Source organism: Prionailurus viverrinus, chromosome D1 (assembly GCF_022837055.1).
Source record: "Prionailurus viverrinus isolate Anna chromosome D1, UM_Priviv_1.0, whole genome shotgun sequence".
Classification (NCBI taxonomy): domain Eukaryota; kingdom Metazoa; phylum Chordata; class Mammalia; order Carnivora; family Felidae; genus Prionailurus; species Prionailurus viverrinus.
In genome coordinates this window covers 102839138-102895000 of record NC_062570.1, presented here as the reverse complement: position 1 = coordinate 102895000, position 55863 = coordinate 102839138, and the positions used below count along the sequence as shown (strand labels likewise).

The window sequence follows — 55863 nt, the reverse complement described above, 5'->3', positions numbered from 1 at the left end:
CAGAGAGGGGGAAGGGCCACGCGCCACTGAGTCACAAAGACTTGGATTTAAGTCCTGCTGCTCTAGTCACTAACTATCCAAGGGAACTTAATAGTTCCAAACCTTACATGGGAGTGGTACTGTCTCTTCCACAGGGTCTTTTTTTTTTTTTAATGTTTATTCATTTTTGAGAGAGAGACCGTGGGAGAGAGGCAGAGAGAGAGGGGGACAGAGGATCTGAGGCAGGTTCGTCACTGACAGCAGAGAGCCTCATGCCGGGCCTGAACTCATGAACTTCGGAGCTGAAGTCGGATGCTTAACTGACTGAGCCACCCAGGTGCCCCCAGAGGGTCATTTGGGGATGAAGTAAGACAGGTTTGAAAAGCATCTCAAAGGTGTTTGAAAATGATAGCCGTTGTGATTAGATCCTTACTAACAGCTTTTGAGTGGGGATGATTGATTTTCCATAATTCTCCAGAAAAAGCACTGTTTTTCTTTCCCATTAGAACGGTCATAAACTGGTTGGTCATGGATGGAATTTTACATGAAGGGTGGGTTTGTTTCTTGAACAGACGATGCCTGTGGATATCAAATTGTGAATTTATAAGTTTTGTTATTTGGTAGACCACATCCCTCGACTTTTCTCTTTTTCAAAAATGTCTTTGTTCTTGATTCATGCCTTTCTTTAAAGAGTGTGTAAGTGGAGGAGAGAGGCAGGGAAAGAGAGAGTCCCAAGCAGGCTCCAGGCTCAGTGTGGAGCTCAACTCAGGGCTTGATTTCATGACCCTGGGATCATGACCTGAGCCAAAATCAAGAGTTGGATGCTCAAACGTCAAGTTGTATTACACAGCTGTAATCATCAAGACAGTATGGTACTGGCACAAGAACAGACACTCAGATCAATGGAACAGAATAGAGAATCCAGAAATGGACCTACAAACATATGGCCAACTAATCTTTGATAAAGCAGGAAGCCCATGATACTTAACTGAGTAAGAAATCATGGAGAAGTAATCATCATGTGTGTGGGATATATACTATATAATATATAAAATAATACATATATTATTATCCCTCTGGTTTTGTATATACATATATATGATACATATATATGTATATATATATATAATATAATATGCATAAAATGTGTGTGTATATATATATATATATATATATATCCTTGAGGAGAAAGCAGGCAAAAACCTCTTTGATCTTGGCCACAGCAACTTCTTACTAAACACGTCTCTGGAGGCAAGGGAAACAAAAGCAAAAATGAACTACTGGGACATTAAAATAAAAACTTTCTGCACAGCGAAGGAAACAATCAGCAAAACTAAAAGGCAACCGAAAGAATGGGAGAAGATATTTGCAAATGACATATCAGATAAAGGGTTAGTATCCAAAATCTATAAAGAACGTATCAAACTCAATACCCAAAAAACAAAGAATCCAGTGAAGAAATGGCCAAAAGACATGAATAGACACTTCTCCAAAGAAGACATCCAGATGGCCAACTGACACATGAAAAAATGCTCCACATCACTCATCATCAGGGAAATACAAATCAAAACCACCATGAGATACCACCTTACACCTGTCAGAATGGCTAACATGAACAACTCAGGCAATGACAGATGTTGGCGAGGATTCGGAGAAAGAGGATCTCTTTTGCATTGTTGGAGGGAATGCAAGCTGGTGCAGCTACTCTGGAAAACAGGGTGGAGGTTCCTCAAAATACTAAAAATAGAACTACCCTACAACCCAGCAATTGCACTACTAGGTATTTATTCACAGGATACAGGGGTGCTGTTTCGAAGGGGCACATGCACCCCCATGTTTATAGCAGCACTATCAACAATAGCCAAAGTATGGAAAGAGCCCAAATAGAAATTGATGGAAAGAGTCCATTGATGGATGAATGGATAAAGAAGATGTGGTATACACACACACACACACACACACACACACACACACACACACACAATGGAGTATTACTTGGCAATCAAAAAGAATGAAATCTTGCCATTTGCAACTACATGGATGCAACTAGAGGGTGTTATGCTAAGCGAAATCAGTCAGAGAAAGACAAATATATGACTTCACTCATATGAGGACCTTAAGACACAGAACAGATGAACACAAGGGAGGGGAAGAAAAATAATATAAAAACAGGGAGGGGGACAAAACATAAGAGACTCCTAAATATGGAGAACAAACAGAGGGTTACTGGAGGGGTTGTCGGAGGGGGGATGGGCTAAATGGGTAAAGGGGCATTAAGGAATCTACTCCTGAAATCACTGTTGCACTATATGCTAACTTGGATGTAAAGTAAAAAAATAAAATTAAAAAAAAAAAAAGAGTCAGACAGTCAACTGACTGAGCCACCCAGGTGCCCCTGATTCCTGCATTTCAATATATATTTTGGAATCAACTTGTCCGTTTCTACAAAATAAAACAAACCAAAAAACCTGTAGGGATTTTGACCAGTCATTACTTCTGTAGATTATTTGTGGGGCAGAATTGACAACTTTTCCAATTACTCAATATATTTCCAGTCATTTGTGTCTTTGTTTACATCTCTCAGTACAGTTTATAGTTTTCTCTGTAGATGTATCCCACCTGTCTTTGCTCGTTTTCTTCCTAAATACAGGATAAATTTTTTAAAATGTTTTTATTTATTTCTGAGACAGAGAGAGACAGAGCATGAGCAGGGGAGGGGCCGAGAGGGGGGAGACACAGAATCCGAAGCGGGCTCCAGGCTCTGAGCTGTCAGCACAGAGCCCGCCGCAGGGCTCGAACTCATGGACGCGAGATCATGACCTGAGCTTAACCGACTGAGCCACCCAGGTGCCCCAACTACTGGATACATTTTATGCTGTTAAAACAGTTTATATTTTAGTTCAATCTGTTCCATTAAAAATAATTTTTGTGCCAGGGTGCCTGGTAGCTCAGTTGGTTAAGCACCTGACTTTGGCTCGGGTCATGAGCTCACAAGTTGAGTTTGAGCCCCACGTGAGGTGTAGAGTTTAATTAAAAATAAAATTTAAAAAAAAAGGCTTTCTTTCCACACTTTCAATAAAATCTAAACTCTTTAGTCTGCCTGACTTATGAGACTGGTCCAAGCAGACCCTGCCTTCTTTAACATTTTTTTAATGTTTATTTATTTTTGAGAGAGAGAGAGAGAGAGAGAGAGAGAGAGAGAGAGAGAGAGAGAGAGAGGCAGAGAGAGAGGGAGACACAGAATCATAAGCAGGCCCCAGGCTCTGAGCTGTCAGCACAGAGCCCGATGCGGGGCTCGAACCCACAGACCGCGAGTTCATGACCTGAGCCCAAGTCGGACGCTCAACCAACTGAGCCACCCAGGCGCCCCGAGAGAGGCCTTTCTGACCACACTATGGTCCCTCTGGTTTCTATCTCTACCGCCGTGCCCCTCTCTCTGGTTTTCGTCATCACATTTACCACGACAGGGACAATCATTCTGTTTGCTCATTGCTCACTTGATGATTGGTCTTCCCCACCAGATTGTGAACCACATGAGGGCAGGAACCCTGCACATCTTGTTCACCGTGTGTTCCCGGCCCATCATTCTGTGCTCACCATGGGGAGATACGTAATAAGTGGTTGTTGAATAAATGGATCCATCTTGCCTAAGCTAAAGGTCAGTAGTTCCGAAGGCAGAGACTCCCCACAGGGGCTGGATGAACCACTGAGAGTCTCAAGTGATTGCGTGTGACATCTAGTGACAAAATTGTGTGTGCCTGGGAGAGAGGATGGGTGAATTACTTGGAAATGAACTCAACGCAAGCTCTTCACCCGGTCAGAGGTAGTATGGGATTCCCATCTGTTGGTCCCTAACAGTTGCTTCTGACCCGTCTCCATCCTTCGTCTGGGTAAGTGAAAAGAAAAGACGACCCACAGACAGGAAGAGTGGGTGTGGAGAGAAGCATACCAATTACACACCAGTGGCTCCTGCGGAGGCCGGGGGCTCATGCGGGGGCGCTCACGGGGGTGTCCTTGTGGTTTGAAATCCTCGCCTGCCTTGTGAAAGGCTCAGATTCCATTTCTGGCCCACGCAGCTTCCTCTCCGCCCACCAGTTGCCACACAGCAGACACTCGATAGATAACCGCGGAATGATTGAATGACCAAGGTCCTTTGATATTGGCCATCAAGGACACAGATTAAATTGTCCCCCCATGCCTTCTAGCAGCTATTTTCTCCTGCACACCCATCCCAACCGTCACTTCTGGCAGCTGCAACCAGGAGACTGGTGGTGCCTGTTACCTCCTCTAAAGAACTGATAAGACTAAGAGAGGAGAGACACAGAGATAGCACATGGGGGTGGGGAGGAGGGGAGAGCAAACCCTCCCCCAAATTCTAGAGAAACAGCTGCAGCCAGGAGTCCATTAACAATTCAAGGTCCAGGCATTTTCTTTATCTCCCCCCCCCACCCCAATATATTCCAGTCCTGTTTTCCTTATGAATGCTAGCCCTGGGTTACTCTAATTTCCGTACTAAAAACACCACTTGATTAAATAGATGGACATTTAAACATTGAAGTTAGTCGCCGACATTTACCTGTGGGATACATAAAAATGGTCTTTTGGTTAAAATTGCAAAATATCACGAATAGAGGGGGCACCTGGCTGGCTCAGTCAATAGCCAGCCAGACCAAGAGACATGTGACTCTTGGTCTCGGGGTTAAAAGTTCGAGCCCTATGTTAGGTGTAGAGATTACTTAAAAATAAAATCTTGGGGCGCCTGGGTGGCTCAGTCGGTTGAACGTCCGACTTTGGCTCGGGTCATGATCTCAAGGTTTAAGAGTTCGAGCCCCGCATTGGGCTGTGTGCTGACAGGTCAGAGCCCTTCTGATTCTGAGTCTCCCTCTCTCTCTCCCCCTCCCCGACTCACGCTCTCTCTCTCTCTCTCTCTCTCTCTCTTTCAAAAATAACTAAAAATGTAAAACAAATTTTTTAAATAAAAATAAAAATAAAATCTTAAGGGGCGCCTGGGTGCCCCAGTCAGTTGGGCATCCAACTTCAGTTCGGGTCATGGTCTCACGGTTCATGGGTTCAAGCCCCTGTCAGGCTCTGTGCTGACAGTGCAGAGTCTGCTTGGGATTCTCTCTCTCTCTCTCTCTCTCTCTCTCTCTCTCTGCCCCTCCCCTTCTTTCTTTCTCTCTCAAAATAAATAAATAACTTAAAAATAAAAATAAAATAAAATCTTAAAAAAGAAAATTTCTTTAAAAATATAAAATGTTACAAATAGGGCCGTACCGTCGCTTTCTATCCAAACCAACCATATTCTACCATTGCTTAATTTCATCCCTGGGTCTACCTGCTCGATTTAGGGTTCATTTGGTATTCAAACCCAGCCCAGGCTTTTCATTTACTCAGAAGCTCCCGAGGGGCCTTTCCGGGCCGAGCTTCCCGCTCACACAAGTAGCAAAAGCTCCCAGCTCCCAGATCTCTATCCCTGTCCGCATTTTCAAAAACTACACTTTCATCTCCCGCGACCGTCCAGAGAGCTGACCCAGAAAGCAGACCCATTGGTAGAGTCGGCTCTCCTGCTAGGCCTCTGGCCTTTCCCCTCAGCCTCTAGTCCAGGAGGCTAAAATGGACGGAAGAGGACAAGACCCTGGGGGAGGGGCGGCCAGGGTCCCTCCTCTCTGTCTCCGAGGCGTCCTCTGATGGGGATGTGGTTACCTGGGTGACGGGAGTCCGGTCCTCAGGCCTTGGCAGGAGCCTCCTAGTCAGAATGCTAATTTACTCTTCTTCAAAGCTCCTGCAATTCTTTATTATTATTATTTTTAACAAGGCGCTGCTGCCTGGATTTCAAGGGACTCTGTCTTTTGTTGGCCTTTCTGAATGGTTTTTAAACAGTGTTCTGATGGAGACGGAACCCTGATCTGAAGATCTGGAGTAGTTTCCTCACAGTCCTCTGGGAAGCCGACTCCCTAGGCCGTGGGCTTGGCCAGAGCAGGCTGTGGGGTTAGTCCTGCTGGAGAAGGCCTGCGGCCCGAAGGGTCGTCCCAATCTCGGGAGTGATCTGGAGGAACCCAGCTGCCTCATCATGAAGTGTCCTGAAGGATCCAGAAGGCTTAGGAATTCCAGTCCTGGCTCTGTGAGGCTTTGTTTTTCTAGACCCCCGTCTTCTTATTTCTAAAATGAAGACCTTTCGGGGTGCCTTGGTGGCTCAGTCACTTAAGCGTCAGACTTCGGCTCAGATCATTATCTCACGGTTTGTGAGTTCGAGCCCCGCGTCGGGCTCTGTGCTGACAGCTCAGAGCCTGGAGCCTGCTTCCAGATTCTGTGTCTCCCTCTCTCTCTGCCCCTCACCTGCTTGTGCTGTCTCTCTTTCTCTCTCTCTCCCTCAAAAAATAAACATTAAAAATTTTTTGAAAATTAAAATGAAGAGCTTTTATTTTTGCCACATTCTTACACATCTGTGTACCTTCACATCAGCTCTGAACTGAACTGTGTCCCCCTGCCCCCCAGAAGGTTCCTGTGTTGAAGTCCTTACCTCTAATGTGACCATATCCATAGATGGAGTCTTTAGACTGGTAAAGTTAACGAGGTCACAAGGGTGGGACGTGAATCTAACATGACGGGAGCCTTCTAAGAAGGGGAAGAAAGACACACGTGCACCCCCTCGTCGTGTGGACAAGAAGTCTGCCCGCAGGCCAGGGGGAGGGCTCTCTCCAGAGGTTACTCTGCCAGCGTGAACTCAGACCTGCAGCCTCTAGAACTGACAGAAAATACATCCCAATTGTTTAAGCCACCCGGTCTGCGGTATTTTGTTACAGCCTCCAGAACTGACTAACATGATATTGTTTAAGACTCATTTGTTTACTTGAATACACTTAAATAAAAAGGAAACTTGACATCTCCTTTGTAATTAGAAAATTGGTAGCACTCACCATAAATAAAATCAATCAAGGCCAACCAGGCACAGAGCCTTGAGCCCAGGATACTTTTAGGGGTCTAGAAAATGCTTTAATGTAAATTTCTTTTAACATCAGAAGGAAAAGGGGCTCCTGGGTGGCTCAGTCATTTGAGGTCAGGTCATGATCTCACAGTTGGTGGGATTGAACCCTGAGTCATTCTCCAGGCAGATAGCACTGAGCCTGCTTGGGATTCTCTCTCTCCCTCTCTCTCTGCCCCTCTCCCCACTCTCTCCAAAGAAAGAAAGAAAGAAAGAAACAAACAAACAAACTTTAAAATCAGAAGAGAAAAGACAATAATGAATCCAGCCTGGATTATATTCTTGTTTATACCAATGCAGTCATAAAATATAATTTTTAAACTCTACCTTCCCTCACTCCCTCCTTTCTTTTCTCTTCCTTCCTCCCTCCCTCCCTCCCCCTTCTTTCTTTCTTTCTCTCTCTCTCTCTCTCTCTCTCTCTCTCTCTCTCTTTTTCATTTAACATTAGAAGGTCCCACCAGGGCAAAAGTGCCTAGGGTCCATGAAAGTCAGAGTACAACCCTGGAATGAATGTACCTATAAAAGAAACACAATGAAAATAGAATCAAGTTACTAACTTCTAGCTGATTCTGCCTGCTGAAATTTTCTATACCTCCTTTATGTGCTTCCTTAGACCTTGTTTTGCTTTGTTTTTAAGTTTATTTATTTTTGAGAGAGAGAGAGAGAGAGAGAGAGAGAGAGAGAGAGCACGCATAAGCAGGGGAGGGCCAGAGAGAAAGAGAGGGAGACACAGAATCTGAAGCAGGCTCCTGGCTCTGAGCTGTCAGCACACAGACTGACACAGGGCTTGAATCCATGAACCGTGAGATCATGACCTGAGCTGAAATTGGATGCTTAGCCAACTGAGCCATTTAGGTGCCCTGCTTTTCCACTTTTTAAAAAAAATTTCTTTATTTATTTTGTGTGTGTGTGTGTGTGTGTGTGTGTGTGAGAGAGAGAGAGAGAGAGAGAGAGAGAGAGAGAGAACGAGTGGGGGAGGGGCAGAGAGAGAGGGAAAGACAGAGAATCCCAAGCAGCAGGAAGCACAGAGCCTGAAGTGGGGCTCAAACTCAGGACCCGCGAGATCATGACCTGAGCCCAAACCAAGAATCAGACCCTTGACCGACTCAGCCACCCAAGTGCCCCCCATCCAAGTCCTTCTTTAAAAAGGAGATTAACATGTGTTATGTCTTTAAAGACCTACTGGCACCAAATTGATACTTTGTCCTGGAGAAATCAGGAAGGATCAGAAGAAATTGAAAAGGAAAAGCTTCCTTGGTCTGTGATTTTTTGTTAGCTTGTACGCCTAAAATTGCTTGACACCCCTCCCGTGGGTTCATCCTGTACTGGGGAGACACTGGATTTGATGATGACAATGATGAAGATGGTGATATTGGTTGTTAGATTCCTGTGGTCCAGGTTTGGTTTGAGTGCTTACTGTATTTCTGGCCCTGGGCTAGAAATTTTCATATTCAAATCTCACATAATCCTCACCAGGACATTGGGAACACGGTATTAATATTTCCATCTTATAGATAACTAAAGCTTAGGGAGGGTGAGTGACTTGCCCAGAATCACTTAGGAAATATCAGAGCTTTAAATCCAGGTCTGATTGGTTCTGAATTCCATGCTCTTAATCCCCAGGTTACACTTCCTATTTTTGTCTCCCCCTTTTCCATTAATTTTCTTTACAAACCACATTGTATGGGGTACCTGGGTGGCTCAGTAGGTTAAGCCTTTGACTCTTGATTTCAGCTCAGGTCGTGATCTCACGGTTTGAGTTCGAGCCCCGAGTCTGTCTCCATCTGTCAATGCCTGCTTGAGATTCTCTCTCCTCTCTGCTTCTCCCCCACTTGTGCTCTCCCCAAAATAAATAAATAAAAATAATAAATTAATTAAAAATAAAATAAAAACCATATTATATTTATGGATTTTTGAATGGATAGTTATTCACATATGAAAAATTTTATTTAAAAAAAAATTTTTTTTAACGTTTATTTATTTTTGAGATAGAGAGAGACAGAGCATGAATGGGGGAGGGTCAGAGAGAGGGAGACACAGAATCCGAAACAGGCTCCAGGCTCTGAGCTGTCAGCACAGAGCCCGACGCGGGGCTCGAACTCACGGACCGCGAGATCATGACCTGAGCCAAAGTCGGCCGCCCAACCAATGGAGCCACCCAGGTGCCCCCACATATGAAAAATTTTAAATACCGAACAGTGAAAAATAAGTCTCCTTCCCACTCCAAGATACCCAATTTCCCTCGTGAAACTGATAACCCACTCATCAGTTTCTTTCTTTTCTATTTTTTTTTTTTATTTGAGAGAAAGCATGAGCAGGGGAGGGGCAGAAGGAGAGAGAGAATCCCAAGTAGGTTCTGTGCTGTCAGTGTGGAGCCCAACATGGGGCTCAATCCCATGACCCTGGGATCGTGACCTGAGCAAAATCAAGAGTTGATGCGCAACCCATTAAGCCACCCATGCTCCCATCATCAGTTTCTTAAGCATCCTTCCAGCTTAATCTATAACTATTTATATATTTTTTAATTTTTTAAATGTTTTTATTTATTTTTGAGAGAGAGAGAGAGAGAGAGAGAGAGAGAGACAGAGCATGAGTGGGGGAGGGGCAGGGAGTGAGAGGGAGACACAGAATCCAAAGCAGGCTCCAGGCCCTGAGCTGTCAGCACAGAACTCAACACAGGGTTTGAACTCATGAGCTGTGAGATCATGACCTGAGCTGAAGTCAGATGCTTAACCGACTGAGCCACCTAGGCGCCCCTGTTTACATTTTTTTTAATGTTTATTTATTTTTGAGAGAGAGAGAGAGAGAGCAGGGGAGGGGCAGAGAGAGAGGGAGACACTGAATCCAAAGCAGACTCCAGGCTCTGAGCTGTCAGCACAGAGCCCAACGTCGGGCTCGAACTCAGGAACTGTGAGATCATGACCTGAGCTGAAGTCGGATGCTTAACCAACTGAGCCACCCAGGCGCTCCTATCTATAACTGTTTAAAGGTAGTTTCTAGAAAAAGGCAAAATCATGACTCATAGAGATATAAAATGGACACATGTTAAAGATTTCATTCTTCTCATTAATCAACGAGGGAACCAGGCAGATATTAGAATCACAGAATCTGAAAACAGACATGTTTGTAGATCAAGAGTATTAAATGAATATGTAAATAAAGACAAAACTGGTTTTTCCATGGGGTGGGGGAAAGGAAGTCAATTAAACCTCTATTGGACAGAAAGAATTTGCAGGTCTCTAAAAATATTTTGCATGCTATCAGCTACTACAACTTATAGAGTTGTATAATAACTCAAAGACTATGAAAGGCGGATAGCTTGGAAAGGGTTTGCTGACTGTAGACACGTTTTTTTCCCCCTCCCAAACTGGCAACTACTCTATTAGGTTCTTAAGTATCCTTTCTGGTTACTCTCTAACAAGCAACCATAAATGTATACTCTGTAGTCTTTAAACACAGGTTCGACCCCACACTGCCCACGGTGTCTGAAAAGTAATTTTTCCCAACTCCTTTTCAGGTGATCTCCTACACCCCCGTCAATGACGGAGCTGTCACAAAGGAAGATTCTGCTTATCGAAGGGTGGAAGGCGACAGTTCTCCACCCTGAAGACCCTGGAAGCATCCTGAGCCGGGCTGGGCACCATGCCATCTATGTACACATCTGGCTTTGCAAAGACCACAGCTATCAGGAAGCAAGAAAAACCCTGATGCTGGGGGAGAAAGAAGAGTTTGCAGATAGGAATATAGTACTGGGGAGGAGAAAATTTTATTTCACCTTTCAGGATTCTTCTAGTTGGTCATGAGACGGGGCGCCCGGGTGGCTTAGTCTGCTAAGCATCTGACTCTTGATTTCGGCTCAGGTCATGATCTCTCAGTGTGTGGGATCGAGTCTCGTGTCAGTCAATGCACTGATAGCACGGAGCCTGCTTGGGATTCTCTGTCTCTGCCCCTCCCCTGCTCACTCTCTTTCTCTCTCAAAACAAATAAATATATTTAAAAAAAAATCAATATGCCAAAGAACATACCTTGGGTAGCAAATGTGCTCCCGGCAGTAATAAGTACAAAGGGACTCCACAGTAGGGGTTCCAAGAAAGAATATTTTAAAGATTTTATTTTTAACTAATCTCTACACCCAACGAGAGGCTCAAACTCGCAACCCCTGAGATCAAGAGTCACACGCTCCACTGACTGAGCCAGCCAGGTGCCCCTAAGGACAGAATATTTTAAAATCTAAATGTTATTCATTTTTGAAGAGGTTGGTGGGAGAAAAACTCTCTAAAGGCCTGATATACAAGGGAAACCATTTTAGATTTCTTTCTAAGTCCACGTGACTGTATTTAAACTTTGTTCAAGCCAAAAGCCTTATGGCCTGTCACACATGCATTATACATCTGCTTTGTGAATAAGCACCCTAAAGGAAAACCACCTTGTCCTTGAGATATCGCTCAGTGCTCCTGTCTCCTGTCTTCCTTTAGGACAAAACTCGCGATTCCTGCCTCTACGCTAATTCTATCATCTTTTGAGCCTTTACAAGATGTAAAACGTTTGTAACCCTGTAAAATCTATTCGTTCTCCAGAACGCTTTCTTCCCTGTGAAGAGCGTGTTTCCCCAGGCAGCTGTCCTAACTTTGGCTCCACTAAAACTTTCTTTTCTGCTTTTAGAGATTCTAAAAGGTTGGTTCATTTGCATCGACAAGTAGTTCATTCGCGTTGTTCAAACATTTTAAAGGAAATGAGGTTTATAGCGAAAAGGTTTCCGCCTCCTCCACACCCAGTTACTTCGTGACCTTCGCTGGAGATAAGCACAGTATTTTGCATCCTTCCGGAGACGTTGTGCACGTATGGAGGCAAATATTATTTTTCCTTTACCTACACAGATTATAACATACTTTTCACGTTGTACCATATTCTGCTTTCTTCCCTTAAAATTTATCTTTAAGAGCCTTCTCTATCAATACAGAAACAACTGCCTCATTCTTTTTCTTTTAATTATTTTTCTTTTCTTTGGGGGGGGGTGCAAGTGGGGGAGAGGGGCAGAAGGAGGGAGAGAGTGGAAATCAAGAGTCAACAGACTGAGCCACCCAGGCGCCCTGCGATTTTATTTTTTAAAGTGATCTCCACATCCAATGTGGGGCTCAAACCCACATCCCTGAGATCCAGAGTTGCATGCTCACTGATTCAGCCAGCCAGTGCCCCTCACATGTTTCAGAACAATGTCTACATCCTTTTCACTGAATTATCTTTTCCCATCTCTTTCCATTTTCTACTAGAATCGTTGAATTTTTATTCATTCATAGGTACTCTTTATACAGGAGGGGAACTAACTCTTTGTCTGGAATAAATTGCAAATGAGTTTCCTAGTGTGGCACTTAGATCTTTCATTTCAAAAATGTTGCCTCATTAGAGGCGCCTGGATGGCTCAGTTGGTTAAACGTCCGACTTTGGCTCAGGTCATGATCTGACACTCCGTGAGGTTGAGCCCCGCATCAGGCTCTGTGCTGACAGCTCAGACCCTGGAGTCTGCTTCAGATTCTGTGCCTCCCTCTGTCTCTGCCCCTGCCCCACACCACCCCCCCCCCCGCCATCTCTCTCTCTCAAAAATAAACTAAAAAAATTTCTTAAATAATAAAATAAAAAAAATAAAAATGTCGTATCATATTGAAAAAACAAGTACAAGCCACACAGAACACATCTGCCAAATTGATTGTTTCTGAGCCACCAGTCTGCCACTTCTATTTTTAGTCATAAAAAAATAGATGAGCAAACAAAGGGAGGGTGGCTGTAAATGGCACTGACCACAGTCCAGCAGAGATGAGCATGGAACCCGCCATACCCCAGTTCCGGACCAGGGGATGATTCCTGAATACCAGTTACCCCTGATGGCAAAACATCAGTGAAGGGTGATCCATTTGTTGCTATCAAATGGCCCAATTCAGAAAAAATCATGCATGAGGCTGAGGCAATCAGAGGAAGCCTGAAAGCCTAGACCAGGCATAGGAATATCTAGGTTCTAATCCATGACCTGAACAAGCCATTTCCCTTGTCTGGGCCTGTTTTCTTTTTTTTTTTTTTTTAATTTTTTTTTTTCAACGTTTATTTATTTTTGGGACAGAGAGAGACAGAGCATGAACGGGGGAGGGGCAGAGAGAGAGGGAGACACAGAATCGGAAACAGGCTCCAGGCTCTGAGCCATCAGCCCAGAGCCTGACGCGGGGCTCGAACTCACGGACCGCGAGATCGTGACCTGGCTGAAGTCGGACGCTTAACCGACTGCGCCACCCAGGCGCCCCATGGGCCTGTTTTCTTATCCACACGGCGGGATGTGGCACAGAGTGAGGTGGTTAGACAACCCTAGATGACCGCAAGGCTCCCTTCCAGCTCTGGTATCTGGGGGACCTGGGGCTAATTTGAATACCCTGGGACAGCTAAATTCTGGCGGCTGTTCCTTGTTAAGAATAAGAACTTATACATGCACATCACTTTGTAAGAATCAAGGCCCTTTAAGTTAAACCACATGAAGCAGACAGGGCAAAATTTCTCTTCATCATCCTTAACAGGAGGAAATGGGGCCTAAATAGATAAGCAGATAAGAAGCAGGAAATCAGCAGTCTGGGGTTAAGTTCCAGCTTGGGAACCACCTGGCTAGCTCAACTGGTGGAGCAGGTGACTTTTAGTCTCAGGGTCATGAGTTCAAGCCCCATGTTGGGTGTAGAGATTACTTAAAAAAAAAAAAAAAGAAAGAAAAGTTGCAACATAGAGACTGAATAGATGTGTGGCCTTTGGACAGTGACCTAGCTTCAGTTTCCTTACCTATAAAATGGAACAGATCAGGGGCACCTGGCTGGCTCAGTGTGTAGAGTATTGACTCTTGATCTTAAGGTCATGTGTTCAAGTCCCACACTGGGCATAGAGTCTACTTAAAAATAAATAGGGGAGCCTGGGTGGCTCAGTTGGTTAAGCATCAGATTCTTGATTTTGGTTCAGGTCATGGTCTCATGGTTCTTGAGTTCGAGGCCCAGGTTGGGCACTGTGCTGACAGCACAGATTCTCTGTCTCCCCCCCACCCCCCACCCTCAAATAAACATTTAAAAATAAATAAAGGGAACAGATCAATTATGATAGTGCATGTCAAGCACTTAGCACAATGGTCGGGTTATAAAATGAATGATTATGTCTCCTTTGAATTCCTATGTTGAAGCCTTAACCCTTCTACGTGGCTGTATTTGGAATGGGGCCTTCAAGGAAGTATTAAGATTTAATGAGATCATAAATGTGGGGCCCTGGATGGATTAGTGTCCTTATAAAAAGAGACACCAGAGACCTAGCGCCCTCTGCTCTCCCTGAGCACACACACCAAGAAAAGGCCATATGAGGACTGAGAAGGCAGTTGTCTTGCAAGCCAGGAAGAGAGCTCTCACCAGAAATCAAATCCACTGGAACCTTGACCTTGGCCTTCTAGTCTCCAGAATTGTGAGAAAATAGATTTCTTTTCTTTTTTTTTTTAATGTTTATTTATTTTTGAGAGAGAGAGAGAGAGAGAGAGAGAGAGAGAGAGAGGGGGGGGAGGGGCAGAGAGAGAGGGAGACACAGAATCGGAAGCAGGCTCCAGGCTCTGAGCTGTCAGCACAGAGCCTGATGCGGGGCTTGAACCCATGAACTGTGAGACCATGACCTGAGCTGAAGTCAGATGCTTAACCGACTGAATCACCCAGGCACCCCAGAAAATAAGTTTCTGTTGTTTAAACCACCCAGCCTGTGGTATTTGTTGTGGCAGCCCGAGCTGGCCAAGACAGCCTGGTACATTCAATATACTTCAGTTATTATCATTGTCATTGTCATCACCAGTACCTCTCTTGCTCAGAGTCCCCCTACCAGTGAGTGAGTGGGTGGCTGAGCCAGGCTGAAGAAGCAGGTTCCTTGGCTTGCAGACTGTCTCCTTGCTCTTGGGCAGGACCCGTCCAGCTCCTCTCCTGGGGCTCTTGCCTTCATGGCTGCCTCTACCCCATGCCCTCCACCTCACCCACAAAGGCAGGACTCACTGGGGTGCAGCCTGGGAGAGAGGGGTGTGTGTGTGTGTGTGTGTGTGTGTGTGCACGTGTGCATGATTCACCCAGGAGAAGGAGGTGTGTGAGGTGATGGGAAGTGGGAATCTCCTCCTCCATCAAAATCGGGGCACCTGGGTGGCTCATTCGATTGAGTGTCCGACTCTGGATTTCAGCTCACATGCTTCCAGGGTTGTGGGATCGAGTCCCCCGAGTTGGGCTCTGTGCTGACAGCATGGAGCCTGCTTATGATTCTCTCTCTCTCTCTCTCTCTCTCTCTCTCTCTCTCTCTCCCTCCCTCCCCCCTACTTCCTCTGTCCCTCTCCCCCAGCTTGTGTGTTCTAGCATGTGCACATGCATGCACTCTCTCCCTCTCGCTCTCTCTCAAAAAAAAAAAAAAAAAAAAAAAAAAAGCAGGAAATTCTCTTCTGCCTTTGGTCCCCTGAGAACTCCTCTGGGCTGGAGGGAAGGCTAGGGGAGTTTCAGATTAACCCTCCCTGCCCCAGACCAGAACCAGCCCAGGCAGGGGGCCTAGAGGAAAACATCTGCTCCTTCCTAACCCACTCCTCCCCTCATAGATGCCCTGAAGGCTCAAAGAGGCTTCTGAACAAGCTGAACCTTGCAATAGGAACAGATAAAGTGTGTTAGTACCTACAAGGTACCCATCACCTAACAGTCTCACTTTGTTTCTCAACACACAGGCAAGTCTTACACTTGGCAGAGTTGAGTCTTGAAAAGTCAGGCCTAGAGGCCCTTCTCCTGCAATCTTTTGCCATCCACACAGACGTGTGTCCCTTCTACTGATGGTAAGGACAGAGTCGGCCTCACCCTGCCCCCATCTCATAGTGCCCAACCCAAGGCCTTGCATGGTACATGCTCAGTACATTTTGTAGAATGGAGGAATAAAGGCCAATGATTAGATCAAAGAAAAGTAAAAAGGGTTCTCCTATTTGGGAAGATGGTGTGACCATTGCTCTAACAAACCCAAACATCTCTGTTCTTCCAACCCAGCACATTTGCTCCTGGGAAGGCACCTGACATCGTTTTAATATTTATTAGCATTATTTTTACTACTATTAACATTGGTTTATTTATTTATTTATTTTAAGTAATCTCTACACCCCACGTGGGGCTCAAACTCATGACCCGAGATCAAGACTTGCATGCTCTTCTAGCTGAGCCAGCCAGGCGCCCCATACTATCAGCATTGTTATTTAAATATTACTTATTGTCCAAATATCAACTCATTACTTTTTAAAAACATTTTTTAATGTTTACTTTTGAGAGAGAGAGAGAGAGAGAGAGAGAGAGACAAAGTGCGAGTGGGGGAAGGGCAGAGAGAGAGGGAGACATAGAATCCGAAACAGGCTCCAGGCTCTGAGTTGTCAGCACAGAGCCCAACATGGGGCTCGAACTCATGAACCGTGAGATCATGACCTGAGCTGAAGGTGGTTGCTTAACTGACTAAGACACCCAGGTGCCCCTCATTACTCTCTTTTTAAGCTCATTTCTCTTCACATCCACTCTTATTAGCCCTATTTTATAGATGAGGAAATGGAGGCAGAAACAGGGTCAGTAGTTAGCTGAAGCGGGGATTCAAACCTGATTGTTTATACCAGATTGTAATTGTCAAAGTTCTTCACTTCTGTGAACTCAGCCTCACAGTGATCCTGGGAAGCAGGTGCGGGTTTCTATGGCTCATCCAAAGCCATAGGGCACAACCCCAGGATCAAGATGTGGAACTAGAACCCAGGTCTCTTTGGGACTGGTTCTGACACACAAAGGCTTGCACTGTGTGAGGATGTGAAGCCCATGCACCATGTGGGTCTTTCTGCTGTTGGGGGTTTAGGATCCATTCCTGAACAGGGAGCCTGGGCTAATTCATGACTGAATTCACCTGGGGGGTGCAGAAATTCTGTAACAGAGAGGAAGAACCAGTGGACAGAAACTTTCATTCCAGAATACGGGACTGTTTCCTATTGCCCAATGCACTGCCTCTGCCCCTGTGCTCATGCTGGTCCCTCTCCTTGGTACACCCTCATCCCACGTTCTCGCTCTAGCTAATGCCTCATACTTTGCAATTTACCTGGATATTTATATCTTCCAGGAAACCCCTGCCCCTCTCTGAAGCTGGATCAAAGGACAGTCCTCCAGGCTCCCACAGCACCTGATGATTCCTTACATCTTTATGCTTTCCACTGTGTATTAAAAGGGGCTGCATTCTTCCATGCTCCTGGAGAGGAAGAACAAATATTGTTAACATGTCGATACTACCCAAAGCAATCTACATATTCAATGCAATCCCTATCAAAATAACACCAGCATTCTTCACAGAGCTAGAATAAATAATCCTAAAATTTGTATGGAACCAGAAAAGACCCCGAATAGCCAAAGCAAGCTTGAAAAAGAAAACCAAAGCAGGAGGCATCACAATCCCAGACTTCAAGCTATACTACAAAGCTGTAATCATCAAGACAGTATGGTACTGGCACAAGAACAGACACTCAGATCAATGGAACAGAATAGAGAACCCAGAAATGGATCCACAAATGTATGGTCAACTAATAATCTTTGACAAAGCAGAAAAGAATATCCAATGGAATAAAGACAGTCTCTTCAGCAAGTGGTGCTGGGAAAACTGGACAGCGACATGCAGGAGAATGAACCTGGACCAGTTTCTTACACCATATACAAAAATAAATTCAAAATAGATAAAAGACCTAAATGTAAGGCAGGAAGCTATCAAAATCCTCGAGGAGAAAGCAGGCAAAAACTTCTTTGATTTTGGCCGCAGCAACTTCTTACTAAACACGTCTCTGGAGGCAAGGGAAACAAAAGCAAAAATGAACTACTGTGACATCAAAATAAAAACCTTCTGCACAGAGAAGGAAACAATCAGCAAAACTAAAAGGCAACCGACAGAATGGGAGAAGATATTTGCAAATGACATATCAGATAAAGGGTTAGTATCCAAAATCTATAAAGAACGTATCAAACTCAACACCCAAAAAACAAAGAATCCAGTGAAGAAATGGCCAAAAGACATGAATAGACACTTCTCCAAGGAAGACATCCAGGTGGCCAACTGACACATGAAAAAATGCTCAACTTTGCTCATCACCAGGGAAATACAAATCAAAACCACCATGAGATACCACCTCACACCTTTCAGAATGGCTAACATGAACAACTCAGGCATCAACAGATGTTGGCGAGGATGTGGAGAAAGAGGATCTCTTTTGCATTGTTGGTGGGAATGCAAGCTGGTGCAGCCACTCTGGAAAACAGGATGGAGGTTCCTCAAAAAACTAAAAATAGAACTACCCTACGACCCAGCAATTGCACTACTAGGTATTTATCCACGGGATACAGGTGTGCTGTTTCGAAGGGACACATGCACCCCCATGTTTATAGCAGCACTATCAACAACAGCCAAAGTATGGAAAGAGCCCAAGTGTCCATCGATGGATGAATGGATAAAGAAGATGTGGTACACACACACAATGGAGTATTCCTCGGCAATCAAAAAGAATGAAATCTTGCCATTTGCAACTACATGGATGGAACTGGAGGGTATTATGCTAAGTGAAATTAGTCAGAGAAAGACAAAAATCATATGACTTCACCCATATGAGGACTTTAAGAGACAAAACAGATGAACAGAAGGGAAGGGAAACAAAAATAATATAAAAACAGGGGCGCCTGGGTGGCTCAGTTGGTTGAGCGTCCGACTTCAGCTCAGGTCACGATCTCGCGGTCCGTGAGTTCGAGCCCCATGTCAGGCTCTGGGCTGATGGCTCAGAGCCTGGAGCCTGCTTCCGATTCTGTGTCTCCCTCTCTCTCTGCCCCTCCCCCATTCATGCTCTATCTCTCTCTCTGTCTCAAAAATAAATGTTAAAAAAAATTTAATTAAAAAAATAATATAAAAACAGGGAGGGGGACAAAACAGAAGAGACTCTTAAATATGAAGAACAAACAGAAGGTTACTAGAGGGGTTTTGGGAGGGGGGATGGGCTAAATGGGTAAGGGGCACTAAGGAATCTACTCCTGAAATCATTGTTGCACTATATACTAATTTGGATGTAAATTTTAAAAAATAAAAAACAAAATTAGAATAAATAAAAATAAATAAATAAAAGGGGCTGCATTCTTTCTCTCTAAATAGCCTGAGAGCTCCTCAAGGGCAGGAACCCCACTTTTTGAAGATTTTATTTGTATTTATTTTATTTTAGAGAGAGAGCAGGGCAGAGGGGCAGAGGGAGAGAATCTTAAGCATGCTCCACGCTCAACATGGAGAACAATACGGGGCAGGATCCCATGACCCTGGGATCCTCACTTGAGCTGAAATCAAGAGTGGGAGCTCAACTGACTGAGCCACCCAGGCGCCCCTTAAGATTTTGTTTCTAAGTAATCTCTGTACCCAACATGGGGCTTGAACTCACAACTCCAGGATCAAGAGTCACATGCTTCATGGGCAGAGCCAGCCAGGCGGCCCAAGGACCTCACTTTCTCATCAGGGTATCTCCTGAAGGCTGTACCTGGCACTCAGTAGTAAATGCTTATTAACAAAGATGAATGAACAGAGGTGGGTTCAAATACTTTTGTATTTGGAGGAAACTGAAACATCTTCCAGTTTCCTATTCATTTCTGGCACATAGAAGATGCCCGGTTAGTTTCTTGAATTGAATTAAACACAATTAATCATTCTGCAAATACATCCCGCGTCTGAGCGGAGAAGTTACTTGGTGCTAACAGATTTGGATAAAAACCATGTGGGATACAGACCTCAGAACTCGAAATATGTGCTCAAAATACGCCGATTTCCTTCCTCATTTGGACTTTTGAAAAAAGTCGGTGGGCGTGAGGAATAGGTCCTCCTCCCAAGCAGTCCAAATTTACTAGGTGATTCTTCCCCAGATGCTGCTCGGTGCTTGAGGGCTGCTATTTCACGGTGGCCTCAGCCTCCGGCTAAGGGAAGGGTGTCTGCCCTGGCACCTAGGGGTGGAGACCCCAGGAGGAAGGGCGGGGAGGGCCCGTTTGTCACGGACCGGTGGTAGTATAGGGAGGCCGAGCGGCCTCCTACTGGAGGCTCGCTCTTGAAGTCCATCTTAGGGCTCCCTCCACCGAACTGTTCCCCAAATCAGCACAGAGTAGGCCCTCACTAAACATTAAACCTAATCAAGGGCCAAACGAATTGTGAACGGAACCCCAACAGCGCGAGGACTGGGTCCGCCAGCGCCCCCTTGCGGTGCTCTGCACCAAGCCGCCACCTGGGAGAAGCGTCCCCGCGGTCCCATCGGCGAACGCTGGACACCACAAAGGACCCGAGCTGCCAGGGAAGGGGGCCCCTGGAGGGGATGTCGTCCGCGCCACCCCCCACCCATTTTTAGAGACGGACACTGGGCCCAGGGCGGGGAAGTAGTTCCGTCCCAGAAGGCCCCGGGAATGCGCTCCAGCGGCTCAGGGCGGCGGTCTGACGGCGGAGGCCTCGGGCGACCTGCGACCGGGCTGCGCTCGCACCTCAAGCAGTCCGTGCTGACTCACGGCAAGGGTGTCCCGGCGACGGCATGGAAACGCCGGCGGGGATGCCGGGCCACGCGCGACCTCCGGCGGCGGAGCTACATCTAGAACCCGGATGGACGCACCGGCGCCGCGCCCCCGGGGGCTCGCCGCCCGGTACACGGCGCCCCCCAGCGGGCGCGAGGGACAAGTAACGCCGCGCGCTCCCGGGCCCGCCGCGCCCCCGGCCGCGCGCGCGCGCGCGCGCGGGTCCCGGGAGCCCAGCCCTCCGCGCGGGCAGGCGGGAACCCGAGTCCTCTGCGCCGCGGGGGCGTGGCTGGGGGCGTGGCTGGGGGCGGTGCGCTCAGAGTCAGCTAGCCGGCCGAGGTCCTGTTGCTGCTCTCGGAAGCCCCGCGCCCGGAAGCCCCCAGGCTCGGTCCCGAGATGTCTGCCAGCAAGCGGGTGGCGAAGGTAAGGAGGTCGGGCGACCCCTCTCTCACGGCTCCTCTCGCCTCCCGTGACCTGCTCCTTGCATCCCTCCCCCGGCTTTCCGAGCGCGGTTATTTGTCCCTATTACCGCCGCTTGGCCCGGAGGAGGAGCAGGTCTTCTAGAGGGGCAGGAGATGGAGTCTGAGGAAGCGGGGGCGTATGGAGCGGAGCTGTCCCTGGCGCCCTGGGCTGCGCTGGGGATGCGGATGGTTCCTCCCGAATTGGTTTCGGTTTCTTTTCTCCTACAAGAAACTTGTGGTAATAATTGCTTGCTTGTCACTGAGGTGCTGGAAAGGTTCCAGGAGCCAGGCGCTCTGCTGGAGTGGAGGGGTTTAGGGACAGAGATAACCAGAACAAGGTCTTTGCCTTGGTGTAGCTCATGCCCCGCCCTTAATTGGGTACCTGTGTTTCTAGAGTCCCGACCAGTATGGGGTGTTGAGTAGGAATCGGGAACAAAGTTCCCTGGGTATTCTCGGGGGGGAAAAGATGCCAAGGCGCAGCTGGCAGGTGTCCCGGAGTAGGTGGTGCGCACTCATTCCTTCTACAAATGTTGTCGAATGCCTATTATGTGCTGGCTCCTGTTCTAGGAAGTAGGGAAGCAGAGATGAGCACAAATCCCCCCTCCCTTTGAGCTTTCTTTCCAGTTAGGGACACAATTTGAAATGAGGTCTGGAAGGATGGGAAGGGTCAAATTCCCCAGGATATGGGAAAACCCAGGGTGTTTGAAGGGGTGTAGCCGGGAGGTGGGCACAGGTGGGGAAGGAAGAGAGGTCAGGTGAAATGGGTCTGACATGCCCCAGACTTTGACTCTCTTGGAAGTGCCCTTCCAGTATGCAGAGTGGGAGCAGGGTTAAGGGGGTGAAGAGGGCTGCCTTCTCCTCTCCGCCTTTGAGAGTTAGAGAGTCTCAGGTTGGAACACAGAGCAGGCTCAATCCAGAAGAACTGAAATCCAGAGGCTGGCAACAAAGTGGGGCAAAGGGTCTTTCTAGCCAAGTGGGAAAGATCTAGGAGCCGGTATTTATCACACTGGCACCACTAAGTGCCTGGCCATTTACGTTAGCTCATCAGATTCTCACAGCAACCCTGTGAGAGAAGCCGTATACCCCCATTTTACAGATGAGGAAGTGGAGGCTCAGAGAGAATAACTCTATTGTCCAGGGTCACCCAGTAAGGAGTGATGGGACTGGGATAGGAGTCCAGGTTGGTAGGGCTCCAACCTGCACACCCTTCCAGTGGCCTCTTTACTTTTATTTTCTATTTCTCTGAGTCAGGTGATTTCCTAATAAGGCCTCAAGAAAGAGCTGAGTGTCCTAGGTTGGGTTTCACATCCTCAGGCTTGCAGAATCTTTTGGGAGATTTATAACATTTATAACAGAAAAGTCCCAAGGGGCACCTGGGTGGCTCAGTTGGTCGAGCATCCAACTTTGGCTCAGGTCACGATCTCGCGGTTCGTGAGTTTGAGCCTGATGTCGGGCTCTTTGCCGACAGCTCAGAGCCTGGATCCTGCTTTGGATTCTGTGTCTCCCTCTCTCTCTGCTCCTCCCCCACTCATGCTCTGTCTCTCTCTGTCTCTCAAAAATAAATAAACACTTAAAAATTAAAAAAAAAAAAAGAAATGAAATGTCCCAAATGATCTCAGTTATAGTAAAGTCAGGAAAGTGTCCATTCCACAGCTTCTCTGTTTGACCTAGAACTTCATTCTTGCCAAAGAGTCGTAGATGATACTGGAGCTAGGACTCATGGTAGCAAATATGGAGTGAAAAATAAATGAGGGGTCAGAAGCGCCTGGGTGGCTCAGTTGGTTAAGCACCTGACTTTGGCTTAGGTCATAATCTCAGGGCTTGTGAGTTTGAGCCCTATGTCAAGCTCTGTGCTGACAGCTCAGAGCCTGGAGCCTGTTTCAGAGTCTGTATTTCCCTCTCTCTCTGCCCCTTCCCCTGCTTGCACTCTGTCTCACTCTCAAAAATAAGTAAACATTAAAAAAAAAATTTAATAAGTGAGGGATCAGAGACTCTGTGCAGAAGGCACAAGAAGCAGTTTTTTGTTATGAATAGAGAGTATGGGCTAGCTAAGAGATAGGAGATGGGGCCAGGGTTGTGTTTATGTGTTGGGGGTTCAGAGAAAGTTCACGTGGTCCACAGTATGAAAAGCCCCTCCCAAACTGTGAACTGGTTTTGAGCCACCTTTGTTTATACCACAGTTTCCCAGCCTCGTTACTGTTGACATCTGGGGCTGGCTAATTCTTTGTAAGATGTTTGTCGGCATCCCTGGCCTCAACCCACTAGATGCTGGCATCACTCCCCCAATGTGTGACAACCAGAAATGTTCTAGGGGTGCCTGGTGGCTCAGTCGGTTAAGCGTTCCGACTCTTGATCTCAGCTCAGGTCTTTTTTTTTTTTTTAATTTATTTTTAAGAGAGAGAGAGAGAGAGAGCACAAGTGCACATGTGCATGAGTTGGGGAGGGGCAGGAGAGGGGGAGAGAGAGAATCCCAAGCAGGCTCCACAATGCCAACACAGCCTGACCGGGGGCTCCATCCCATGAACCATCAGATCATGGCCCCAACCAAAATCAAGAGTCAGATGCTTAACTGACTGAGCCACCCAGGTGCCTCATCAGCTCAGGTCTTGAGCTCAGAGTCATGAGTTCAAGCCCTGCATTGGGCTCTGCACTGGCTGTGAAGCCTACTTTAAAAAAAAAAAAAAAAGGCCTAGGCATTGCCTAGTGTCCGCTGGGGGTGTGGGGTCAAACTGCCCCCAGTTGACAACCAATGGTTTATACCCATTTGCTGTTCCAGAGGCATATGACCTTGCCCTTGAATGTCTTCTTATCTGTTATTGTTATTGTTTTGTTTTCCAAGAAAAAAAAAAGTCTGTTGACCCCCGAAGAGGAGACAGGTTCCTTGGTCGATGTGTTTGAGAAGTTCTGCATGCTGTGGGCGCACAGCTTGGAGATTTGTGATGCACAATAGCACATTGAAGGCTCTGGGAAGTTCTGCAGTAAAGGAATCTGTTTAGCTTTGTGCTTTCCGATGTACTTGACCGTGGATCCCTTTTCCATCAATAACTATTGAGCTTGCATGGAACACACTGTATCTTTGCTCTGACCCGGCCTCTGCCTTGGTGCCTGTCCCCTTCCCTGCATGGCCTGGCACAGTGGCGCCCTCTGTGAAACCTTCCCGCTCCCCTGTCCTCTTCCCTAGTATGTGTCCATACCCCTTATTCACACAGTCACATTCACCTTTCTGCCATCACTCCAGCAAAGTTCTCGAGGGCTGGGCCCTTCTTACTCAAGTGTCGCTAGAGGATGTTCCGTAAAGGGCTGTAGGGAGAATCCACTGATGTCTGGGTATCTGGGCTACCTCTCTAGGGGACGGGGTGAGTCACTCCTTGTCCCCTTGTTTCTCTGCGTGATGTGTTTCTCTGCTGCAGTCTGTCTGAACCGTCTTCCTTCCCCAGGCCTGGTCTGGAGGACTTTGTCTTTGCTGTCCACTCTGAGCACTGTAAGGGCCTGTCGTCATGCCAGACACGCAGTGCATGCTGTGAGGAGGGAGGGAGGGAGGGAGGGAGAGAGTTAGGACCTTTCAGGAAGACAGCAAGATGACAGAGGTCAGGTGGTATCTTGGTTTCAGGAGGAAAGGCTCTGAAGAGAGTTTACTCCCAAGTGGTAACATCTGGAAGCAGTGATCTGCACCTTCCTCCCACCCAGTACCTCCAGAGCTCAGATAAGTCACTTAAAGCACATAGCGCTGTGCCTGACACATTCTGAGAGCTCAGTAGTTGAGGGCTCTGACTTGGCCGGCTTCTGCCCCGGAGGGTGTCCTTTTTGAAACTTGGGACAGCTCGCTGCTGGGACAGGGAGGTGGGGGGCTGAAGTAGGGGAGACCGGCAAGCTGCTCACTGATGCATCCCCTGCAGGAGCTGGAGAGTCTCCAGGCAAAGCTTCCCCGGTACCTACGGAACCTGTTCAGCCATGATGCCGATGTCCTGGTGTGGCACGCCCTCCTCCTGCCCGTGAGTGTCTCCGGGGATCATGGCCTTTGATTAGGGTGACAGGCCAAAGCCATGGGCAGGGAGGCTGAGGACTGGGTGAGAACTTCCCCTGTCGTGGAGTCCTTTTTATAACTGGAGGTCAGTCGTTGGTAGAGGAGGTCTCTGGACTGATTGCTTCTGAGGTCACAGCAGACCGATGAAGAGGTTAAAAGATTTTTGGATCTGGTAGGAGAGCCTGTCCTCAAATCTGTAGGACAAGCCCACCCGGTGACAACCCGTCACCAAGCCCACCAAGAAGCTACAACAGACAAACAGCATCAAAAGAAGAAAGAAAAGATCTCTTGGACCTTTGTCGGAGGCTGGGGATAAAGTTCCTGTTCGTAGTTGGTAGAATTTGCTCCTTCAAACCCAAAATGTATTTTGTTTTCTTTTAAAGGTCATATTCCTGGGGTGCCTGGGTGGCTCAGTTGGTTGAGTGTCCGACTCTTGATTTCGGTTCAGGGCATGATCTCACGGTTTGTGGGTTTGAGCCTCACACAGGACTCTCTGCTGACAGTGCGGAGCCTGCTTGGGCTTCTCTATCTCTCCCTCTCTCTCTGCCCCTCCTCTACGCACACTCTCTATCTCCAAATAAATAAGTAAATTAAAAAAAAATTAATGTTTTTTTTAAATTGATAGTCTTTTTAAAAAATTTTGTTTAATGTGTATTTATTTTTGAGAGAGGGAGAGAGAGCATGAGTGGGCGGGGGGAGGAGAGAGAGACGGAGACACAGAATTCAAAGCAGCCTCCAGGCTCTGAGCTTCAGCACGGAGCCCGACGCGGGGCTCGAACTCACAAACCACGAGATCATGACCTGAGCCAAAGTTGGATGCTTAACCAACTGAGCCACCCAGGCGTCCCCCAGAAATGAATTTAAAGATCATATTTCAGACAACTATTTCTTTTTTATTCTAGCATAGTTAACCTACGGTGGTATATTAGTTCCAGGTGTACAATAATATAATGATAAGACAACTGTTGTTACATATGGCGACGTAGATAACTCATCTTTACCATTCTGATTTGTCTCCATTTATTAGATCTCTCTCAGTAAAATCTCCCCCTGAAAATAATATTCTAGTGGACCAATCTGAGTGCAGGATTTCTCTTTTATTATTAATAGACTGAAGATCTTTTCTATGGGAGAGTCATCTATACACCTTTAATTACATGGACATAAAAATTAAAACAGTGAAACTTGTCATTAGCTCTTTGGAAGATAAAAAGAACCATTCATTTGATTATTTAGGATTTGGTCTTTTTACTGACAATGCAATGGCCTGGATTGTGCCCTCTTCTCTTTCAACCGGCCTTTAGTCCTGAAAAATAGGGAAAGGCTTGACTCGGGGCAACATACGAACCTCGGTCGTGTCCAGTGGGCTGCTAGGTTGAAGCAATCCGTTTACCTGGCTTGGAGTGAGGACAGCTGCTCTGGGCCTCAGGGGCCAGAGGAAGAAGGTGCTAGAAGGTGCTCCAGGGACTGATTAGATGCCCCAGGGAGGCTAGCTCTGAGGTGGATGAGAGTAAAGGTGGAGGAGCGGGTGAGAAGGCAGAAGGTGGGCGACAGGGACACCTGGGGGATGTCACATTTCAGAGAATACTGTGAAATCACAGTCGGCAAGACCAAGGTGGGGCGTCTTCTGGTCTGAGCACAATTCCAGCGTGTGGAGGGGTGTCTCTGCCCCACCTCCAAGCAATTCTTAGGACACCAGCTGGGTGTCCTACTATTAAAAACAATATTTTTAGAATTTTTAAAATGTTTTATTTATTTTTGAGAGAGAGAGAGAGAGACAGAGTATGAGCAGGGGAGGGGCAGAGAGAGAGGGGGAGACAGAAGCACGGAGCCCGATACAGGGCTGGAACCTGTGAACCACGAGATCATGACCTGAGCCGAAGTTGGACGCTTCACCAACTGAGCCACCCAGGCGCCCTCCCAAAAACATGTTTTAATGCTTATTTATTTAAAGAGAGGCAGAGAGGGGCGCCTGGGTGGCGCAGTCGGTTAAGCGTCCAACTTCAGCCAGGTCACGATCTCGCGGTCCATGAGTTCGAGCCCCGCGTCGGGCTCTGGGCTGATGGCTCAGAGCCTGGAGCCTGTTTCCGATTCTGTGTCTCCCTCTCTCTCTGCCCCTCCCCCGTTCATGCTCTGTCTCTCTCTGTCCCAAAAATAAATAAACGTTGAAAAAAAAAATTTTAAAGAGAGGCAGAGAGTGCGAACAGGGGAGGAGCAGAGAGAGAAGGAGAGAGAGAATCCCAAGCAAGTCCCGCACTGCAAGCACAGAGCCCAACTTGGAGCTTGAACCCACCAACCATGAGATCATGACCTGAGCTTAAATCAAGAGTCGGACGCTTAACCAGCTGAGCCACCCAGGCACCCCTGGATGTCCTGTGTCCTACTATTTAACTCACTTCTGACTCCATCTACCCTGGAGATAGCATCGGATCCCACAGATTAAAGGCTGGGTTCCAAATGACTGTCTCTTCTACACACCCTCCCCCTCCTCCCCTCAGATGTCAGTCCCAAGTCCCGGTTGCTTCTGACTGAATGGTTATAAATCAGAGGCTCCCATGACCCCTTCTTCAGGTTCACTTAATTTGCTAGGGCGGCTCACAGAACTCAGAAGCATTTTACTTGCTAGATTGCCAGTGCAAGATGGGGGAAGGGCGCGGGGCTTCCGAGCCCTCTCTGGACACGCCATCTCCCCAAGCCAACACGCGTTCACCAGCCCAGAAGCTCTCTGAACCCTGCCCTTCTGGGTTTTCACAGAGGCTTTATTACATAAGCATGATTGATTAAATCTTTGGCCTTTGGTGACTGAACTCTAGCCCTTCTCCCCTCCAACCCTCTAACCCCCTGGTTGGTTCCCCCGACTATAGCCCCCCTCCTTAGGTGCTTCCAAAGCTACCTCATTAACATAACAAAAGACATTTCCGTCACTCTCAACACTTGGGATTGGGGGACCAAAGGCTGATGCAGAACAGCCAGCTAAGGGGGCCCAGAGGTGCCTGATGAAGCCGTAAAGGAGGAATGGTTGGAGGGCAGGGGAAGGAGAACCCAGACAGGTCTGTGGGATGAGCTGACAGATTGTCCCTTAAAAGCTCAGTCTCCGTATACATGCTCACCAAGGTGGCCCCACCTGTCACCTCTTATCACGGAAGCTGACAGCGGGATGAGCTTTTGAAAGCTAATAGTAAGAGTTGCCATTCATTACCCACTGTGGACCGAGCCCTGTTTCCAGGGCATTGCCTGAGCAGTCGTACTGAGCCCTCTCAACTGCTCCGTGAGGAAGACTGACATCTTTTTAGGGTTGGGGAAATGGAGGCTGAGGCTGTTGAGTAACTTGTCACACAGAAGGTCACACAGAATAAGGTGGCAGGATACTGACTTTCCTACGATTTACTAATGGCTAAAATAGGATCACTTTTGAGGTTGGAAAAAAAAAAATTCTAGGGCTCTTAGGATATTGAAGCAGAACAAAATATGATTAGCTTCCAATTATCAGTGCTGCCAAAATGACATAATAATAGTAGTATAATATAATAGTATTAATATAATGTATAATATAATAATATAATGTAATATAATATAGTATAATATAATATAATATAATATAATAGTAGATGCTGATAGTGGTGAGCTTTCATAATACTTTTATCCAATGGCAGTTTTGTTGGGACTAAAGTTCAATTCTCCACAGCTTCAGCAAAGAAGCCCCCTTCCAGTGAGACAGTTGGCCAACACCTATAAAACACCAACTCTTCTCTAAGCACTTAGCAATGAATTTTTTTTGTAAAAAAAAAAAAAAAAGAATAAGGTGGCAGAGCTGGAAGAATAGCCGAGTGCTTTTTTTAAGCCCCAAACTCAGGGGCACCTGGGTGGCTCAGTTGGCTAAGTACCTGACTCTTGATCTCGGCTTGGGTCATGATCCCACAGTTGGTGAGATCGAGCCTCACATGGGGGTCTGCGCTGACAGTGGGGAGCCTGCTTGGGATTCTCTCTCTCTCTCCTCTCTCTCTGACTTTCACGCTCTCTCTCTCTCTCTCAAATAAAGTAAACTTAAAAAAAAAATAATGAAAAATAAACCGAAAGCTTAGAAGGAAATCAGACTTTCTCAGCTGACCCTAAGGTATAGTATGAAAGCCCTCGGGGTGGCCCAGCTTCTTCATTTTACAGATGAGGATCCCGATTCCTGGAGGAGCTCAAAGCCACATGGTGGGCTTGAGGCAGAGCTGGGGTGGGCTCCCAGGGCCTTCAAGTCCAAGGCTCCTCTGTCAAGACCCAGGAAGCCCAGCATGCAACCCTGCAGACAGGACACATGGACATTCTCCCGTCCTTTTCTGAGGCCTCATGCTCGGCTCTGTCTCCACTGCACAGGCCTTGGTCTCTTATCATCAAGAATGAAAAGCTGAGCCATTTTCCTTACCTGCCCTATACAGTTGCCCCATCTCTTATCTCAGACACACCCAAGACCCCTATGGCTCCCCTTTGCCCTCTGCTAACTAAGAGGAGTTCTCTTAAGACTTTGACTGTAGGCTTACATCCATGTGTCCTTGTCCTGTCTTCTCAGTAACGAAGGCTCTGAAAGGATCTGGAGCTTTGGAAGCAGCCGGAAGCCCCTGGACTCTGTGCTGGGGTCACCCGAGTTCTGGGGCTCCCCCCTTCTAGGGGTGTAGACTAGTGCTCACATGTGGAGACATAGAGTTGGCAATTCTGGGTTCCCCTCCAGCACTCCACTGGGGCCCTGGGCAAGTTACAAGACATTGAACTTGAGCTTCCTCATCTGAAAATGTAGATGCTAATAGTGGTGAGTTTTCATAATACCTACTGTATTACCTACTGACACACAGATAGTGCTTTCCATGTGCTGTTCTAAGCCCTTAACATAAATTAACTCATTTAGTTCTCACATAAGCTGTATGAAGAAGCCTATTATTGTCATAGGGAAGCACAGAGGTTAAGTTACTTGCCTAAGGTCACACAGCTAGAGTGGCAGAGCCAATATTCATACCGTGGCTCCAAAGTCCATGGAACCCCTGCCCTCTGCTGCATGGACTAATGTTTGTCAAGCTCTTAACACAAGGTGGCACAGAATAGGCACCCAGGAAAGTTTTTCAGGTTGCTCGAAGTCTGGAGGGTCTTCTACTGGCCCCTGGCTACCCCTAACCCCCAGTCACTCCAGCCCCCGAGTTCGTTCTTTCTGTAAAATTTTTTTATTATGGTAAAGTACACAATAACAATATTTACCCTTTTTATGTTTACAGTTCAGGGGCACTAACCCCATTGCATTGTTGTGCAACTGTCCCCATCACCCACCTCCAGAACGTTTTCATCTTCTCCTTCCGAAACTCTGTACCCATGAAACACTGACTCCCCATTCCCTCTCCCCCTGCCCCGCCCCATCACCTGGCATCTCATTTTCTATTTTATGGCTGTGAATCTGACTATTCTGGGTACCTCACGTAAGTGGAGTCATACAGTATTTGTTCTTTTTCTCTAGCTTGTTTCACTTAGCATAATGTCTTCAAAGTTCATCCATGTTGGGGCACACGTCAGAATTTCATTCCTTTTTAAGGGTGAATAATATTCCATTGTACATGTATGCCACATTTTGTTTCTGCATTCATCCATCAGTGAGTATTTGGGTTGTTAGCATGGATCCCGTGCTAATTCTGTGTTTGGATTTTTTTTTTAAATTTTTTAATCCATTTGAGAGAGAAAGACAGAGCATGAGGAGGGGAGGGACAGAGAGAGGGGGAGACACAGGATCCGAAGCAGGCTGCAGGCTCTGAGCTGTCAACAGAGCCCGACTCGGGGCTCGAACCCACGAACCATGAGATCATGACCTGAGCCGAAGTCGGATGCTTAACCGACTGAGCCACCCAGGCGCCCCCTCTATGTTTAGATTTTTGAGGAATTGCCATACGTTTTTCCACAGTGGCTGCACCGTTTTACATTCCCAAGCCCCTGACTTCTTATGATCCCCTCATTTTCTCCATTCCGCCCCCCCCCCGTAATGATTTCTCCCATGCTTCATTCTTCTATTGCATTCTTCTTTTGCAACATGAAGACGTTGAAGCCGAGATGGCCATTTGTGGCGTCATGGACAGACCTTGAAGGCATTATGCTAAGTGAAATGAGTCAGGCAGAGAAAGACAAATTCTCTATGAACTCATCTATAGATGGAATTTTTAAAAGTTTATTTATTTGTTTATTTTTTTTAACGTTTATTAATTTTTGAGACAGAAGCAGAGCATGAACAGGGGAGGGGCAGAGAGAGAGGGAGACACAGAATCCGAAACAGGCTCCAGGTTCCGAGCTGTCAGCACAGAGCCCGACGCAGGGCTCGAACTCATGGACCGTGAGATCATGACCTGAGCTGAAGTCAGACACTTAACCGACCGAGCCACCCAGGCGCCCCTGTTTGTTTAGAGAGCAGGGGAAGGGCAGAGAGAGAGGGAGAGAGAGAGAGAGAGAGAGAGAGAGAGAATCCCAAGCAGGCTCTGCACTGTCAGCACAGAGCAGGATGCGGGGCTCAAACTCATGAACCATGCAGTCATGACCTGAGGCGAAACCAAGAGTTGGATGCTTAACCGACTGAGCCACCCGGGCGCCCCATCTTTTCTTTTTAATTGTATCTGTGTGAGAAGACGGACGTTCGCTGAGCCCACGGTGGTAGTCATTTTACCATCCACTTACACCATCGTGTTTGTCGATTCTTTTTCAATAGAAATGGACAGAAATTAATTATCCAGTGGAAAAAAAAAAGAGCTGAGATAGTCCTAGTCAAATGTGACCCCGTTTTCGAACGAGGAAGCTGAGGCCCAAAGGTGGGAGGTGGCTGCCCACAGTTGTTGCACAGAAAGAGCCAGGGTGGGACTTTTGTGGCTCCCAGGCCAGTGTTCTTTTGTGACTCCACTAATCGGCGGCTCAGTTGCCCAGTGAGTACAGGAGCCACCCGTGTCCATTCATGGTCCCACCTGGGCGTGCCACAGAGGACTCCTCAGAGTCCAGGGGCGAGGCCAGGAGAGGGGCCGCCAGACCAAGGCCCCGGGAGGAAAACGGCTTTTCAGAGCAGACGTGTGCTGGAACAGAGCTTCACCCCTTCTCTTGCGCAGGAGAAGCCACCCTACAACCTCAAGGCTTTCCACCTGCGCATCAACTTCCCTGAGGACTATCCGTTCAAGCCCCCTACGGTGACATTCACCACCAGGATCTACCACCCCAACGTGGGCCACAATGGAGAGGTTTGCCTGCCCATCATCAGCAAGGAGAACTGGAGTCCTTACACCAAGACCTGCCAAGGTGGGGCTGGGCCTCGCCTAATGGGAGGGTCTGATCCTGGAGGAGAGGTGATGGGACTGATTTTGAATCAGAAAACACCCCAAAGGGGGGGAGATAAAAATGGCGGGTCTCAGCTGAGCCTGTCTTCAGATAGAAGGGATGCATCCTGAGATCCTGGGCCTGCTGACCTGGTCCTGCCTCGGCTTTCTACCTGGGCAGGTGCGACAGAGCAGCATGGCCACGGGTCTGGGAGGGACGGGCTCTGTTGCTCTGTCTGCGGACCTTGCCGAGGTCTGCTCCTTCGCAGGCTCAGAGCCCTAAATGACAGTGGAGGGGATTGGCCCAGTAATGGCAGTACGTGTGGATTAAACGCTTTCCGCCCTGTGCTAGGAGCTTCACACACCACCTTCATCCAGTCCCCCAGCAGCCCCATACGGAGTGCTCGCATTGCCCATTGCATAGATGAGCACAGTGAGTCCTGTAGTAAGTGAAGCACTGGCCTGTGGTCGTCCCGCTGTCAGGTGGCAGAGCTGGGACTCACACTGGGCTTGGCTGACTCTAGACCAGCACTACCCCACAGAACTTTCTATAGTGATGGAAATGATCCATGGCTGCCCTGTCCACTTCCCTAGCCTCTGTGACAGGTGGCGATGGAGCACCTGAAGTGTGGTCCTGCGACTGACCTGAATTCCTGATTGCAGTTCATTTTAATTCCTTTCAATTTAGAGATCTGCATGTGGCTAGTGGCTACCATATTGGGACAGTGCATTTCTATAGAGTCCGTGAGCATCATCGGTGCGTGAACCAACTCAGGAATTCTTTTTTTGTTGTTTTTTTAGTGTTTATTTAAAATTTTTTTTAACATATATTCATTTTTGAGAGACAGAAACAGAACATGAGTGGGGGAGGGGCAGAGAGAGAGAGACACACAGAATCTGAAGCAGGCTCCAGGCTCTGAGCTGTCAGCACAGAGCCCGACGTGGGGCTCGAACCCACGAACCGTGAGATCACAACCAGAGCCGAAGTTGGACGGTTAACCAACTGAGCCACTCAGGTGCCCCTGGACCAGCTCAGGAGTTCTTAGCCTTAGAAACAAGGTCCCGGGGGGCGGGGGGTGGGGGAAGGGGAGGAGGAGTGGTCCTTGGGTGAGCTTCGGGGGGTCTGTGCAGCACTCTTAACTTAGAACTGCACGTTGGCGTGTATTCACACGTGCATGTGCCTCGAGAGATGGCCCACCGCCTTCTCCTGGTTCCCAGAGCCATCCGTGAAAGGTTAGGAGCCACGGGGCAATAGCACTTTATAGTCTGGAGCCTCAGAACCCCTTTTCCCAAATAAAAGTTGATTTATTTGGAATCCTTTTAAAAAAAATTTTTTTTTTTATTTCATTTATTTTGAGAGAGAAAGAGAGCAAGCAGAGGAGAGGCAGAGAGGGAGAGAGAGAATCCCAAGCGGGCGACATACTGTCAGCGTGGAGCCCGACTTAGGGCTATTTGGAATCTTAACATCAAACAGAAAAACAGGGCGGCTCTTGTTGGAAACAGAAACCCCATTTATCTCATTGACCTCCACGATGAGACGTTTCTATGAAGCCATGGAACATGGTTTGAAAAGCACTGACATAGCCAGACAGGGCTTTGGGCACCGTCAGTGAGGAATGAGGGGCTTTTAACTTGGTTGTAATGTCATCATCCTAAGAAATCGACCTCCTTGGGGTCCCCCACGGACTGAGCGTGGAGGTGCCAGGGGATCTGGGAGGGGGCTGCCATCGCCTCCTTCCCAGGATTTTTCTCTCTGTCCTGATGTCCTGACCTGGCTTCTCTCCCCAGTCTTGGAGGCCCTCAACGTGCTGGTGAACAGACCAGACCTGGGGCAGCCGGTCCGGTTGGAGCTCGCAGACCTACTGAAGCAGGATCCGGAGCTGTTCCACAGGGAGGCCAGGGAGTTCACCCTCAAGTATGGAGTCGACCGGCCCTCCTAACTGGTTCTGACCCCTCTCTTTGCCGGATCCTCTCTGTGTGACGGGCGGACATTTCATGGAAGCTGTGGGGGGCTGGGGCGGGGGGGGGTTGCGGCTGGAGCCTCCTCTCATTTGTTCCATGTTTTCCTTCTTAAGTAGCTAGTCATTAGCCTGTGTGTGTGTGTGAGCGTGTGTGTGTGCGTGTGTGTGTGTGTGTGTGTGTGTGTGTGTGTGTGTGTGTGTGGCATGGACCCATTCCCACGTTCACCTGGCCACAGTGTGCTTTTCCTGCTCTTTCTCTGCCCCAGAGGCAGACGAGTTCATGTTTGTGCAATTACAGGCCAGCTCTCCAGGGCTCCGTGGTCTCACAGACACAGGTCGCCTTCAGGCCAGCTGGCAGGAAATGAGCCCAGGAGCCGCCTCGCATCCCCCTAGGGCCCAGGCAGAGGGGCAGAGGGGATGTGAGGAGTATGGAGGGGGGGCAGGGCACTTGGAGAGAATCATATTTACACTTGAGTGATTGTTTATTGAGTATTTGAAGTCAGCCAGACTGCTAATAGGTACTTCATGTCTAGATTTATGCGCGAAACCTTTCCTCTTCCCCTGATGAATCATGAAGTGAAGAATCTAATCTCTATCCAGAAATCTGACTATGTGGTTTTTTTTATAGTGTGATATTTTTTAATGTTTATTTTTGAGAGGCGGGGAGGGGCAGAGGGAGAAGGTGACAGAGATCTGAGGCTCTGTGCTGACAGCAGAGAGCCCGAAGTGGGGCTTTGAACTCACAAACTGTGACATCGTTGAGCTGGCCCGAAGTCAGGCACTTAACTGACTGAGCCGCCCAGGCGTCCCTCAGGCGTCCCTGACTATATGGTTTGTGTTTTTAAAATTTTTTAAATTTGAGACAGAGAGAGGGTGAGAGAGAGAATGGAGGAGGTGCAGAGAGAGAGAGAGGGACAGAGGATCTGAAGCGGGCTCTGCACGGACAGCAGAGAGCCCGATGCAGGGCTTGAACTCACGAACTGCAAGATCACGACCTGAACCAAAGTCGGATGCTCAGCCGACTGAGCCACTCAGGCGCCCCACATGCAATCCCATTATGTTACCAGTTTCTGGGGGCCAGGCTTCAGCCTGGGAGGAAGCCCTCCAGCTTCCAGTCCGGGATGACCACAGAGACCATCTGCTTGTCCAGCCATTAAAGTCACAGATGAATTTGGAGACCGGCTGGGTGTTTATTGAGAGGGTGGTGTGGTTTCCTCAGGAGAAGGTGAGGCGGAGGGTTAGCTCCATCTCCGCAAAGCTGTGGCCCTGTTCCCCAGAACTGGTGGCTCTCTGGGCTTCAAGCTTCACGTAACCCCAAACACTGTGGGCAAAGCTGGCCATGAGGGACTAGGCTGTCAACATGCCCCCACTTTACAGATGAGGCAACTGAGGCCCAGAGTGCTTCAGTGGGTTCCCGGGTCTGCTCTGCCAATCAGGGCAGAGTCCACACCTCCTGCCGCAGTGCCAAACCGGCTGGATTTCGTTTGTGTTTTTCACGAGCTGTTTTCATCCACACACAAAGCTCCAAAAGACTGATAGAGCCAGACAGGATTGTCAGCAGGAAATTATAAGCAGCTCAGGGGGTGCATCTCTAATGAGCAATAGAAAAAACAAAGCCAAGCCAAAACTTCAGCCCAAGCCGAAGGGATTAACTTAACCCGGAGGAAGGACTTTCAGGAGCCAGTGGTTCTAGGCTGCGGGAAAACCACCACTTTAGACACAAATGTAGGGTATCTTTGAGTTGAGGGAATCGCCCCAGGCCCCACTAACCTAGTTTGAGGTTTCCAGAGAATCTTCTAGCACCTGTTCTGGAATTCCCTAATTTGGGAGAAGTGTGGAAAGAGGGAAGAGAATCGGGAAAAACACCACCGATGGCTCAAAACATACGAATGCATTTACTTTCGGCCTCACTTATCGAACACTTGATGTGACAGGCACCGAGCAAAGCTTTCCGTTCATTTCGTCGTCTCGTTTAACCCTCCCAACAGGTCCACGAGGTGTGACTGTTCAGATGGTAAACTGAGGCTCAGAGAGGTTAACTCGCTGGTCCGAGGTCACACAGCGGCTTAGTGGTGGGACCCAGGCCCTCGTACTTTCCCGAACGGTGTCGTGGTTGTTGAGAAGATCGTGTCCGGTGAGGAAGCCCGGCGGCCGGGCTTCATTACCCCAGAGTGAGCGAGGTTCCTGGGCGGGGGGTGTAGGGTGCACCGAAGGGCCAGACAGGATTTTACAAAAGTACCTTTAATGCGTTTAAGACTGGTGCCACCTGCCCTCGCTCGAGCCCCAGCTCCGGCGGCCTCGGGGGGCCGTGGCCGGTCAGCCGGGCGTCCCGCCCCCCTCCGCCTGCAGCGCCGGTCACCCCCTCATTTCTTCTTGGTCTTCACCAGTCCCTTCTGCACCAGGCTGCGGTACAGCTCCTGGATGTAGGTGTAGACGCACTTGGAGTCGGGCACCGCCAGCCGCACCATGTCGTCCACCTCCAGCAGCTGGGCACAGTCGGCCAGTTTCCTGAGGGGCAGGGGTGGGGGGTGGTGAGGAGCAGAGCCAAAGCCGAAGGATGTGGGGGGCAGGGGGAAAGGGGGGCAGCCCAGCAAGGATGAAACCCACAGAACTGTGTGTGTTGGAGCCGGGAGGTCGTCTCGGCCGGCCGTCCTGTTGTACAGACGAGATCACCGAGGCCCTCGCGGTCCACACTCAAACGCAGCTTGGCCTGATTCCAAAGCCCCTGTCTTCAGTGCACTGTGCATGCCCGTGTGGGAGGACCCCTGGTTTCCAGTTCTGCCTTAACCCACCCCTTCCACGTGCTGGCACACCTGTCGTCCGGGAGGCCAGGCCCCTTGGTAAGAGTTTAGAGCATGGAACCCCAGTCCTAGCCAGAGCGCAGCTCGCATCATCTGCACCATTGCAGTCTCCATATTCATGCAGTCTTTACGTGTTTCCTGAGGACCTACTATGTGCCGGGCACTCGCGTGGGGAATTCAGCACCGTGCAAAACCCAGACTCCCTCACTCGTGTCACTCACTGACAGTCTTGTGGCAGAAGACAGGCAGTAATCAAACATGCCACAGACAGCGTGTCAGATGGTGAGAGGTGCTACGGAGAAATAAGGCAGGGAAGGGAGATAGGGTATATCCCTATGTTAGGGGGTGTTTTTTTTAATAGGGTGCTCAGGGAAGGCTTCTTAGAGTAAATCATGGGCGTGTCTGAGGGAAGAGGATTCCAGGCAGAGGAAACAGCATGTGCAAAGGCCCTGAGGCAGGAGTGCTTCGGGTGTTTGAGGGACTGCATGGAGTTTAGCAGCAAGTCCTCTTTTTCTAACTTCCCGGCTGCTCTTCGGGGCCACGTGCTGCTGGCTTTGCTGAAGCCAATAATCGGAGCAAACCACTGTTGGGGCCTTGGTACCACATGCCATGTACTTTATCGGGGCTTCCCAGGGAGTGGTCTCATGTACTCCCCGCCTCCATCCTCAACCAGCAGAAGAGGAGCTGGAGACTCAGAGCGCTTGGGGGATTTCCTCAAGGTCACAGTGATGCAGCTGGAATTCAACCCTAAGCCTGTCCCTGGCACCCTTGCCCTGCAGCTGGGTGCGGGTCCCAGCCTGCCAACCTGCCATGGGTGCCGACCGTAGGCGAATCTGGGGGCCCGACAGAAATCCTCTCTTGGGGCTCACAACGGCTGGGCTGAAACCCAAGCTGGACTGGCCTGAGAGTCAGGAGGGAGGCACAGACTGGAAGATTTCCTGGAATGGGCTATGCTCCCTGCCGCCCAATGCGGTCGTGTCAGCTCTGGGGTGTGGGTCAGGGTGCTGGTCCCCTACACGGGAGAAGCTTCATTCCTGCAGGGCCTGGGGGGTGGGGCCGGGCTCCTTGGGCAGCACAGCTGATGGAGCCCTTTGGGGGCCAGGGCACTGCTGTTCTCCCTCATCCCAGGATTCCGTGGTGATCAGGTGAGTTCTCGAACGGGGCAGTGGGAGGCGATGGCTGTGGCAGGGGCCCCCTTACTTTGCACGCCTCATCACACCAAACCCAAAGAAAATCGAAGTCAGCCACCCAGAGTCACAGCGCTGAGAAGGAAGGGGCAGGATTCGAGCTCGGCAGGTCGACCTCTGCATCCTCCAGCCCCGCGCATCCCCACCAACATCCTTCCTTTTTTGCTCCTGCCCGATGCTTCTTGGCAGCTCGGCATCATCACCTGATAGTTCAGTTTGCCTGCCTGCAGCTCTGGCTTGGAACCACGGCCAGGCAGCGGCAGGAGGAGGACAATGACCTGTGTCCTGCAGGCCGGGGACACGTGGTTCCTGATGTTCACTCAGAGCTCTCAGTCTCAACTGGGGGGTTCACCCCCATGTCATGGCCCTGCCACTGCCCTCCTGTATGAACTAGGATGTCGAGTGACCCCACTACTGCTACCCACACTGTAAGACTGCTGACAGGATAGAATGAGAGGGGACCCAAGGAAAGCGCTCAGCATGACACCCAGCACCTAACCACCCTCAAGTCATGGGGCTTCTCGTCATCATGACAGGTGCTTCTGAGCCCAGAGCAGGACGGGGTGCTCCTGACCTCCTCGGCTTTCCACCCCAAGGCACTCACTCCATCCCCTGGCAGGAAAAGGTGAACCTGAAAGGGATCTTCTGGAATATCAAGGCTGATGGTTTTCCAATTGCATCCTTGGTGCCCGAGGGCCCCATACATATGCCTCAGGGAACATCCTGGGAAGGGTGTTGGGTGCTGAGCTGGTGTGCTCCAGGAGCCCCTCCCGACCTAGAAAGGTCCCCCCTTGAGTGACGACATTGATAGACCATGAAATCGAAGACATAAGCAAGCTGATAGTGGAAAATGGTGAGGTTAATGGATTAGAAGTCCCCACGGGGCAAAAAATGTCTTGCAGTGATGGTGTTAAACCAAGTGAGTTAGAAGGGTGAGGGGTGGGGACAGGTAGAGAGCGGAATGTCTGAGACCAAGATTTTGCACGTGGTATAGTTATTGGCAGAAACTCATAACCATGAGCAGGTGGCTGAGGAGAAGAGGGACGAGCTCAAATAACCAAGAAGCCAGAGGGTTCTAATGATTCATGTTAACGGGTCACGTGGTCCAATGTCATCCAGGCTGTGGACAACTATCGTTTGGGTTAGGACATGTTTTGGGCCTTCTGTGCCCATTTGATTACATACGTGTTACAGCCATGAATGTCAAGCTCTATGAATGAGATTGTGTTTGAAGCAATATCTAAATTTCATAAGGAAAGTGTTATTTAGTTAAAGGAAAGTTTAAAAAAATTAAAAGTCCCCATTTAATCCGTTTTATGTGTTGGGCATTCACTTAATATTTTGTGTGAGGAACCTGCTGGAAAAGAAAGAACCCATTTGAAAAGCACAGCTCAGGGGCGCCCGGATGGCTCAGTTGTTTAAGTGTCCAACTCTTGATCTCGGCTCTGGTCATGAACTCACGGCTTATGAGATAGAGCCCCACGTAGGGCTCTGTGCTGACAGCGCGGAGCCTGCTTGGGATTCTCTCTCTCCCTCTCTCTCTGCCCCTCCCCTGCTGGTGTTCTTTCTCTCTCTCTCAAAATAAATAGGGGCGCCTGGGTGGCTCAGTCAGTTAAGCGTCCGACTTCGGCTCAGGTCACGATCTCACGGTTCGTGGGGTTCGAGCCCCATGTCAGGCTCTGTGCTGACAGCTCAGAGCCTGGAGCCTGTTTCAGATTCTGTGTCTCCCTCTCTCTGACCCTCCCCTGTTCACGCTCTGTCTCTGTCTCAAAAATAAATAAATGTTAAAAAAAAATTAAAAATAAAGAAATAAATAAACTTTAAAAATATATTAAAAAGAGAAAGAAAGAAAGAAAGAAAGAAAGAAAAGCACAGTTTGGCCTCACTCTTCCCATTTTGCCCACAGGGGACACACAGGCCCAGAGTTGGGAATGTTGCTGCCTTAGGGCTTCCTGGCAGGTTGGTGGCCAGGTCTGGACTCGATGAGAGGGCTCAGCGTTCCAGACCAAGGTGTTTGCTAATGTCCCTTGTGACCTATTTCCTGTCCCAGGGCTTTGGGGGTGCCTTCATGTCTACTCCGGGGCCTCAGAGTTGCCCTCACTGGCGACATCCTCTGCAGAGTCTATTGCCGCCAGGTGGCTCCGAATCATAATCATCATAAAAAGTGTGATGTCATTCATCACAATAGAGGAACGACAGCTAAGATTTTTTTTTCGCAGGGTTTGCCGTGGGTGAGGCACGGTTATACTTTACTTATTTACCCAGTTCTCACCGTAATCCTGCAACGGAGGAAATGCCGTGCCCATTTTAAAGATCAGAATGTGAAGGCTCAGAGAGGTACAGGAGCTTGTCCAAGGCCACACAGCTAACAAATGGCAGAGTCAGACCGTGGCCCCAAATCTCAGCCGCCAGCCTGTTGAAAACAGCAGGCCGGCTTCTCCTCTCTTTCTTTTTTTTTTTTTTTTTTTTTAATTTTTTTTTTCAACGTTTATTTATTTTTGGGACAGAGAGAGACAGAGCATGAACGGGGAGGGGCAGAGAGAGAGGGAGACACAGAATCGGAAACAGGCTCCAGGCTCCGAGCCATCAGCCCAGAGCCTGACGCGGGGCTCGAACTCATGGACCGCGAGATCGTGACCTGGCTGAAGTCGGACGCTTAACCGACTGCGCCACCCAGGCGCCCCGGCCTCTCTTTCTTACCCTGCCTGCATTTTCTTTCGGGCACCTACCCCTGTCCCCCCGGCATTACATTTCACACCGGGTGTGTGTTTATGATCCGTCCCTCCCTTTAGGATGTAGGCCCTGGCAAACAGGGATTTTGCCGAGTTCATCTACTGCTACGCCCTGAAACAGTTCCCGGCCGTCACAAAGTGTCTGCTGGGTTCACGAGCGTGTGGCCACGGCCTCCCTCTGACCACCCCACTCCCCAACCCGGGTGAATGCAGCACGTGCCTCAGCGGCTCCCGGGCTCCGCGCCCCCCCCCCCCCCCCCCGCCCCGGCACTGCCACGCGTGGCCGCGGCTTACTCAGCAGTAGAGAAGGCCAGGGTGAGGTTGTGTCGGCGCTGTGAGGGCTCCAGGGCAGCGTAGTCGAAGGCATCGGGGAAGAACTTGTGGATGAGGGCGCAGAAGGCCATGCCACTGCTCCAGCTGGAGGAGAAGTTCTGGATGTCCACATGCTGCAGGGGAGGGAGCCCAGAGCAGGCCTCGGTGAGCCTGGACGTTGCCTTGGGGCTCGGCCCCGCTCAGACCTGCCGCCCCGGGGAAGGGTCCCCTGCCCCACATCGCCCCTGCTCCGTGCCCACCTCGTAGTTTCTGGTCATGGCCCGGCACCACTCCAAGAGCATGTTCTTGACACTGCCAATGGCTGCCCCCGCTGCCTTCGTGTTTCGAAACAGGGCCGTGGGGCCCGAGGCTGCCCTGCAGGGAAGGGGTGGGAAGGAGAAGGCCAGGCCAAAGACGTGAGACCCCACAGGAGGTCCCCTCAGGGAGGAGCCCCGGACCCAGACATCAGTGCCCCCACCTCGGCCGGGCCTCCCCTCCGCGGTTCCCCGGGGAAAGCCCAGCGCAGCCCACACCCTACCCTCCGAACTTGTCCACGATGGCTTGGCGGTTCTGTGCGCGGGGCCCCCGGGGCCGGGCAGGGGCCGACACCCTGCGCTCCGGTGCCTTCTCTTTCTTCTTCTCCTGTGAGGGAGGGGGCTCCGTGGGAGTCTGGGGCGCATCGCTGGGTGAAGACTCACTGTGGGGAAGGTTCAGAGAAGTGTGAGAGGGGCTGGGAGCCGCCACTATAGGGTACAGGGCGGGGGCGGGGGCAGGGGGCTGGCCAGGGTGGGAGCTCCCTGCAGCCGCAAGAGGCCTAGGAAGCTGAGGTCCCCACTCCCTGAACACATTTTCTCTGTGCCCAGCACTGGGAGGCGGGTCGAGATGATGAAGTTCGGTGTAACTTTGGGAGCATGTGGTCTGGTGAGATGTGTGGGCGGAACTAAGATAAGTGTGACGTCTGACGGGAGTTTGAATCCTGGCTTTGCCTCTTATTTGATCTTGGGACTATCCTGTCACTTCTCTGAGTCTCAGCATCCTCGTCTGTAAACTGGGGACGAGAAGAACTACCTACCAAGGGGGCTCTAAGGCTTGAGAGCGAGGGGGAGTGGAGAACACCCAGCTCTGCCTGTCGCGTAACTGTCCGAGTGCTCAGAGAACACTGACCCATTACCTTTCCCTACAAAAGCGACGCGGAGGTGAATTTCAGGTCAAAATAAAGGAAGCTTCTTCTAATGGGTTAAGTTACGTGATGGCAAGAAAGCTCTCACTTTATCTAGCACCTGCTGTGTGCCAGGCACTGTGCTAAGGGCTTTATACGTTTTATTTTTATTTTTTGAAGTTTATTTATTTATTTTGAGAGAGATGGAGGCAGGGCCAGAGGGGGAGCGCAGAGCCTGACGCGGGGCTCGAATTCACGAAACTGCGAGACCATGACCTGAGCCTAAACCACAAGTCGGTGCCCCACCAACTGAGCCACCCAGGCGCCCCTATACATTTTCTTTTCAAGTAATCTCTCAGCCCAGCATGGGGCTCGAGCTCATGACCCGGAGATCAAGAGTTGTATGCTCTACCGACGGAGTCAGCTGGGTGCCCCAAGTGCTCTGTACATTGTATGTCACTTAAGCCCCACAGTAATCCTCCGAGGTAGGCACGGTCACGGTGCCCACTTGGCAGAGGAGGAGAAAAGTGACAAAACCAAGGTCACACAGTTGGTAAGTGGCAGAGTCATGGTCTGAACTCAGGCTTTCTGCTCATGCTCTGTGGGTCGTGCTGACGTTAGGGAATGTGCCGAACCACACGACGAGGAGCCCCGTGAAGATCTGTCAAGGACGCCGAGGACGAGGAGGCTTTAGCAGGGGAGTGGGAGCGAGTGGATGAGGCACGCGCCCCCCTCCTTTGCTCCCATTTTCCGGCTCCTTTGGTTTCGTGGGCTCTGCCCTGGGACAGGGGACCGAAAGCCAGGAATCCTGGAGCATCTCAAGTTCAGGCACCAGGGAGACCCAGGCTCAGGGGTAGACTTTGAAAGGAGCGTGTGGTAGAGGGAGTTGGAGCTGGGGCCCCAGACCTTGACATTACCTGGCCGAAGGACTGGTCTCTCCCGAAGCTGCTGCGGTGTCTGGAGCCAACTCACCTGGAGGGAGGGAAAGGGAGGGAGAGAAGCTGGAGGGAGGGAAAGGTGGGGAGAGAAGCTGGAGCTCCCCTGTTGTGTTGTCTGCGCCCCCCTCAGGGGAGCTCCCTGGACTCACTCACCTGGGCTGAGGCCACTGCCCTCCTCCGTGGGGCTCTCGAGCCACTCCTCGGGGGAGCTGGGAATCACTCCTGCTCCTTCCTCCGACTCTCTCTCCACACCCTGGTCCTGCTCTTCCTGGGGACCACCTGACTCCTGGAACGAACACGATCCGTGCGGGCTCATGGGCACACAAGCGCCTGCCCAAGGCTTCGTGAGGACTGCAGAAAGATCTAGAAGGCAGCCTGGGGCCACGGGCCCCACCCCAGGCTCTCGATGTCAGTGGGAAGACTGGACTTTCTCAAAGGAACAACGCGGGGCAGGGCGGGGGCTTGCTTCCTGGGCTGCCGGGGACTCCAGAACACCGTGGGGGCCTCCTGCCTCCCCTCCTTTGCCTGACTCACCGCCTCCTTCACGTCAGCCTCCTGAGGCTCAGCCTCGGCCTCCTCCTCTTCCACGGCAGCCTTCGTCTCCGAGTCCGACCCGGCCTCTGGGGCACCCGCTTTCCCTTGAGCTTCCGCTGCAGGCCCCTCCGGCTTGTCGCTCTCCTCCTGAGAGGCCACTGTGGCCCCCTCCTTCCCATCAGCCTCCTCGGCCCCAGTCTCGGCCTCCCGCTCCCCAGTGGCCTGCTTGGGCTCAGCCTTGGCCTCCTCACTCACGTGGGCTTCCTCCCTAGATTCAGGCTCGGCCTGCTTCTCGTCAGCCTGCTGCTTCTCGGAGGCCGGCGTGGTCTCCTGCCCTTCCTTGGCCTCCTTAGGGTCAAGCTGGGTCTCTTCCTTCCCATCAGCGGTCTCCTGAGGAGCCGCCGTGATCTCTTCCTTCCCGCCGCCCTCCTTGTGAAGTTCTGCCTCCCCTTTGGCTTCCACCTTGACCTCATCCCACCCGTTTGCTTCCCCTTGAAACTCAGCTGACGTGCTGGCCTCGGCCAGTGCTCTTTCCGGAGGCCCCTCTTTGAGGATCTTCTCCGCTGTGGCTTTGGCCTCCTTTTCTGCAGAGGCTCCACCTCCCTGCGTCACCGGGGCCTCTGCGGCTGGGGAGACAGTGGTCCCGTCCTTGGAGGGCTCCCCTTCCTTCTGCTCCATCTCTGGAAAGTGGAGACAAGCAGACCTGGTCGTGCCCCATTGCCATGTGAGGTGAAGGCCCCACGCGCGGAAAGCGCTGGCCCCAGAGTCTGGAGGCCTGCTGTTCAGTCCCGGGTCCCCCAATGCCTGGGCTTGTGACTTGAGCAAGACATGAAGTTTTCTCGCTGTGATAAAGTGAAAGGGTACAGCGCTGTACCCCAAAGGGGTACAGGGCCACGGTGACTTGACATGGGATGGCGCCCCTCTAACAGCCCTCTGCGGGCTGTGGCTTGGGCTCTAGAGAACATTAGATCCTATGATGCCTCTTCAATGAGTTTGCCTCTTTCTGAAGAAGCCAACGAGATGGTTACAATGTGTACAATGTGGTGCGGCGTGGGGGAACACCTGTGGGACAGAGGCTACTCTCCCGTTTTAATGGAGCCCAAAGCAGACGGGAGTATATAGATAGAATGTGATAGGGCTGTTCTGTTTCCACTGTACTTATGTTTACAGTTCCTTTCTCTTCCTGGCCGGTGATATTGAGTGTCCATTTCCACTAGGGAGATAAGGTTTCTTTTGAAAATACATTTATTGAATTTAAAAATAAGTTAATGCAAAGGAAGGCATTCAGGAAAGGATACAGGTGGTACAGATGTGGCTTAATTCTGGGAGTGGTGTAAAAATGCCCGAAATCTGGGAAAACCTGGGCCAGCTGGTGTCTGGGTCTCTCCCAGCTGCCCCAGCTTTGGCACGGTCCACCTGTGGTTCTCAGAAAAGCCGGGCCTGGACACAGAAGAGTTTGTTTTGGTGAAGAATAGAAACGTACTCTCCCTAACCTCTGCCAGAGACATCTGAGCCTCCGACTGCCAGGGACGAGTCGGGAGAGAGGGACATTATGATACCTCAATGTGAGGTTCCCTATCCAAGTACTGTACCTACTGTAGGATGTACAAAAACAGGTGGGGGGGCAGGGCCACCTCCTTCATCCCCCTGACCTTCTTGGGTGTCTATTTACAAAGAAAACAATCCTCAAATAGTGTTCAGGGCATGACTCAGACGGTAAGAGAAGTAGGCACTCCTGTCACTGGCTAAAAATATTTCCTGCCCTCTGCAATGCCACCATTCTGGGCAACGGTACCCAGGGCACCCGGGCAGTTGGGACAGGGGCAGGAAGACAGGCGGACTGGTGACAAGGCTCTGTTCCTGCCACCCACTCGGGTCTTACTGCCTCCAGTCCGGACCCCTGGGGCCCCTGGATTCGGTGCCCCCACCATTTCTGAGGAAGCCGGCTAGAATTTGCAAAGACGCTCGCACCCCTCCCGCTAGAGCCCCTTCATGGTTGAGCGGCTCCAGCAATGGATTAACTGGAGACTAACCAGCAGGATGGAATGCACATCAGCAGGGAGCCAGGAGGCCGAGAGCTGGCTTGGCCCCCCATCTCCTGGTCGCTCCCTCTGAGACCTGAACAGACCCTTTCCTTCTCAAGTGCTCAGTTTTCACTGGCAAACATAGGATTCATCTAGATCAGGGTTTCCAAACTGTTCTGCGGAAAACGAGGGCCTCCTGAGACATTAATAGGGGCTGGGATTGGGGGGATGTAGTCTCTGGCTGAGGTTATTCCAGAAACGGCCTACTCTTTACCCTTTTAGAGATACACAACTTCTTTAGCGCATAAGTGGATTCTAGATACCCCATAGTAAGGGAAATCTTAACTTTGGCGTGCCTGGGTGACTCAGTCCGTTACGCATCCGATTTTCTGTTCTTTTTTTTTAAGTAGGCTCCACGCCCAAGGTGGGCCTTGAACTCACAACCCTGAGATCAAGGGTCACGTGCTCTACCGACTGAGCCAGCCGGGTAGGTGCCCAGAAGGGAGCGTTCGGCACACATCAGCTCGTGATGTCTTGACCCAGCCACGAGGGCATTTAGTTGGTGAGACAAGGCAGAGACAACGGAAGGCCAGTAAGATGTCCACAAGCCCCTTTTATACCTCGAAGCGCGGTGGTGCTTGGCGGAGACATAGGGGAGGGCTGCAGCCATCTTTCCCTTTGTCTACATGCCTCACACTGTGGGGGAGGCGGGGGTGGGGAAGGACGGACAGGTGCACACACACACACACACACACACACACACACACACACACCTCCGCCGTCCTGCGTGTTCATCACCTCAGCTTTCCGCCCCGCAGGCTTGTCATAAATAGATAAGGAGTGAAGAGACTCAGGAGGTGAGAAGCCAGGATAGCACCATCCCACCCCAACACTAACGATTCTACAGGAGGTTGACAGCTTACGGTGTGGTGCCCTGTTCCACCTCACTCATTCCTCGCTCTCGCCCTTTGGAAGTAGGCGTTACTGGCCCCATTTTACAGATCGGGCACTTGAGGCTCGCGGAGTTGGAGTCCCTTGAGTAAAGTCACAGAACAATTGAATGGTTCAGCCATATCTAGAATCCAGGTCTCCTGACAACCAGCCTGGCGCTTCCGCCCACAGGGATGCGGCTCCCACCAGCTCCCCAGCCAGGGGCCCAGAGTGAGGGCCACCCCGCTGGCAGGCGAGGGCGGTTGGCTGTGGCTGACGAGTGCAGCTCTCTCTCTACCATGCATGGCGGGTGCCGTCCTCCCTCCCTTCCTCCCTCTCCTCTTCCCTTCCTCCTTCCTCCCCAGGAAGCCTACATTTTGTATCCCTTTCCCTCTCTGGGTTTCTCTCGGCTGACTGGGAGAAAAAGAACCCAGGAGCAGCTCTCTCTCTACCATGCATGGCGGGTGCCGTCCTCCCTCCCTTCCTCCCTCTCCTCTACCCTTCCTCCTTCCTCCCCAGGAAGCCTACATTTTGTATCCCTTTCCCTCTCTGGGTTTCTCTCAGCTGACTGGGAGAAAAAGAACCCAGGAGCTTGGCGTCCCAAGCTCCAAATGCTGTAGACAACGCTTTATGGTTCTGTTCATGAGACCCCAAACCCCTGCCTCCCACCCTGTCTTCTGGTGGTCCTGAGGCTGCCACCATCCCCCACACTAGCCAGTGACCCTCCCTTGGAGAAACCAGTCTCAACTGCTTAGAGAGTCTGCCTCCCACCCCAGCTGGCCTGGACTCCCAAGACCCTCTCTGCCCCTGTCCAGTCCTCCCTGTGAATGGCCACCTGTGGGCTGATCTCTAGTTGCCCAGCACCTTAGGGCTGGGTCCCTGACCTCTGGCATCAAAAGAGAGCCGACAAAGGGGTGGAGAGGGTTAGCGAAGAGCCTGGATTTCTCCGACTCTGGGGCTCTGCGTAGAGGCTCCAGGCCTTGGAAGGTGGGAGAGGGGTTGGGCAGCTGGAGGGGCCACTTAGAAATGGCTGGGGCTTCTCCTACCTGCGTGGCCTCTGCCTGGGGGCTTGGAGCTGTCTCCTTCCTCCAGCTGAGCGGCCTCACTCCCCGGCTGCCTTTAGCCCCAGCCAGTGGCCTCCAGCCCCCAGCTCCTGGGTCTGCCCGCCTCCCCCTCCTCCTCCCCCCTCGCACCCCACCCCCACCTCAAGAGCCTTGGGTCCAAGGAGAGCATTGTTTACTGCCCTGTTGGTACAACACTTTCCCTTGGCCTAGGAGGCTCAGATTTCCCGTGAAGATTTGACAGGTGGCACCTTTCAATCACAGCGCGTCTTTCCTGCCCTGACCCCAGGGGCATCCATCCTGTGGCCACCTTTCTTCCCACTGTACTTGCCTGGCCCTGGTCACCCCGCAGACCATCCGCAGGCCCATGTGGAATATGGTCACCAGCCCTCTGGCCTCGCTGGCCCGTCCACAGCCCAGGCCGGGACTCCCCTTTTCCCTCTGCCCCCGCACCCCTACCCCATGTTCCTTTAAATAGTCTTTTACTCTTCTACAGACGGAAACAGCTGCTGAGGGGTGGGCTGCAAGGCACCTAACGGGACAGCTGCCCACAGTGGGGGTGTCTCAGGGGCTCACACTGCACAGAGGGATGTGGGGGTGGGGGGGAGGGGCGAACAGGTGAGGAGAGATGGCCCGAGCTGATGGATCGCTGGGCTTAGAGTCTAGAAAATACAGGACTGAATTCTGTTTTAAGCTGAAGGGACGGGTACACAGGAGGCTCTGAACACATTTTTGTACTGAGCTGGGATTTTGCTCAGAAGAACAGATCGTGCCTTCTCTAACGTGTCCTGTGATGTAAGAGAGGTATACTCTGGGAGAATGTGTGCAGGGCACGCCCCTGTCACTGTTGAAGCCTGGGATCCCCGCCACCGCCTCCCCCAGCCCCTTCCACTCTGGCCTCTTTTCTGTCCCTCAAATAAGTTCATTCCTTTCCACACTGACGGCTGTCACCTTTTGGCTTCTGCCCTTTGTGACACTGTTCATCCTTCTCAGCCTGCTGTCACCTCAAATTCTGTTCCCTCGGAGACCCTCCATGGCTTCAGTTCCTCTCCATCACTTCAGCCTGTTTTATTTTCTTCATAATATTTATTGATATCCAAAACTGGGTTATTTATTTCCTTATTATCTGACTCTCACTGGACTGTAGGCTCCATGAAGGCAGGGACTTTATCTCCCATGCTCATGACTGTGTGCCCAGGGTCTAGCAAACTGCCTGGTTCGTATGAGGTGCTCAATAAACATATACTGAATAAATAAATAGGTTAATAGAAGGTCATGGGAGGGGGAGGGGGCAATCCCGTGGGGCTTAGAGGCCACTGTAAGGATGTTGGCTTCTGCTCTCTGATTGGGAGCCAGTGGACCCTTTCAGGTGGCGAAGTACATGATCTAACTTTAGTTGTTGACAAGATGACTCTGGTTGCTGTTTTGAGAATAGATGGAGTCGGGGGGGGGGCGGGGGGCATGAGCGGAGATGGGGAAAGCAGTCAGGACATTACTGCAGTAACCCAGGTGCAAGATGGTGGTGGCTTGGACAGGATGGTCAGCGCTGAAGTTGAGGGGAAGTGATGAGGAATGGTGACAGAGGATAACAGCGATCAAGGCTGTGCCCGCTTTGTCTCCAAGCTCATAGAACGGCCATTCTGTTCAAGCCATGGACGGTCTAACTCTCTCGTCTCCTGCTCATCTCAAAGGAGTCCACCTGGGCTGTCTTTGTATTCTGTACACGTCTCATGAGTGGTCAGGGCCCATGTAAGATGCCGGGTGGCAAGTCAGCATCCCTTCCTTTGGGGTTGAGGTCTCAACCAAGAGGACAATACTGTTCCACGGTGAGTCACAAATACACAAGTCCCTTCTGGGAGGCTGGGGGGCTCGGAAGGGGTGGAACACGGTAGAGCGAGAGGCCAGAGGTTCAGCGTGGTGCTGACAGGGGTCAGCAACTGTAGATGATGTGTCTGGATTCCAAAGATGGTGTATCTGGATTCTGGAAGTTTAGGGCTGTGTAAACTATTTGTTTACATTTATTTATTTTGAGAGGGGAGCATGTGTTGGGGAGGGGGGCGGCAGAGAGAGAGGGAGACACAAAATCTCAAGCAGGCTCCACAATGTCAGCATAGAGCCTGATGTGGGGCTTGAACTCACAAAACATGAGATCATGATTTGAGCTGAAATCGAGAGTCGGATGCTTAACCAACAGAGCTACCCAAGTGCCCCAATAATACGGAGGGAGTACTCAAGGTTAAATCTTACATAACCATCTGCAATATCAAAGCCAGGAAATGGACACTGGAACAATGGTTTGTATAGTTTTATGACATCTTATATGCTTAGATTTGTATAAACACCTCCACAGTCAGGATGCATAGCCACTCCATCAACACAAAGCTCTCCCTGTGCTACCCCTTTATAGGCACCTGCCCCCCACACACACCAACTCTACCCTGTAACCATTTATCTCTTTGTCTCTATAATTTTGTCACTTTGAGAATATTATTTAAATGGAATCATACAGTACGTAACCTTTTGTAACACCTAATAAAAATCCCATCAAGGAAGCAGATAACTCTTGTAAGAACCCATTCCTTTTCCCATGCACTTTCTTAATATTCCATAATATGTTGGCTATAATATCAAAAGCAAAAACCAGCACAACGTGTGTCCACTAAAATATGTGTGCAATATTCACGGAAGCATTGTCATAATAGCCCCAAACTGGAAACAACCCCAAAGTCTATCAACAGGTGAATGGATAGATGAATTGTAGCTTATTCATACAAGCACTAGACAGCATTAAAAAAAAGAATAAAAGATAGACACAACATTGAGCTAAAGAAGCCGGGCACAAACCAGAAAATAATGTATAACTCCATTCACATGAAGTTCAAGAGTGGGCAACAGAAGTCAGAATAGGGCATCCGGGTGGCTCAGTTGGTTAAGCGTCCGACTCTTGGTTTCAGCTTGGGTCACACTGTCACGATTTGTGGGATCGTGCCCCATGTCTGTCTATGCTGACAGTGCGGAGCCTGCTTGGGATTCTCTCTCTCACTCTCTCTCTCTGCCCCTCCCTCCCTCTCTCTGTCTTTCAAGATAAATAAATAAAACATTAAAAAAAAGAAGAAGTTGGAACAGTGGTTAACTTTGGGAGAGGGGTTATTGACTGGGAAGGAACATAAGATACTTTTTTTTTTTTAAGAGAGAGAGCAAAAGCGATAGTGAGAGAGAGAGAGAGAGAGAGAGAGAGAGAGAGAGAGAGAGAACACATTTGGGAGAGGGGCAGAGGGAGAGAGAGAAAGAATCCCATGCAGGTTCCATGCCCAGCCCAGAGCCCCACATGGGGCTCTTTCATGACCATAAGATCATGACCTGAGCTGAAATTAGAAGTGGAATGCTTAATTGACTAAGCCACCCAGGTGCCCCCATAAGATAACTTTTGAAGGTGTTGGAAATATACTGTATTTTGATTTGAGTGGTGGTCTTAAGAATGACTATGTACGAGGTGCCTGAGTGGCTCAGTGGGTTGAGCAGCCGGCACTTGGTCTCGCCTCAGGTCACGATCTCACAGTTTGAGTTTGTGCCTGGCGCTGGGCTCTGTATTGACTCATAGAGCTTCCTTGGGATTCTCTCTCTCCCTCTCTCTGCCCCTGCCCTGCTCACATGCTCTCTCTCTCTCAAAATAAATAAACAAAATAAATTTTTAAAAAGTTAAAAAATCAACTTTGTTTCATATATTTGTCATTTTACTGTATAAATGTTATACTTTAGTTTTATTAACAACATTTTTTTAAGTAAGAGCTACACCCAACATGGAGCTCGAATTCACCACGGGGTGGAGATGTAAGGAGTTGCATGCTCTACTAACTGAACCAGCCCAGAGCCCCTGTCATACCTTAATTTTAAAGTATGGGGGCACAGGGTTTGAGAAAGATGAGTCCTTACAGCAGAAAGGAGGGCCAGTGTTTAAAAATCTTGACTCTCCCGGGGAACCAGGGAAGCAAACAGTGACCAATCATATAGTGTCTAGCCCATCTTCTCCAACGGGCAGTGTATGCTTGCACCATTCATTTGCATCTTCTAAATTTCGTTTACTGGGAAATCCCTTGAAAAATCAAAGGATTGGGGTGGGTTTTTGTTGTGCCGGGGTGCAGATCGAGGAACACATGGAACCTGGAAAGATGCGTTCACAAGTACCTTCCTCCTCCCTCGTTCAAATACACTAGGTTGCTCTGGTGGCAGCCAAAATTGCTCCTATTCACCTCTTCATGGCCCAGGGCGTCTAACAGAAGTTGCATAAAACAGACCGTAGACATGTCTCATCTTTCTGTGAGCAGGAACCGTGCCTCGCTTCTCTGTGCAATCCCAGAGAAATCTTAGCACCTACATGCAGCGGTATTCCCAGTGTCTTGGAGCATTGGTTCTCAACCTTGGCTGCACAGAGAGCACTGGAGAATTTGAAACATTTATCGATGCCTACAGCCTATTCCCGGGAGTTCTGATTTAATTGGTATGAAGTGAGGCATGGGCTTCGGGGTCTTTTAAAGCGTTCCAGGTGACCTTAATGTGCAGCACAAACAGAACTGCTTTTGGGGGGCGGCTTTCCTTCCCCGCGCCTACTTTGCTGCCGTGGCGTCAACTCTCCGGGGGGTGCGGGCGAGGCTCACCGGGCTCGGCCCCGCAACCCTTCCTCCGGAACAGTTAAATTGAGACCTCCCCGCGATCACCCAAGGGACTTGACAGCCAGGCTGCAGGCGCTCTGCACTCCGCCCAAGCCTCTATGGTGTTTTGGTGTCCTCTCTAGCATTTGCAAGGCGTCTTCGCCTCCAGCCGTGGCCGGCGGCTCCCTCTCTATGGTAGCGGATTTCCCAGCGCACCTCGTTGGTACTTCATTCCGGAAGCGGGTCCGACCAAAGAGGCGGGACTTCCCTCCCGGAAGTGACCCACGTGCTTCCGCCTTAGCCTACCTGGTTTTACGGTGAGTTCCTGGTATCTACCCTAAGTTGGGGTCACTGCGGGCGTTGAGACCGGCTCCAGGCCGTGGTAAGTGAACTCTCGACTCAAGGTGACCCTGATAATGGCGCCGCCATTTCAGAGGTGCAGCCTCTGGACCGGGACCTGGGCGCCCTCGCTCCGCGTGTGATCGAATTCCCAGCGCCCTAGAGGTTCAGGCCCGCGGTTTAGTGTTTCTTTCCGGGCTCCCCATCTTCTCCTGGATAGAAGTGGCCACGAGGGACTGAGCGTCAGGGCTCCCGGCCTCGATTTCTAGGCCCTCCATTGATGCGCTGTGTGACCTTGGGCTAGGCAGTGTTCCTTTTCTGGGCCTCAGTTTCCCCATCTGTGAGATGGGGTGGTTAAACTCACTGAGGTCAGTGGCTCCTGCCCGCCCGGTGTCCTATGATTTCTCCACATCCCCCATCCCCTGGGATGGGAAACTGAACGGGAGGGGTGGATGCTGACGGTGATGTCTGCTCCCAGGTCGAGGAGGCCAGAAGGAGATCCCTTCCACGGTGCAGGGCTGAGATGGATCCGCTCAGGGCCCAGCAGCTGGCCGCAGAGCTGGAGGTGGAGATGATGGCTGATATGTACAACAGGTAAGAGCCAACCGCACGTTACCTTGTCTTCGAGAATGAGCCTAGGTCACCCTTTCTCAGAGTACCTTTCTGAGGGTACCCACCCCCACCTGCGACCCTCATGGTGGAGGGCTAATGCAAAGGCAGTATGGGGTCACTAGAATGAGATCGGGATGCTGATGGCGAGGAAGGAGCTGAGCAGGAGGGGCAGTTAAAGCTCTGATTAGGTTCCAGGAGCAGTTGAGCATCTGCCTTTTGACAAACAGTACGTAGCCCACTTAGCAGTGGACGTTTCTTAAACTCGTACTCCACCTCAGGCACGTGCTGAGCATTTTACACACCTTAATCTTTTAAAAAAATCTTCAAAATGACCCACTGGGCTAACTTTAGTTGTCCCATTGTACGGTGAAGACATGGAGTCTTCTGGAGGTTCAAGAACTTACTCGGGGTTCACAGTTGGTGAATAGCAATGTCAGGACCAGTACATCAGTCTGACTCCAGACTAGTGGCCACAGCCATATGGCAAATTTGGGAACAAACTGACTCCATCAATCACCGCTCTTATGGCCTTGGGCAAATCACTTGGATTGTTGGACTGGTGGTTCTCCTGTAAAATGGAGATAATAACAGCACCTACCTCCTGGAGACATTGTTAATGTTAAACGAAGAAATGTATGACAAGCTCTAAGTATCGAGCCCAAAACGTAGAAGGCAATCCACACGTGTTTGCTGTTTTTATCAGCTTAAGCTTCCTGGTATTTTCTCTTGGTGGTTTATCTGGGAAGCTGTATGTTCGAATACTTTTCAAATATTTTAAATAATTTTAAGATGTAGGCTGTGAGGTCAGGGTCCGTGGGTTCATAGCTAAGCTTTATGGGATCCTGAGGCTCTCCATGTTTTAATTTCCTTATCTGTAAAATGGGGATAGTGATAGCGCCTCTACCTCAGAGGATTATCGTGGGGACTGCATAACAGTCTGCGTCAAGCACTTAGCATGATGCCTGGAACCTAGCCAGTGCTCAACTAACGGTTCCTATATAATCAGTCATAAACGTGGGCTCAGATGACGTGAGGACTGTTAAGGACATTCCGAGATGGTTGAGATGCAAACTGAGGATTTAGACCGCCTTCTTGGGAGGTGAAATCAGTGTAACAGGGCAGGAATGATGACGAGTTCCTGGTATGCCTTGGGATGCTGCCGACCTGACCTTGCCCTTGCTTCCCCCCAGAATGACCAGTGCCTGCCACCGGAAGTGCGTGCCTCCCCACTACAAGGAAGCAGAACTGTCCAAGGGCGAGTCTGTGTGCCTGGACCGCTGTGTCTCCAAGTACCTGGACATCCATGAGCGGATGGGCAAAAAGTTGACAGAGTTGTCTATGCAGGATGAAGAGGTGATAAAGAGGGTGCAGCAGAGCTCTGGGCCCGTGTGAGGCCCCAGCCGGTATACATCCCGAGGTGCGCCCTGTCTCTTCCCACTTGTAACAAAAGTGCCCCCATTGGGTGTCATCTGTGAAGACGGCCAGGCCTAGGCTCCTTGTGGAGAGGCTCCAGGAGCCCAGAGTATGATAGAGCTGTCTCCCGGTTGAAGAAGGGGTGTTTGTCCCCCTGGGATGTGACTGTGCATGTACGTGTATGTGTGTGTGTATATATACATATATATTAAAACGGATTTGTCGACACTTACCATATGCAGAGCAGTGTGGCCGGCACTTGGGATAGAGGCAGCAGACACAGGCTCTACCAGCAGAGGGGGTCCAGCGTGGTGTTTGAAAGCACAGACTGGTCCGAAGGTTTAGGTTCCTGCCACAGGTCGGCCACTTGCCCTGTGACCCTGAACTTGTCCCTTCCCTGTGCTGTAGCTTCCTCATCTGTCAAATGGGGACAGTCGTAGGGCTGTTGGGAAGATTAAATGATGTACCATGTGCACAGCTTTTAGAATAATGACTAGGGCACAGGCAGTGCCCAGTTAAGTATTAACCATATACATGTGTTGAAATAACAGCTTAAAATTTAAGTGGAGTCAGGCAGGCATTTTTCCAGATCTCAAGGAAATACTTAGAGGAGCGAGTGAACAGGAGATGGGATTTGAGAAGGAAGCAGCCAACCCCTTGGTTCCAAATGGCAATATCGAAACATGTGAAGGGCCCAGCCTCGGGTGTGACGTGAGTGATCAGGGAGGGGACTGAGTGAAACCCACTGCCATTCGCTGCTCACCTGAATCAGAAACTGCACTCCTCACTCTTCAGATGATGTCCGAGGTAGCTCTTTCCACCATCTCTCTGTGCTGCCATAATGGTGCACGTGAATGTCCTGGCCGACA

General features: G+C 50.0%; 3 protein-coding genes across 5 annotated transcripts; 2 read left to right on the top strand and 1 right to left on the bottom strand.

The window, feature by feature from the left end:
• Nucleotides 1–20830: 20830 nt before the first annotated feature.
• UBE2L6 (ubiquitin conjugating enzyme E2 L6) lies at nt 20831–34911 on the top strand. 2 transcript variants are annotated; one of them, XM_047824002.1, is made up of 4 exons: nt 20831–20973; nt 24908–25003; nt 32139–32325; nt 34131–34911. In XM_047824002.1, the coding sequence occupies exons 1-4, from the start codon at nt 20947–20949 to the stop codon at nt 34280–34282; spliced, it is 462 nt and encodes a 153-aa protein (XP_047679958.1). In that variant the 5' UTR covers nt 20831–20946; the 3' UTR covers nt 34283–34911. The 2 variants fall into 2 exon arrangements, with proteins under 2 accessions (XP_047679958.1, XP_047679959.1); XM_047824003.1 differs by lacking the exon at nt 24908–25003 and having other exon boundaries at nt 20836–20973.
• Nucleotides 34912–36435: 1524 nt separating this feature from the next.
• On the bottom strand, nt 36436–46785 carry SMTNL1 (smoothelin like 1). Its single transcript, XM_047823380.1, has 8 exons — nt 46764–46785; nt 43967–44646; nt 43586–43718; nt 43412–43466; nt 41874–42032; nt 41596–41710; nt 41318–41469; nt 36436–36811 (listed from the first exon to the last, which is right to left on the bottom strand). Exons 1-8 carry the CDS (start codon nt 46783–46785, stop codon nt 36667–36669), a joined length of 1461 nt encoding a protein of 486 aa, XP_047679336.1. The 3' UTR covers nt 36436–36666.
• A 6044-nt stretch (nt 46786–52829) lies between these two features.
• On the top strand, nt 52830–55235 carry TIMM10 (translocase of inner mitochondrial membrane 10). 2 transcript variants are annotated; one of them, XM_047876697.1, is made up of 3 exons: nt 52830–52947; nt 53448–53563; nt 54772–55235. In XM_047876697.1, exons 2-3 carry the CDS (start codon nt 53493–53495, stop codon nt 54971–54973), a joined length of 273 nt encoding a protein of 90 aa, XP_047732653.1. In that variant the 5' UTR covers nt 52830–52947; nt 53448–53492; the 3' UTR covers nt 54974–55235. The 2 variants fall into 2 exon arrangements, with proteins under 2 accessions (XP_047732653.1, XP_047732652.1); XM_047876696.1 differs by having other exon boundaries at nt 52906–53012.
• The last annotated feature ends 628 nt before the right edge of the window (nt 55236–55863 follow it).

What these genes read in the sequence shown, in the direction of transcription:
- UBE2L6 (XM_047824002.1), top strand. Translation starts at nt 20,947, where the DNA reads ATGTCTGCCAGCAAGCGGGTGGCGAAG. An exon ending in CCAGCAAGCGGGTGGCGAAG is followed by an intron (nt 20,974 to 24,907) that starts GTAAGGAGGTCG and finishes CATCCCCTGCAG; the next exon opens with GAGCTGGAGAGTCTCCAGGC. An exon ending in TTACACCAAGACCTGCCAAG is followed by an intron (nt 32,326 to 34,130) that starts GTGGGGCTGGGC and finishes TTCTCTCCCCAG; the next exon opens with TCTTGGAGGCCCTCAACGTG.
- SMTNL1 (XM_047823380.1), bottom strand. Translation starts at nt 46,785, where the DNA reads ATGAACACGCAGGACGGCGGAG. An exon ending in CCATGACCAGAAACTACGAG is followed by an intron (nt 41,470 to 41,595) that starts GTGGGCACGGAG and finishes CCTCCCCTGCAG; the next exon opens with CATGTGGACATCCAGAACTT. An exon ending in CTGGCCTTCTCTACTGCTGA is followed by an intron (nt 36,812 to 41,317) that starts GTAAGCCGCGGC and finishes CCTGCCCCTCAG; the next exon opens with GAAACTGGCCGACTGTGCCC.
- TIMM10 (XM_047876697.1), top strand. Translation starts at nt 53,493, where the DNA reads ATGGATCCGCTCAGGGCCCAGCAGCTGGCCGCAGAGCTGGAGGTGGAG. An exon ending in ATGGCTGATATGTACAACAG is followed by an intron (nt 53,564 to 54,771) that starts GTAAGAGCCAAC and finishes GCTTCCCCCCAG; the next exon opens with AATGACCAGTGCCTGCCACC.